This window comes from Arachis stenosperma, chromosome 10 (assembly GCF_014773155.1).
Source record: "Arachis stenosperma cultivar V10309 chromosome 10, arast.V10309.gnm1.PFL2, whole genome shotgun sequence".
Lineage (NCBI taxonomy): Eukaryota > Viridiplantae > Streptophyta > Magnoliopsida > Fabales > Fabaceae > Arachis > Arachis stenosperma.
The window spans coordinates 39609248-39681336 of record NC_080386.1 but is presented as its reverse complement, the minus strand read 5'-3'; the positions used below and the strand labels follow the sequence as shown (position 1 = coordinate 39681336).

At 35.6% G+C, this 72089-nt stretch overlaps 2 protein-coding genes and 1 non-coding gene across 8 annotated transcripts; 1 reads left to right on the top strand and 2 right to left on the bottom strand.

The window, feature by feature from the left end:
- Nucleotides 1–47960: 47960 nt before the first annotated feature.
- On the bottom strand, nucleotides 47961–49673 carry LOC130954440 (CCG-binding protein 1). Its single transcript, XM_057881176.1, has 3 exons — nucleotides 49291–49673; nucleotides 49139–49212; nucleotides 47961–48514 (listed from the first exon to the last, which is right to left on the bottom strand). The coding sequence occupies exons 1-3, from the start codon at nucleotides 49517–49519 to the stop codon at nucleotides 48203–48205; spliced, it is 615 nt and encodes a 204-aa protein (XP_057737159.1). The 5' UTR covers nucleotides 49520–49673; the 3' UTR covers nucleotides 47961–48202.
- Nucleotides 48762–48842, top strand: TRNAL-AAG (transfer RNA leucine (anticodon AAG)). Its single transcript has one exon. It is a non-coding gene; the product is annotated as a tRNA-Leu (tRNA).
- An 8388-nt stretch (nucleotides 49674–58061) lies between the features above and the next one.
- LOC130955520 (AP-3 complex subunit sigma) lies at nucleotides 58062–65843 on the bottom strand. Of its 6 annotated transcripts, none has more exons than XM_057882393.1 (10): nucleotides 65609–65843; nucleotides 65114–65206; nucleotides 62521–62598; nucleotides 62093–62135; nucleotides 61962–62023; nucleotides 61324–61420; nucleotides 59497–59567; nucleotides 59005–59096; nucleotides 58801–58872; nucleotides 58088–58494 (listed from the first exon to the last, which is right to left on the bottom strand). In XM_057882393.1, the coding sequence occupies exons 1-9, from the start codon at nucleotides 65648–65650 to the stop codon at nucleotides 58806–58808; spliced, it is 645 nt and encodes a 214-aa protein (XP_057738376.1). In that variant the 5' UTR covers nucleotides 65651–65843; the 3' UTR covers nucleotides 58088–58494; nucleotides 58801–58805. The 6 variants fall into 6 exon arrangements, with proteins under 6 accessions (XP_057738378.1, XP_057738376.1, XP_057738380.1 ...); XM_057882397.1 differs by lacking the exon at nucleotides 58088–58494 and adding an exon at nucleotides 64119–65026 and having other exon boundaries at nucleotides 58582–58872; nucleotides 65114–65340; XM_057882395.1 differs by lacking the exon at nucleotides 59497–59567 and having other exon boundaries at nucleotides 58062–58494.
- Nucleotides 65844–72089: the final 6246 nt, after the last annotated feature.

The window sequence follows — 72089 nt, the reverse complement described above, 5'->3', positions numbered from 1 at the left end:
TATTTGTTTGATTTTGTGCATTTAGCTACTACTTGGTGAAGTAATATTTTCTTTTTCAAGAAACGTTTTATAGCATTTCACTAATTTGAATTAAAATTTTTTTAAACTTGTTTGAAGAAATTTTATTTTGGAACATGGTTTAGAGCTCGAACACACAAAACCCGTGAGATTTTGAGCCTATTTAATTGGTCGCATTTTATCAACCGATATTTTATTTTTGGTGTGTGTTTTTCTCTCTAAAATTGTGATCTTTGTCTTGCTTAATTATATATGTCCATTATTTGATGTATGCATGCACTTATATGATTGAGGCCTTGTTTCATTGAGCTTACATACCCATATGGCCTTAACCCTTCATTATCCCTTGCAAACTAATTTGAGCCTATTTTACCCATTTGTTCTTTATTTTAGCACATCATTAACTCTAAGCAAAAAATAATAATGTCCTTAATTTGAATCCTTGGTTAGCTTAGACTAGTGAGAAGTTCATGATTTAAGTGTGGGGAAGTTGGGTTTGGAAATATTTGGTTTAAGAATTGGGTGTTATATATCTTTATGAAAATGTGAAAGAAATATTTAGGACATGTTCATGCATTCAATAATTTAATCATATGCATTGAGAAAAACAAAAGAATATATATATATATATATATAGGAGAAAAAGAAAAGAAAAAGAGCAAATAACAAAAAGGGGGACAAAATGCCCCAAAGTAAATGTTGGTAGCAATGCATATGAGTTGTACTAAAGTTGGGATGCATAAATATGTGGTAAACATGGTAATGGATAGTTAGGTTTTGTATTTTGATTACATGGATTGTCCTAAGTTAGGTGGGGAAAGTTTAAGTTAATTAAGGATTCAGATTTTAGTCCACTTGGCCAAATACAATCCTACCTTGACCCTAACCCCATTACAATCCTTAAAAGACCTCTTGATATGTGTATTTGTGCATCAAATTAGTGTTGATTGGTAGAAGAAAGTAAGCCTCAGAAAGCAAGGTTAGTAGAGAATTGAGAGAGCCAAACTTTAAACACCTGAGCGATTAGACTATATACACTTCCAGCAATTTTTGGGCTATTTTTGACCCAGTTTTCGACCCAGAAAACACAGATTAGAGGCTATAAAGTGAGAAAATACATCCATTCATGGGGACAACATTTTTATTATTCACAATTTTAGTTTTAGATGTAGTTTTTCTAGAGAGAGAGGCTCTCTCCTCTCTCTTAGTTTTTAGGATTTAGGATTTCTCTTAGGTTAGGTTTACTTCGTCTTCATTCCAGGTTCAATGTTCCTTTACTTTGGTTTTTCTTCTATTTTTATTTATTTATTTATTTTATTAGTTTGATTTATGAATTCTCATGTTAGATTTGATTTTATATTTAATATAATTTGAGGTATTTCAGATTTATGATTGCTTTCTTTTATTTATGATATAAATAATTTGGATTTTTTTCCTTTGGCTTTGGTTGAGTAATTGGTGACACTTGAGTTATCAAACTCGGTGCTAATTGAAAATTAAAATTTGCTGATTGATTTGGGTTCCTCTAACGCTAGTCTTTCCATAGGAGTTGACTTGAATTTGATGAATCAAACTGATTAGTCCACTTGACTTTCCTTTATTTAGAAAGGGTTAACTAAGTAGGAGCAATAAACAATGCTCATCACAACTGATAAGGATAACTAGGATGGGATTTCTAGTTCTCATACCTTGTCAAGAGTTTTTCTAGTTATTAATTTATTTTCTTGCCATCTAAATTCCTTGTTCAAACCTTTCAAAAAAAACCCAAAAGATACTTTCCCATAACCAATAATAAATCATACCTCCCTGCAATTCCTTGAGAGACGACCCGAGGTTTGAATACTTCAGTTATAAATTTTACTGGGTTTGCCTTAGTGACAAACAAGTTTTTGTACGAAATGATTTTTGTTGGTTTAGAAACTATACTTACAACATGATTATTTTTGTGAAATTCTTTGCTGACAAAAGTCCAATCGTTAGTCTCCAACTTCATAAGATGAGATTAAACCTAGCCAAATGTGCGTTTGGGGTGTAGGGAGGAAAGTTTCTCTAGTTTATGGTAATCCGGAGAGATTAAAGCTAATCCTGAAAAGTGCCAAGCTATTTTGGATATGTCAAGCCCCAAAAACCTCAAAGAAGTGCAAAGGCTTATAGGTCGTCTAGCCACATTGTCAAAATTTTTAGGGGCCTCCGCAGAAAAGGCAAAGCCTTTCTTCAATTTAACGAGGAAAAAAGTTGTCTTTGAATGAATGAAGGACTATAAGGATGCCTTCATACACTTTAAAACTTTGTTATCCTCTCCTCCCATCCTAGCAAAACCAGATCCCAGGAAGTCATCCGCAAAAGGCATATAGGTCGTCTGGTCGCTTTGTCAAGGTTTTTAGGGACTTCTTTAGAAAAGGCAAAGCCTTTCTTCAATTTAATAAGGAAAAGTGTTGTTTTTGAAAGAACGAAGGAGTGTGAGGATTCCTTCACACACTTTAAAATTTTGTTATCCTCTCCTTCCGTCTTGGGAAAACCGGAATTCGAAAAGCCGTTATATTTGTATTTATCTGTAACCGATGAATTTGTGACTTCAGTTTTAGTATTGGAGAGGGAAAGTAAGAAACAACAACTTGTGTATTTTATTAGTAGGGTCCTTCAAGGGCCCGAAGTAAGGTACTCAAAATTAGAAAAACTCGCTTTTAAGCTTTTAACGTTGGTACGTCGGTTAAGCCAATATTTCCAAAGTTACTTAATAATTGTGCAAACCAACCAACCAATAAAAAAAGTTTTTCAAAAGCTAGATTTGGCAGGTTGGATGATGAGCTGGGTCATAGAGCGGTCATAATTTGATATACAATACGAATCATGCTCTCTATAAAGGCACAAGAAATGGTAGATTTTTTTGCTAAGATGACCTATTCTACTCCCGAACTCCTGACCTGGGAACTCCATGTAGATAGGGCTTCAAATACTAAATTTGGAGGTGCAGGAATCAGCCTGACTAAGGGGAAGGATTCGGTCATTGAAGCCTCCATTAAGTCTGATTTTCCAATTTTAAACAATGAAGCTGAATATGAAGCCCTAATTGAAAGATTGGAGTTAACACAAGAGGTCAGGGTAATAGAGCTCACGGTGTTCAGTGATTTCCAGATTGTAACCTCTTAAGTTAATGGCGAGTATCAAGTACGAGACCCACTCTTACAACTATATCTCAAGTAGGTACAAAGAGAAATCTCAAATTTTAAATCATTTTGTATTAAGCATGTGCCCAAAGAGCAAAACACATGAGCTGACGTCCTATCCAAGTTAGCTAGCACTAAGTCAGGTAGTGGTAACCAAAGTCTAATTTAAGAGGTACTTTCGAAACTATCTGTAGGTATTTCTGATATTATGATATCCCATATAAGGGATAACGCTACCTGGCCAGATCTCAATGCATGTATCTAGGGCATGGAATTCTTCTTAATGACCTGAAAGAAGGTAGGAAGTAACGGTTAAAGTCAGCAAAATATACCATGATCAATCGGAAATTATATAAAAGAAGCATTTTGCAACCCCTACTTAAATGCCTCAAACCTCAACAAATAAATTGTGTTGCAGAAGATACATGAAGGGTGTTGCGACCACCATATGGGAGGCAGGTCGTTAGCGCATAAGATCGTAAGAGCATGGTAATATTGGCCCACAATCATAAAAGACACAATGGATTACACCAAAAGATGTTTGCAGTGTCAGGTACATACTAATCTCCGTCAAGCTCCACCTTAAGAGCTCATTTCTGTGATTCTGATGAGACATTTTGCGAAATCGGGGAGTAGACTTGTTGGGACCTTTTCCACAGAAGCCTGGCCAACTCAAATTTTTTATTGTAGCTATTGATTATTTCACTAAGTGGATCGTGGCTATGCCATTGTCGAAAATAACAGCGTCCCAATGTCGAAAATTCATGTAGAGAGACATATTAACCAGGTTTGGAATTCCTGAGGTCATAGTGATGGATAATGAAACACAATTTATAGATTTTAAATTTCGGGAGTTCTTGAGTGGCTTTGGTATACACCAAGTGTTTGTGTCTGTGGAACACCCCAGGCTAATGGGCAAGTTGAGGCCGCAAATAAAATAATCCTTAAAGGTTTAAATAAAAGATTAGACAACTTTCTAGGTTTGTGGACTGACAAGTTATGGACGATGCTATGGTCATATCGGATTACACCTCAATCTTCTACGGGAGAAACGTCATTCCAATTTACCTATGGAGAGGAGGCGGTGATACTAGTGAAAATCGGTGAACTAAGCCCTTGGCTACTTCTCGGAAGAACAGGAAGTCACCGCAACTTAGACCTCATCGATGAAGTAAGATCCATAGACCAATCTAGTTGAACAAGCCTTAAAGCAAAAATATTGCAAAGAGGTATAACATTAGCGTTAAACCTAGGGGTTTTCAGGTTGGCAACCTCATGTTGAGACAAGCTTACGCTGGAGTCTCGGGCACCCAAGGAAAGCTAGCTCCCATATGGAAAGGACCCTTCATAATCAAGAAAAATCTAGGCAAAGGGGTTTATAAGCTAGAAAGCTTGGGAGATGCTGAGGTCTCGAGGATGTGGAATGCTATCCACTTGAAGAAATATCATTCTCAGATAACAGGGTGAATGAGTAAGTGCTACTCTTATGTATTTCTAATATTTAATAAAAGGCACTCTTTTTATAATTTAATTAGATTTTCATTGAGGCCTTACTTTAGAATATTTGTACTGAATTCATTATATAAGCAACTGATTGTCAAAGAGTAATTATGTAATTTAATTTGACTACGTGAATTAAATATCGGAAAGGCGCACCCAAAAATAATGTATGAAAATTGGAAAAATGACAAAGTACAATTAAAAGCATTTAAAATGCAAAGTAGCAACTTAAATAAAGTCTATTACAAGCAAATTTATTCCAATAAAAGGAAAACGGATAAAATTTTTATTCACAAAAAACTTGGACAAACTTAGGCAGATTTCGCAAAAGAAGTTAAATTATGCTAACTATCTTTCCATCAAATACTTTCTTGAAAGCATCAACTCTGGAGACGTCCAAGTCGGGAGCTAAAATTTTGACCTGCTCAAGCATGTTCTTCTCGGCATCGAACACTCCATCTATGGTGGCTTGCTTGGCCTTCTTAATAGAGGCAGAAAGATCCCCAATATGCTTCATAAACTTGGAGATCTACTTATTATATTTTTCTTCAGAAGTTTTTTTTTTGCCTCCTCCAAAGTTTTAACTTTGGCTAGAAGGTTCTCCATCTTCCTTTTAAGGGCATCTAATGATTCATTTAAACTCTGAGCCTTTGACTTAACCTCTTTCAGCTCCTTTTCATGCTCCAAAATCTTAGACGGAAAATAGCAATTTCCTTCTTAGCATCTCAGATGCAAGTAGCCGATCAACAAACTCTGAAGCTTGAAATTTTTTCTCCAAAATACAACCAAAGGAGGTCGAAAGAAGGACTTCTTCTACTCCAACTTGTCATTTCCCTTTATTTTGTTTCTTCTTTTTTGGAGAAAGGTCATTGACATCATGAACTTCTGGATCTTCCCTCGAAGGGAATTTAGGAAGAGGAGGTATGCTACTTAGAGTAATAGAAGAAGAGACTCCATCCCTGCTTCCTGGGTTCACCATGTGAGTAGGATCACATGTCAACTACAAAAGAAAGCATAAGGTCGTTAAAGTATGAGTTAAAGAAACAAAAAAGAGAAGGCAGAAAAAGCGTAAAATTTACCAACAGCATTTCAAGCAGCATACTCGTCAGCCAAAATAGTACGAAGACTAAGAGGATTGTCATTCCAAAGTTCTAAAAGCATATGAATGCTCGCGAACTCGAAAGTATTAACACCTTGTAATTGAATCTTGGGCAAAGAAACATTAAAGTTTCAATACAAATTAAACCTTTATTCATCTTTCGGAGTCATGAAAAATGGAGTAGTCCCCTCCACTTTTTCTATTTTAAAAAATCTTTTCTTAAAATCTTGGTAGGTTTCTTCAAAAAATAGTGAAGATCCTCTTATTGGGGTTACCACAGAAGGAAATGAAGCCGCGACCCTGAGAACTGAAAGGCATCGTCAAGTTAAAAAGATAAAAAAAAAACTCTATAGGAGGCCTTCAATCCTAAGAAGGAGCATAGAAGCTCGAATCCTCGAATGATTGCCCAAATGTTTGGATGCAACAGGGAAGGAGCACATCCACTATATCCCAGGATGTCTCGCTGAAAGTTGGTAAAGGGAAGATGAACCCCAAGGTGAGTAAAGAGAGTCTCGTACATCCATAATCAATTAGGTCACAAGCCCACGTAATGATTATAATGACAATGACGGTGATTCTTATGAGGCATAGAAAGAATGTGTAAGTTCCCTATATCAGGATTAAAGATAACATCAGCTTCTCGCAAGGAATCTAACTCATCCTGGGTAACCGTTGAGGGAGTAAGACTTCACCTCCTTGGAAACCCAGGAATAGGGATCCACCTGCCGAGTCGGGGCAGGTCGTGGAGGCAGTCCTGAAAATGATGTCCCAACTCGTTCATTGGAGGAAACTATCTTCTTCCACGGCATTTCAGATATCCCTACAGGAGCACCACCACTAAGACACAAAGAGGGAAAACTTTCAACATTCCTCTAAAGAACAAATGCACTATAATTTCCAAAAAGGAAGAAAAAAATCCAAAATTACTAGAATATTGAAGTAGGAAAAACTAAATAGTGGTATCCCCTACTAAAGTAACTGATTACTCTAAACAACCAAAAATACCCAAAATTAGCAAACGCAATAGGTGACGAAGTAAGCAAAGTTATACATTCAAAGAAGCAATATGAAAGGAAAGGAAAAATCTTATCCATGAATCAGCTTTGAAGCAAAACAAGGAAAGAAGAACATTGAAACAACAAGTTTTCTTACTTGGATGAAATTGTGCAACCACAAAGTGACAAGGGAAAGAGAGCCCTGAGCGTTTGACGCAATAGACGAGTGAAAAAGGAATTTTCTAGTCGAAGGATAGGAAGAAGAATAATTTTTGAAATAAAGCTGAGAATGGGAAAAGAAGGGGAAGTAAAAGTTCTTACTATTAGAATTAAATGTGACATTGATTGATGGTAAAAGAGAGAAATGCAAAATAAAGCAGACTGTTCGAAAACCAAGAAAAAATTACAACTGCTTGAAGAAACTGAAAGATGTCCTCAAATTTTTAGTGCCCAAAAATTCAAAAATTAAATTAGGCCTTGATCCATCAAAACTCGGGTATGCATGAGAAGGTCGTAAGTCAAGAAACCCGAGTTAGGACACTATTCTGGACAATAACGGATAATCAGGAAATTGACTATTCGATTTCGGACGTTACACAAAATAATAAAGATGTTAGAAAAACTTAAAATCGTTAGAAATGAAACGTACATCTGAAGCAATAAAATGACTTAAAAAATACCTAAAAAGAGATATAAAATTGGAAACAATGGAAAAGAAGACCATCGTTATTTTCTAAAAAACACTACTAACATAAACATCGCAGTGTCTTTACAGAAAACCCTCCCAACCTGCTGTGAATGTAGCTCAAGTCGGGATCTCCAGAACTACTTATCTCGTTCCAACTCAAAAGGTACGAACAATGAGATATTTAATCGAATGATATGTTTCTCGCATTTATTTAAATTAGACCTAATAGTCATTAGTTGAATAATGGTTGAATTTTGTAACTCATCATATTGATTAAAAAATTCAAGAATAATATTAAACATCCAAGTCATTTTGTTAACTAAGCCTAATTAAGTTGGTATAACATAACAAAAATCAATTATGGCTAGCATTATTTCAAGTCTTATTATTTAACTTGATTGAACTTTGTTCATAAAAAGATTTAAATGTGTAGCATTACTCAAAATTCAATTCCGTTATAAATAGTTCCTTTTAATTAATATCATTTTGACATTCGTATTAAAAATATATGGAACTCACTAAAATAATATTTAAAAAAAAAACAAACTCATTTTTTCTATGTTCATCAACCACACTCAGTCCTCAAAACTCTCTTCAAATCATTTGAAATGAAATTTCAAGTCAAAGTAAAAGAATCATAATCTCAACGAAACCTTTTGTGAGAATACAATAAAGTTAGAAATCAAACAGTAACAAATTCATAAATCAAAACTCTCAAAAGTTCACCATTAAACTCATAACTATGAAATCCAACAAAATCTCCAACTAAACACTAACCAATTTACAAATCAAATCCTAAAAAATTTTATGCAAATCTTTTTAATTAAACTCCAACTAAAAATCTCCTGTCAAAACCTAATAAACCCAAATACTAATCGCAAATAAATTCATGAATCTTCCAAATAATGCAATTTTTCAACAAGCAGAAATCAATCCACAAATAACAATTACAAAAGCAAACATGATGGAATCAAAATTCAGAATAGCTAACAGAGCAGGAGAAACAACTCAAGCAACAACAGTAGAAACAACTCAAGCAACAACAGCAGTACAGTCAAGGAGAAGGGACAGGAAGGCTATCTGGAGACCACCTCTAGAAGAGTGCGACAAAGCAAACAGGGGAGGGTGCCTTAGCGGTAATAGTTAGAGATCAGACAAGAATAATCATCTCAAGGTCTCGTCTACTCTAGCAGCAGGGGCATATGCAGTTAGGGAAGCACTAATTTTGGCAAGAAATCTTCAAATAGTGAAAGTAATAATTGAATCTGATAATCTCACCTTAGTCCAATCAAAGGTCGGGATTGGGGAGATAGAACCAATTCTTAGAGAAAGAAATTTTCTGGTGCATCAAATAGCAGAGAAGTGCTTGACAAATGAACTAACAGCAAATTGGACATAAATTTTGTAAGGAGATCTAAAACAAATAGCATCCTCAGAGGCTTGAATAGATGTATCCGCTGGGGTTCAACCGAGGGCCAAGGAATACAGCAAAAAATAAAGAATCTGGCCGTCCATGATGGGAGAGGAGGATAGCGGACCAGACCGAGAAACTTGTCAAAGGAGCTACGGCAGAAGGTGATGGAGAATCTTATCTTGGCAACAATGACAATGCTACTTGGGTTTTGGTGGATTCCGAAACTAGAGGAAAACCATCGACGACTGAAGAGAGAACTTTTGCGTGGTCTAGAATTCAGAATAAATTTTCGTTGTAAGTATAGCTTCTAAACCAACAAAAGTCCTTTCTTACAAACGTTTGGTTGTCACAATTAACAAACCCCTGATAAAATTGATAACCGAAGTATTTAAATCTCGGGTCGTCTTCTCAAGGAATTGCAGGGAGGTGTTCTTATTATTAGTTATGAGTCTTGTAAATTGAGGGTTTTGAAAGTAAGGAAGAAGTATGTTAAATGATAAAAAAAATTAAAATAGTAATAATAAAATAAACTTTTGGCAAGGTATTAGAACTGGAAGTCCTATCCTTATCAATTGTGATGAGAATTAGATTTTAATCCCACTTAGTTAACCTTTACTAAAGCAAAGGAAAGTCAAGTGGAATAATTAGTTTGATCCTCAAGTCCTAGTCAATCCCTGTGGGAAGACTAGCTTTAGAGCAATCTACCAATTTCAACCACTGCTTTATTTGATAACTCAAGCATCACCAATTACTTACCAGAGTCAAAAAGGAAAATTCTAAATTAAATTGAAGACATCATAAATAGAATAAAGCAAGCATAAATCTGAAATACCTCAATTGCATTAGTAAAAGCAGTCAAATCTAACATGGAAAAGTTCATAAGCTAATTGGGCAACATAAATCAAATACAAATAAAAGTATTAGAGTATCTAAAAGTAGAAGAGAAATATAAAGTAAAAGGAATATTGAACCTGTGATGAAGAAGAAATAAATCCTAATTTCTAAAAATCCTAATCCTAAATTCTAAGAGAGATGAGAGAGCCTCTCTCTCTAAAAACTACATCTAAAATATGAAAGGTGAATTATGAGTCTGATCTAAAGTGTTCCCTTCATTCCTCCACTTTGCAGCCTTTAATCTGTATTTTCTGGGCTTAAAACTGGGCCAGAAATAGCCCAGAATTCGCTGGTTATGAAATCTGCCACGCTGATTTTCGCAGATGCGACGTATCCGCGTGGAGCGCGCGTTCGCGTTGCCTACCTATACGACCACTATGGCAAATTATATATCAAATCAAAGCTCCAGACGTTAGCTTTCCAACACAATTAGAACCGCATCGTTTGGATCTCTGTAGCTCAAGTTATGATAGTATGAGTGTGAAGAGGTCCGGTTGACAGCATAGAAATTTCTTCAACTTCTTCCTTCAACTTTTGCATGCTTTATTTCCATCCTCTAAGCCATTCCTGCCTTGTAATCTCTGAAATTACTTAACACACATATCAAGGCATCGAATGGTAATAAGAGAGGATTAAACATAGCAAAATTAAGACCAAAGAAGCATGTTTTCAATCATATCACAAAATCAGGAAGGAGAATGTAAAACCATGCAAATCATATGAATAAGTGGGCAAAGGCTTGATAAAAACCACTCAATTGAGAACAAAATAAACCATAAAATAGTGGTTTATCAACTTTCCCACACTTAAACATTAACATGTCCTCATGCTAAGTTCAAGAGAAGCTATAAAGGAGTGAAGAGGAATGATAGAGAGTATGCAATGCAACCTATCTATGTGAATGCAACTACATGTAAAATGTTTCTACCTACTTGGTTAAAAGTAAATAAGTTCTTCAAGATAAATATGAATCAAATTCCACTAATTCAAATTATACAATAAAAAGCAAGTAAACTTGTAAGAAGATAGCTAATGAAAGCAGGGAACATAGAGTCAAGTATTGAACCCTTACCGGTAGTGTATATCATTCTAATCTCTCAAGTGTATAGGGTTATTCACTCTACTCTTCTCTAATCATGCTTTCTAAACTTTGTTTTCCATCTAACCAATCAACAAATATTTAATGTACCAATGCAAACATCATGAGGTCTTTTCAAGGTTGTAATGGGGCCAAGGCAAGGGTGAGGATATATGTATGGCTAAGTGAGCTATAAATTGAATCTTTGAGTAACCTGGGCTATCACCTAACATACATATATTCTATATAACTTATAAAATCATGCCAAGCCACCCATAATTCTCACTTTTATATCACATACTCATGTATCAACTTTTCTTTTAATTTGTGTTACACATGCATTGATCTTTTATTAACTTAATATTGGGGAAATTTTGTTCCCTTATTTATTTATTTATATTATATATTTTTTTCTTTTTCTTTTTTTTCTTTTTTTATAGAGACATAATAACATATCAATGTGATGAGCGGATAATTTATATGCTTTTTGGCATTGTTTTTAGGAAGTTTTTAGTAAGTTCAAGCTACTTTTAGGGATGTTTTCATTAGTTTTTATGTTAAATTCACATTTCTGGACTTTACTATGAGTTTGTGTGTTTTTCTGTGATTTCAGGTAAATTCTGACTGAAATTGAGGGACTTGAGCAAAACTCTGAAAAAGGCTGACAAAAGGACTGCTGATGCTGTTGGAATCTGACCTCCCTGCACTCGAAATGGATTTTCTGGAGCTATAGAACTCCAATTGGCACGCTCTCAACGGCGTTGGAATGTAGACATCCAGGGCTTTCCAGCAATATATAATAGTTCATACTTTATTCGAAGAATGACGACGTAACTTGGCGTTGAACGCCAAGTACACGCTGCTGTCTGGAGTTAAACGCCAGAAAAACGTCATTATCCGGAGTTGAACGCCCAAAACACGTCATAACTCAGAGTTCAACTCCAAGAGAAGCCTCTGCTCGTGTATTGATCAAGCTCAGCCCAAACACACACCAAGTGGGCCCCGGAAGTGAATTTATGCATCAATTACTTACTCATGTAAACCCTAGTAGCTAGTCTAGTATATATAGGACATCTATCTATTGTATTAGACATCCTGGATTGTATTTTGAATCCTGTGATCACGTTTTAGGGGGCTGGCCATTCGGCCATGCCTGGACCCTTTGCTTATGTATTTTCAACAGTGGAGTTTCTGCACACCATAGATTAAGGGTGTGGAGCTCTGCTGTACCTCAAAGATTAATGAAGTTCTATTTTCTTTTATTCAAATTCCTCTCTTATTCTTATTCCAAGATATTCATTCGTACCCAAGAATATGATGAATGTGATGATTAAATAACCATCATTCTCATTCTCACTTATGAACGCGCGTGATTGACAACCACTTCCGTTCTACATGCAACAAGGCTTGAATGCGTATCTCTTAGATTCCATAACAGAATCTTCGTGGTATAAGCTAGATAGATGGCGGCATTTATGAGGATCCGAAAAGTCCAACCTTGTCTGTGGTGTTCCGAGTAGGATCCTGGGAATCCGGAAAGTCTCACCTTGTCTGTGGTATTCCGAGTAGGATTCCGGTAATGAATGACTGTGACGTGCTTCAAACCTGTAACCTGCTGGGCGTTAGTGACAGACGCAAAAGAGGGATTCTATTCCAGTAGGGGAGGGAACCAACCAGTGATTAGCCGTACTGTGACAGAGTGCGTGAGCATTAGTTTTCACTGCGAGGATGGGATGTAGTTATCAACCATGGGTGATGCCTCCAGACTGGTTAGCTGTGCGAGTGACAGCCGCATAGGATATTTCCCCGTGAGGATGAAAGTAGCCACAGTTGATGGTGAACCCCTATACAAAGCTTGCCATGGAAAGGAGTAAGAAGGATTGAGTAGAAGCAATGGGATAGCAGGCGTCCTTGAGCCATGCTGCATCTTCATGCACTTATCTGAAATTCCTACCAATGAATCTGCATAAGTATTTCTATCCTTTTTATTCTGTATTTTCTTTTTATTTTATTTATCAGATTTAAACCCATAAATCAAATTTTAATCTGCCTAACTGAGATTTGCAAGGTGACCATAGCTTGCTTCATACCAACAATCTCTGTGGATTCGACCCTTACTCACGTAAGGTTATTACTTGGACGACCCAGTACACTTGCTGGTTAGTTGAACGGAGTTGTGAACTCAGGTGCTGCCCCTTAGAAGCCTTCATCTCAAAATAATTAGAACATGGCAGTGCCATAATAATAATTCCATACAAAGACAAACAACTTAAACAGAATAGTGATCACAATTTCGTCCACCAAGTTTTTGGCGCCGTTGCCGGGGATTGTTCGAGTATGGACAACTGACGGTTCATCTTGTTGCTCAGATTAGGTAATTTTCTTTTCAAAAATCTTTTTCAAAATTTTCTTTTTCGTTTTTCAAACTATTATTTTCGAAAAAAATTTAATAAAAATACAAAAAAAAATTAGAAAATCATAAAAATCAAAAATATTTTGTGTTTCTTGTTTGAATCTTATGTTAATTTTTAAAGTTTGGTGTCAATTGCATGCTTTTAAATTTTTTCTTGCATTTTTTCGAAAATTCATGCATTCATAGTGTTCTTCATGATCTTCAAGTTGTTCTTGATAAGTCCTCTTGTTTGATCTTGATGATTTCTTGTTTTGTGTTGTTTCTTGTTTTTCATGTGCATTTTTTCATTCATATTTTCCATGCATTAAAGATTTCTAAGTTTGGTGTCTTGCATAGTTTCTTTGCATCAAAAATTTTTCAAAAATCATGTTCTTGATGTTCATCATGATCTTCAAAGTGTTCTTGGTGTTCATCTTGACATTCATAGCATTCTTGCATGCATTCATGGTTTTGATCTAAAAATTTCATGCATTGAGCATTTTTGTTGTTTTTCTCTCTCATAAATTAAAAATTCAAAAATCAAAAAAAAAAATATCTTTTCCTTATTTCCCTCCAAAATTTCGAAATTTTGGGTTGACTTAGTCAAAAGTTTTCAAAATTAGTTGTTTTTTTTACAAGTCAAGTCAAAATTTCAATTTTAAAAATCATATCTTTTTCATTTTTTTTCTATTTTTCGAAAATTTCAAAAACATTTTTCAAAATTATTTTCAAAATCTTTTTCTTATCTTTATATGTAATTTTCGAAAATTCACTAATAATTAATGTGATTGGTTCAAAAATTTGAAGTTTGTTACTTTCTTGTTAAGAAAGGTTCAATCTTTAAGTTCTAGAATCTTATCTTGTAGTTTCTTGTTAGTGAAGTAAATAATTTCAAAATTTTTGAATTAAATCTTTTTATCTTTTATTTTATCTTTTTCAAAAAATTTTATCTTTTTCAAAATTTGATTTCAAAATATCTTATCTAAGCTTACTATCTTCTTATCTTTTTCAATTTTGATTTCAAATCTTTTTCAATCAACTAACTAACTTTTTGTTTGTTTCTTATCTTTTTCAAAACCACCTAACTACTTCTCCCTCTTCTATTTTCGAAAATATCTCTCTCTTTTTCAAAAATTCTTTTTAATTAATTAATTGTTTCATGTTTAAATTTTAATTATAATTTATTTCTAATTTTCGAAAATCACTAACTCTTTTTCAAAATTATTTTCGAATTTTCTCTTCTCTTTTCTTCTTCTATTTAATTATTTAATTACTAACACTTCTCTTCACCTCTCTTCATCCATAAATCCGAATCCCCTTCTTCATTCTTCTACCTCTTTCTTTTTCTACTAACATAAAGGAATCTCTATACTGTGACATAGAGGATTCCTCTTCTTTTCTTGTTTTCTTCTCTTTCATATGAGCAGGAACAAGGATAAAGGCACTCTTGTTGAAATTGATCCAGAACCTGAAAGGACTCTGAAGAGAAAATTAAGAGAAGCTAAATTAAATTATTCTAAAGGTAACCTTTCAGAAACATTAGAACAAGAGAAGGAGATGGCCGAAAATAATAATAATAATGCAAGGAGAATGCTTGGTGATTTCACAAAACCAACGTCCAAGTTTGATGGAAGAAGCATCTCCATTCCTGCCATTGGAGCCAATAACTTTGAGCTTAAGCCTCAACTAGTTGCTTTAATGCAACAAAACTGCAAGTTTTATGGACTTCCATCTGAAGATCCTTATCAGTTTTTAACTGAGTTCTTGCAGATCTGTGAGACTGTAAAGACTAATGGAGTTGATCCTGAAGTCTACAGACTCATGCTTTTCCCTTTTGCTGTAAGAGACAGAGCTAGAATATGGTTGGATTCACAACCCAAGGATAGCCTGGACTCATGGGATAAGCTGGTCACTGCCTTCTTGGATAAATTCTTTCCTCCTCAAAAGTTGAGCAAGCTGAGAGTGGATGTTCAAACCTTCAAACAAAAAGATGGTGAATCTCTCTATGAAGCTTGGGAAAGATATAAGCAGCTGACAAAAAGATGTCCATCTGACATGTTTTCAGAATGGACCATATTAGATATATTCTATTATGGTCTCTCTGAATTTTCGAAAATGTCATTGGATCATTCTGCAGGTGGATCTATTCACCTGAAGAAAACGCCTGAAGAGGCTCAAGAACTCATTGACATGGTTGCAAACAACCAGTTCATGTATACTTCTGAGAGGAATTCCGTGAATAATGGGGTACCTCAGAAGAAAGGAGTTCTTGAAATTGATGCTCTGAATGCCATATTGGCTCAGAACAAAATGTTGACTCAACAGGTCAACATGATCTCTCAAAATCTGAATGGATTGCAACATGCATCCAACAGTAATAGAGAGGCAGCTTCTGAAGAAGCTTATGATCCTGAGAACCCTGCCATGGCAGAGGTTAATTACTTAGGTGAACCTTATGGAAACACCTATAACTCATCATGGAGAAATCATCCAAATTTCTCATGGAAGGATCAACAAAAACCTCAACAAGGTTTTAACAATGGTGGACGTACTAGGCTGGGTAATAGCAAGCCATATCCATCATCTTCTCAGCAACAGACAGAGAATTCTGAACAAAATACTTCTAATTTAGCCAATATAGTCTCTGATCTGTCAAAGGCCACTTTTAGTTTCATGAATGAAACAAGATCCTCCATTAGAAATCTGGAGGCACAAGTGGGCCAGCTGAGTAAGAAAGTCATTGAAACTCCTCCCAGTATTCTCCCAAGCAATACAGAAGAGAATCCAAAAGGAGAGTGCAAGGCCATTGACATAGTCAATATGGCCGAATGCACAAGGGAGGAGGAGGACGAAAATCCTAGTGAGGAAGATCTCCTGGGACGTTCCTCAAGCAAGAAGGAGTTTCCTATTAAGGATCCTGAGGAATCTGAGGCTCATCTAGAGACCATAGAGATTCCATTAAATCTCCTTCTGCCATTCATGAGCTCTGAAGAATATTCATCCTCTGAAGAGAATGAAGATGTGACTGGAGAGCAAGTTGCTCAATATTTAGGAGCTATCATGAAACTGAATGCCAAGTTATTTGGTAATGAGACTTGGGAAAGTGAACCTCCCTTGCTCATTAGTGAACTAGATACTTGGATTCAGAGAACTTTACCTCAAAAGAAACAAGATCCTGGCAAGTTCTTAATACCTTGCACCATTGGCACCATGAGCTTTGAAAAAGCTCTATGTGATCTTGGGTCAGGGATAAACCTTATGCCACTCTCTGTAATGGAGAAGCTGGGGATCATTGAGGTACAACCTGCCTTGTTCTCATTACAAATGGCAGACAAGTCATTGAGACAAGCTTATGGATTAGTAGAGGACGTGCTAGTAAAGGTTGAAGGCCTTTACATCCCTGCTGATTTCATAATCCTAGACACTAGGAAGGAAGATGATGAATGCATCATCCTTGGAAGACCTTTCCTAGCCACAGCAGGAGCTGTGATAGATGTCAACAGAGGTGAGTTAGTCCTTCAATTGAATGGGGACTACCTTGTGTTTAAGGCACATGGCCATCCCTCTGTGACAAAAGAGAGTAAGCATGAAGAGCTTCTCTCAGTTCAGAGTCAAGAAGAGCCCACACAGTCAAACTCTAAGTTTGGTGTTGTGAGGCCACAACCAAACTCTAAGTTTGGTGTTCAAACCCCATATCCAAACTCTAAGTTTGGTGTTGGGACCACACTAACATTGACCTGATCACCTTGTGGCTCCATGAGAGCCACTGTCAAGCTATTGACATTAAAGAAGCGCTTGTTGGGAGGCAACCCAATTCTATTTATCTAATTTTATTTTATTTTATTTCTTTGTTATTTTTGTGTTTAATTAGGTACATGATCATGAGGAGTCACGAAAAAAATCAAAACAATTAAAAACAGAGTCAAAAACAGAAGAAAAAAATTTTCACCCTGGAGGCAGCACAGACTGGCGTTCAACGCCAGTAAGGTGCATCTGGCCGGCGTTCAACGCCAGAACAGAGCACCATTCTGGCGCTGAACGCCCAAAACAAGCAACAACCTGGCGTTAAACGCCAGGATGGTGCACAGAGAGGACAAACTGGCGCTGAACGCCAGGAACAAGCATGAAACTGGCGTTCAACGCCAGAAACATGCATTACATGGGCGTTGAACGCCCAGAACATGCACCAATGGGCGTTTGAACGCCAGAATGATGCATGAAGGCATTTTACATGCCTATTTGGTGCAGGGATGGAATTCCTTGACACCTCAGGATCTGTGGACCCCACAGGATCACCTCAGGATCTGTGAACCTCACAGGATCCCCACCTACCTCGCCCTCTCTCTCTCCATTCATGGTCATCCCTTCTGTTTTTCATTCACCACTCACCCTTTCCCATAAACCCCACTCACCTTCAAAATTCAAAATTCTTTCCCACCCAATCCCACCCATATAGCCGAATCCATCTCCCCTCACTCACCTCCATCTTCTTCTTCTTCTTCTCTTCTTTCTTTTCTTGCTCGAGGGCGAGCAATATTTTAAGTTTGGTGTGGTAAAAGCATAGCTTTTTTGCTTTTTCATTACCATTAATGGCACCTAAAGCCAGAGAAACCTCAAAGGGAAGACAAAAAGCTTCCACCTCTGAGTCATGGGAGATGGAAAGACTCACAAAGCCATCATAGCTCAGGGGTAGAACATGTGGCTGCAAATCAAGAGATCCCTGGGATACCTCAGGGGATAAGTTATCCTCCACACAAATATTGGAAGCAACTAAAGGGTGGAACATCATGAGCACCCCATCATTCTCCAAGAAATAAGAGAAGATCAAAGAGCAATGAGGGAGGAGCAACAAAGGCAAGGAAGGGACATAGAAGAGCTTAAGAATATCATTTGTCCTTCAAGAAGAAGACGCCACTACAGGTGGATTCATTCCTTGTTCTTATTTCTTTCTGTTTTCGGTTTTTAGTATTATGTTTATCTATGTTTTGTGTCTTTGTTTCATGATCATTAGTATGTAACCATGCCTTAAAGCTATGAATAAAATCCATTAGTCCTTCACCTCTCTTAAAAGAAAAATGTTTTAATTCAAAAGAACAAGAAGTACATAATTTTCGAAATTATTATTGAATTTAGTTTAATTATATTGATGTGGTGACAATGCTTTTATTTTCTGAATGAATGAATGAACAGTGCATATGTCTTTGGATATTGTTGTTTATGAGTGTTAAAATTGTTGGTTCTTGAAAGAATGATGAACAAAGAGAAATGTTATTGATGATCTGAAAAATTCATGAAATTGATTCTTGAAGCAAGAAAAAGCAGTGAAAAAAAAAGGGCTAAAAAGAGTATATAGAAAAAGAAGAAGCAGTAGAAAAAGCCAATAGCCCTTAAAACCAAAAGGCAAGGGTAAAAAGGATCCAAGGCTTTGAGCATCAATGGATAGGAGGGCCCAAGGAAATAAAAATCCAGGCCTAAGCGGCTAAATCAAGCTGTCCCTAACCATGTGCTTGTGTCATGAAGGTCCAAGTGAAAAGCTTGAGACTGAATGGTTAAAGTCGTGATCCAAAGCAAAAGAGTGTGCTTAAGAGCTCTGGACACCACTAACTGGGGACTCTAGCAAAGCTGAGTCACAATCTGAAAAGGTTCACCCAGTTATATGTCTGTGGCATTTATGTATCCGGTGGTAATACTGGAAGACAAAATGCTTAGGGCCACAGCCAAGACTCATGAGTAGCTGTGTTCAAGAATCAACATGCTTAAATTAGGAAATTCAATAACACAATCCAAAATTCTAAGTTCCTAAAGATGCCAATCACTCTGAACTTCAAAGGAAAAAGTGAGATGCCAAAACTATTCAGAAGCAAAAAGCTACAAGTCCCGCTCATGTAATTAAATTAATATTCATTGATATTTTGGACTTTATAGTATATTCTCTTCTTTTTATCCTATTTGATTTTCAGTTGCTTGGGGACAAGCAACAATTAAGTTTGGTGTTGTGATGAGCGGATAATTTATACGCTTTTTGGCATTGTTTTTAGGAAGTTTTTAGTAAGTTCAAGCTACTTTTAGGGATGTTTTCATTAGTTTTTATGTTAAATTCACATTTCTGGACTTTACTATGAGTTTGTGTGTTTTTCTGTGATTTCAGGTAAATTCTGACTGAAATTGAGGGACTTGAGCAAAACTCTGAAAAAGGCTGACAAAAGGACTGCTGATGCTGTTGGAATCTGACCTCCCTACACTCGAAATGGATTTTCTGGAGCTACAGAACTCCAATTGGCACGCTCTCAACGGCGTTGGAAAGTAGACATCCAGGGCTTTCCAGCAATATATAATAGTCCATACTTTATTCGAAGAATGATGACGTAACTTGGCGTTGAACGCCAAGTACACGCTGCTGTCTGGAGTTAAACGCCAGAAAAACGTCATTATCCGGAGTTGAACGCCCAAAACACGTCATAACTCAGAGTTCAACTCCAAGAGAAGCCTCTGCTCGTGTATTGATCAAGCTCAGCCCAAACACACACCAAGTGGGCCCCGGAAGTGAATTTATGCATCAATTACTTACTCATGTAAACCCTAGTAGCTAGTCTAGTATATATAGGACATCTATCTATTGTATTAGACATCCTGGATTGTATTTTGAATCCTGTGATCACGTTTTAGGGGGCTGGCCATTCGGCCATGCCTGGACCCTTTGCTTATGTATTTTCAACAGTGGAGTTTCTGCACACTATAGATTAAGGGTGTGGAGCTCTGCTGTACCTCAAAGATTAATGAAGTTCTATTTTCTTTTATTCAAATTCCTCTCTTATTCTTATTCCAAGATATTCATTCGTACCCAAGAATATGATGAATGTGATGATTAAATAACCATCATTCTCATTCTCACTTATGAACGCGCGTGATTGACAACCACTTCCGTTCTACATGCAACAAGGCTTGAATGCGTATCTCTTAGATTCCCCAACAGAATCTTCGTGGTATAAGCTAGATAGATGGCGGCATTTATGAGGATCCGAGAAGTCCAACCTTGTCTGTGGTGTTCCGAGTAGGATCCTGGGAATCCGGAAAGTCTCACCTTGTCTGTGGTATTCCGAGTAGGATTCCGGTAATGAATGACTGTGACGTGCTTCAAACCTGTAACCTGCTGGGCGTTAGTGACAGACGCAAAAGAGGGATTCTATTCCAGTAGGGGAGGGAACCAACCAGTGATTAGCCGTACTGTGACAGAGTGCGTGAGCATTAGTTTTCACTGCGAGGATGGGATGTAGTTATCAACCATGGGTGATGCCTCCAGACTGGTTAGCTGTGCGAGTGACAGCCGCATAGGATATTTCCCCGTGAGGATGAAAGTAGCCACAGTTGATGGTGAACCCCTATACAAAGCTTGCCATGGAAAGGAGTAAGAAGGATTGAGTAGAAGCAATGGGATAGCAGGCGTCCTTGAGCCATGCTGCATCTTCATGCACTTATCTGAAATTCCTATCAATGAATCTGCATAAGTATTTCTATCCTTTTTATTCTGTATTTTCTTTTTATTTTATTTATCAGATTTAAACCCATAAATCAAATTTTAATCTGCCTAACTGAGATTTGCAAGGTGACCATAGCTTGCTTCATACCAACAATCTCTGTGGATTCGACCCTTACTCACGTAAGGTTATTACTTGGACGACCCAGTACACTTGCTGGTTAGTTGAACGGAGTTGTGAATTCAAGTAAAGAAAATAAACAGTGCCCTAAGAGTATATACATTCAAAATCCAAGAACATATGATCACAATTTCGTCCACCACAATGCATATGGAATTTTTAATTTTCTGTTTTACATGAGTAGGTACCCAAATTTTCCAATATTCAAAATTAGAAACATGATACATTCCCTTATTAATCCATGTTCCCACAGTTTTCCCACACTTAATTGATGCACAACCTCTATCTTAAGCTAACCAAAGATTCAATTGGGATATTTAATTTGTTTTTCTGCTTAAGGCTAGTGATGTGGTAAAATATTAAATAAATGGGGATTAAAAAGCTCAAGGTGGCTAACAAGGGTGACATAAAAGGGTGGGCTTTATTTGGGATAAGTGAGTAAAAATTCAAATGATGGTCTCAATCATATGCAAGCATGTAAATACACTAAATAATAGACATATAGAATGGAACAAAGCAAAGATTGCAATCATAGAGAAGAAAACACACAAGAATAAAATATTTATGGTTAAATAATATAACCATGTAAATAAGCTCAAATATCACAGGTTGTGTGTTCTAGCTTTTAACTATGTTCCAAATACAACTTCCAAACAAATTTAACATTTAGAAAATGTTAATTAAAATTTTTTTAAACTTAAATTAGTGAAATTTTTTCAAAAATAGGGTCTTAAAAAGAAACTTATTATTTTTCAACCAAGTAGTACTTAAATGCAAACAATCAACTACACATGCAATCTATTATGCAATGCAACAATGAACAAACAAAGAAAATAGAATATTGGTATTGAGAAGAGAATAACTAACCCGTGGAGATCGGTATCGACCTCCCCACACTTAAAGATTGCACTGTCCTCGGTGCATGCTAAGATGTACAGGTGGATGGGTGGCTCTGCAGCTAGTGCTCTTTATTTTTGTTCCTTTCCTTGCTGGTGGTCTGGGAGTAGCTTTTTCTTTACCTTTCTTGGTGGCCATCCTGAAAAGGGAAAAAGAGAGTAACAGGTAAAGCTAGGGGTTCCAGCAAGGAAGAGAACGGGGAAGGTGGTAATCAATGCACAGTAAAGAAGAATGACGTTAACACATGGTCATGACTACATGTGAAAAGTTCATCAATGGAAATATAGCAAGTGCATATAATGACAATTAAATGCAAGATGTGTATTGGCATGCTGGCAAAGGCATGAGTAGCATAGATCAAGCATTCAATGTCCAAGTTAGATGACCAAGTCTTTCAAACTAACAACATGTTTGTAATAACAATTATATTTAATTAATAAAATATAAAAAGGGATTTTGTGAAAAGCAGGCATTTAGAGTAGTAGATTAAAAGAAATCTAAAAATAGTGCACAATGCCAAATGGGCATTTTCACAAACACATAGCATGCATGTTAAATCGGGTACGGAAAGTATTAAATTGAACATGCAAGCAATCCTATAAAAATAATATATAATTGTTAAACAAGTCCTAAACAATCCACAAGCAACATATAGAAATAATGGTCCAAATAAATCTCCAACACCAATAGGAGGAAAATAAAGAAAAAGAAAAAGAAGGGAAAGAAAAGATTTAGATATGGGGAATAAAAGATAAGATATTTGGCTAATCTGGAAAGTGGTGCGGCGCATGTGACACGGACGCATGGGGCACGCGTTCGCGCGGGTAGCATGTAAGTGAGGTGATGCGGAAGCGTTGGTCATGCGGACGCGTGATAGGGTTTGTGCTAGTGGCGCGAGGGCAGCCTCGCGCTCGCACAACTCTCTGTTCGAAAATCATATTGCCACTTTTGAGGGTGACGCGTTCGCGTGGGTGACGCGGAAGTGTGGGGAGGCTATTTTGTTAATGACGCGATCGTGTTATCCACGCGGTTGCGTGGATTAATTTGTGCCAAAGGCACGCCTCCAGCCACGCTCTCGCATGACTCTCTGTAAAGTCTCTTTTCTTCCTAAGGCACAGGGGACGCGGACGCGTCGGCGACGCTGTCGCGTCGCATACCCTTTTCTTCTTTTTTTTTATAATGCAGTATGTAGAATGCAATGTTTGATATGAATGCTATGCATGATTCCAGGTTAAATAATAATTCAAAAATAGACAAAACAGACTAGAATTAAAACGGAAAAAGGGACAATCATACCATGGTGGGTTGTCTCCCACCTAGTACTTTTAGTTAAAGTCCTTAAGTTGGACATTTGGTGAGCTCCTTGTCATGGTGGCTTATGCTTGTACTGATCCAGGAATCCCCACCAATATTTGTACTTCCAATAGCCTCCCGGATCCCAAGCTAGGCGCAGAAAGCCTTCAAGCAAGCTAAAGCAAGTGACAAGGCCCCAAGAGTATTGATTTCTAGATTGAATTCCGGGGTCCCAAACCTTGCTTTTGCACCCGTCTTCTTGTTGATCATTAGTGTTCCAACCGGGTGGCAGGTGGTGCATGAAATTGTAAATCACACTTTTCACAACTCGTACCACTAACCAGCAAGTGCACTGGGTCGTCCAAGTAATACCTTACGTGAGTAAGGGTCGAATCCCACGGAGATTGTTGGCTTGAAGCAAGCTATGGTTATCTTATTATTCTTAGTCAGGATACCAATAGGGTTCTTTAGTCTCAATTGTAAAATAAAGTGAAAGGGAATAAAATAATTAATTGTTACTTAATAATGGAGAATATGTTGGAGTTTTGGAGATGCTTTGTCCTCTTTATTTCAGCTTTTCTCTTGTACTCCTCTTCACACACGCAAGGCTCCTTCTATGGCAAGCTGTATGTAGGGTGTCACCATTGTCAATGGCTACTTCCCATCCTCTCAGTGAAAATGGTCCAAATGCTCTGTCATAGCATGGCTAATCATCTGTTGGTTCTCGATCATGTCGGAATAGAATCCATTGATTCTTTTGCGTCTGTCACTACACCCAACAATCGCGAGTTTGAAGCTCGTCACAGCCATTCAATCCTTGAATCCTACTCGGAATACCACAGACAAGGTTTAGACTTTCCAGATTCTCATGAATGCCGCCATCAATTCTAGCTTATACCACGAAGATTCTGATTAAGGAATCTAAGAGATACTCATTCAATCTAATGTAGAACGGAGGTGGTTGTCAGGCATACGTTCATGGATTGAGGAAGGTGATGAGTGTCACGGATCATCACCTTCTTCATGGTGAAGCGCGAATGAACATCTTAGATAGGAACAAGCGTGTTTGAATGAGAAACAGAGATAATTGCATTAATTCATCGAGACGCTGCAGAGCTCCTCACCCCCAACAATGGAGTTTAGAGACTCATGCCGTCAAAGAGTATAAAATTTAGATCTAAAAATGTCATCAGGTACAAAATAAATCTCTAAAAGTTGTTTAAATACTAAAGTAGTAACCTAGGTTTACAGAAAATGAGTAAACTAATATGGATAGTGCAGAAATCCACTTCTGGGGCCCACTTGGTGTGTGCTGGGGCTGAGACTTAAGCTTCTCACGTGCCTGGGCTGTTTCTGGAGTTGAACGCCAGGTTGTAACCTGTTTCTGGCGTTGAACTCCAACTTGCAACCTGTTTCTGGCGCTGAACGCCAGACTGCAACATGAAATTGTCGTTGAATGCCAGTTTACATCGTCTATCATCACGTAAAGTATGAACTATTATATATTGCTGGAAAACCCTGGATGTCTACTTTCCAACCCAATTGAGAGCACGCCAATTGGACTCTTGTAGCTCCAAAAAATCCATTCCGAGTGCAGGGAGGTCAGAATCCAATAGCATCAGCAGTCCTTTTTCAGCCTAAATCATATTTTTGCTCAGCTTCCTCAATTTCAACCAGAAAAATGTCTGAAATCACAGAAAAATACACAAACTCATAGTAAAGTCTAGAAATATGATTTTTGCCTAAAAACTAATAAAAATCTACTAAAAACCAACTAAAACATACTAAAATCTACATGAAATTATCCCCAAAAAGCGTATAAAATATCCGCTCATCACAACACCAAACTTAAATTGTTGCTTGTCCTCAAGCAACTAGATAAATCAAGTAGGATAAAAAGAAATTAAGAAGCAATAATATCTCAGAGTTTCAAGTGAAGCTCAGATTCTAATTAGATGAGCGGGACTAGTAGCTTTTTACTTCTGAACAGTTTTGGCATCTCACTTTATCCTTTAAAATCCAGAATGATTGGTATCCATAGGAACTTAGAATTCAGATAGTATTATTGATTCTCCTAGTTTAGTATGTTGATTCTTGAACACAATTACTTGATGAGTCTTAGCCGTGGCCCTAAGCACTTTGTTTTCCAGTATTACCACCGGATACATAAATGCCACAGACACATAACTGGGTGAATCTTTTCAGATTGTGAGTTAGCTTTGCTAAAATCCCCAATTAGAGGTGTCCAGAGTTCTTAAGCACACTCTTTTGCTTTGGATCACGACTTTAACCACTCAGTCTCAAGCTTTTCACTTGGACCTGCATACCACAAGTACATGGTTAGGGACAGCTTGATTTAGCCGCTTAGGCCTGGATTTATTTCCTTGGGCCCTCCTATCCATTAATGCTCAAAGCCTTGGATCCTTTTCACCCTTGCCTTTTGGTTTTAAGAGATATTGGCTTTTCTTTTTCTTTATCCAATGATTCCCCTTTTTTTTCGCCACTTTTTTTTTTCACTGCTTTTTTTTACTTCAAGAATCAATTTCATGATTTTTCAGATCATTAATAATATTTCTCTTGTTCATCATTCTTCCAAGAGCCAACAATTTTAACATTCGTGAAATTCAATATCAAAAATATGCACTGTTCAAGCATTCATTTAGAAGATAAAAAGTATTGCCACCACATCTAAATAATTAGAATTTTCCTTATTAAAAACTCGAAAAATATTTCCTCTTTATTCTAAAAATCTACTATTTTATTCATGTTTGATGATGATGAGAAAAAATAAATTATAGCTTAATTGGAGATAAAATCAAAATAGAGATACTAATTACTACTACTAATATATAACTTCTAAGGTAAATTCCTAATAAGAATAATTATCACAGAGTTAAGTTTAAGATTAGGACTCAACAACCTTTGGTTTGGGAGATGATGGGTGCTCCTTCAACTTGTGGGGTGTCTGGTCCTTCAAGAGACAGCTTCTGGCACTTCAGCTCCTGTATCTCTGGATATTCGTCTTCTTTCGGATCGAATTTAACTTCCGGGATCACTGATCTCAGACCCATTATTTTGTGGTAATGGTCTGCATGTTCTTTGGTTAAGAACTTCTCTTAATTCCACAGTGGTTTTGGAATATTCTCTTTCTTGCCTCTTGAAGTAGTTTATTTTCCCTTAGGTACAATGATCTTGATGAGTTTTAGCTCAATGATCACGGAAAAACACACCAAACTTAGAGGTTTGCTTGTCCTCAAGCAAAATAAACGAAAAGAGAGGAATAGAAGGAGGGGAAATTTCGAAAATTTAAAAGATATGATGAGATTTTAAAAAGGATAACTTTGAATTCAAAAAGATAATATGATGAGTTTGAAAAAGAATTCAGAAGAAATTAAAAAGATTTGAAAAGAATTCAAAAAGATAATTGAGTTTTGAAAAAGGTTTGAAAAGATATTGAAGAAAAATTAAGAAACATGTTTAGGATAAAAAATTTTTGGAATTGAAGTTGAAAGATGAGAGTTTGTAATATGTTTATGCAAGAAATCATGAATTGAAACATGAAGATTGGAAAAAATTAGAAGTGAAAACGAATTTACCTCCTCCCCACAATTCTGGCGTTAAACGCCCAAACGCTGCATGTTTTGGGCGTTTAATGCCCGTTTGCAGCTTTTCCTGGGCGTTCAACGCCCACCTGTTGCTTCTAGCATGTGTTGAACGCCAGGAACTCCTTTGTCACTATGCATTTTTCTGAACGCCCAGGACGCTTTAAATCTGGCGTTGAACGCCCAGAAGGTGCTTCTTTCTGGCGTTTAACGCCCAGAAGATGCTTCATTCTGGCGTTCAACGCCCAGATGGCTATCCTTACTGGCGTTGAACGCCCAGTGAGTGCTTCTTTTGGGCGTTCAGTTCCCAAAACAGCTCTTACTGGCTTTTTTTGCACTAGTGAGCTTCCTTTTGCTATTTTATCCTCTGAATACTTCTGTAACTCTGTGAACTCAAGCAATTGCTATTTTACCTTGAAGATAATTGACATAAACCTGTAAAAATCAATTAATTAACAAATAAGCCTTGTAAATGGCTGGGTTGCCTCCCAGCAAGTGCTTCTTTATTGTCTTTAGCTGGACTATTACTGAGCTTTAATCAAGTCTCAGTTTTGAGCATTCTTGCTCAAAATTTCTTTCAAGATAATGTTTAACTCTCTGTCCATTAACAATGAACTTTTTGTTAGAATCATTATCCTGAAGCTCCACATATCCATATACTTGTAATCACATATGGACCTCTCCATCGGGATTTCAATTTCCCGGGGAATAATCTGAGCCTAGAATTAAATAGCAGAACTTTCTACCCTGACTCAAAGACTCTGGATGATAATTTCTTATCATGCCATCTTTTTGCTTTCTCTTTGTAAATTTTTACATTTTCGAAAGCATTGAGTCTAAATTCCTCTAGCTCATTTAACTGGAGCAATCGTTTTTCTCCAGCTAACTTGGCATCAAGGTTTAGGAATCTGGTTGCCCAATAGGCCTTGTGTTCCAGTTTCACTGGCAAGTGACCGGCTTTTCCATACACCAGCTGGTATGGATAAGTTCCTATAGGTGTCTTGAATGCTGTTCTGTATGCCCACAGAGCATCATCCAAGCTTCTTGCCCAATTCCTTCTACGGTTAATCACAGTCCGTTCCAAGATTCTTTTAAGTTCTCTATTAGAGACTTCAGCTTGCCCATTTATCTGTGGATGATATGGAGTGGCCACCCTGTGGCTAACTCCATATCGAACCAAAGCAGAGTAAAGCTGTTTATTGCAGAAATGAGTGCCCCCATCACTGATTAGAACTCTAGGGATACCAAATCTGCTGAAGATGTATTTCTGGAGAAATTTCAGCACTGTCTTAGTATCATTAGTGGGTGTTGTTATAGCTTCTACCCATTTGGATACATAATCCACTGCCACCAAAATATAAGTGTTTGAGTATGATGGTGGGAATGGCCCCATGAAGTCAATACCCCATACATCAAACAACTCAATCTCCAAGATCTCTTGTTGAGGCATGGCATAACTGTGAGGCAGATTGCCAGATCTTTGGCAACTGTCACAATTAAGTACAAACACTCGGGAGTCTTTATAGAGAGTAGGCCAGTAAAAGCCACATTGAAGGACTCTTGTGGATGTTCGCTCACTTCCAAAATGTCCTCCATACTGTGATCCATGGTAGTGCCAAAGGATCTTCTGTGCTTCTTCTTTAGGCACACATCTATAGATTACTCCATCTGCACATCTCTTGAAGAGATATGGTTCATCCCAAAGATAGTACTTTGCATCCGTAATCAATTTCTTTGTTTGCTGCCTACTGTACTCTTTGGGTATGAATCTTACTGTCTTGTAGTTTGCAATGTCTGCAAACCATGGCACTTCCTGGATGGCAAAGAGTTGCTCATCCGAAAAGTTTTCAGAGATCTCAGTAAAAGGGAGGGACGCCCCTTCTACTGGTTCTATTCGGGACAGGTGATCTGCTACTTGGTTCTCTGTCCCTTTTCTGTCTCTTATTTCTATATCAAACTCTTGCAAAAGCAACACCCATCTGATGAGTCTGGGTTTTGAATCCTACTTTATGAGTAGATATTTAAGAGCAGCATGGTCAGTGTACACAACACTTTTGATCCTACTAAATAAGATCTAAACTTGTCAATGGCCTACTACAAGTAACTCATTTTCTGTGGTTGTGTAGTTCTTCTGTGCGTCATTTAAAACACGACTGGCATAGTAAATGACGTGCAGAAGCTTCTCATGCCTTTTTCCCAACACTGCACCAATGGTATGGTCATTGGCATCACACATCAGTTCAAATGGTAATGTCCAGTCTGGTACAGAGATGACTGGTGCTGTGACCAGCTTAGTTTTCAGAGTCTCAAACGCCTGCAGACACTCCTTATCAAAGATAAATGACGTGTCAGCAGCTAGCAAATTACTCAGAGGTTTGGCGATTTTTGAAAAATCTTTTATAAACCTCCTATAGAATCCTGCATGTCCCAGAAAAGCTTCTGATTGCCTTAACATTGGCAGGTGGTGGTAATTTTTCAATTACCTCTACCTTAGCTTGATCCACCTATATTTCCTTGTTTGAAATTTTGTGTCCAAGGACAATTCCTTCAGTCACCATAAAGTGACATTTCTCCCAGTTTAAAACCAGGTTAGTCTCTTGGCACCTCTTTAGAACAAGTGCTAGATGGTCAAGACAGGAGCTGAATGAGTCTCCAAATACTGAAAAGTCATCCATGAAGACTTCCAGAAATTTTTCCACCATATCAGAGAAAATAGAAAGCATGCATCTTTGAAAGGTTGCAGGTGCATTGCATAGACCAAATGGCATCCTTCTGTATGCAAATACTCCAGATGGACATGTGAATGCTGTTTTCTCTTGATCCTGGGGATCTACTGCAATTTGATTATAACCTGAATATCCATCCAGGAAGTAGTAGTATTCATGACCTGCTAGTCTTTCTAGAATCTAGTCTATGAATGGTAAAGGAAAATGATCCTTTCTGGTAGCTGTATTGAGCCTTCTGTAATCAATACACATACGCCACCCTATAACTGTTCTTGTAGGAACCAGTTCATTTTTTTCATTCTGAACCACTGTCATGCCACCCTTCTTAGGGACGACTTGGACAGGGCTTACCCAGGGGCTATCAAAAATAGGATAAATAATCCCAGCCTCTAGTAATTTAGTGACCTCCTTCTGCACCACCTCCTTCATGGCTGGATTCAGCCGTCTCTGTGGTTGAACCACTGGCTTAGCATCATCCTCCAATAGGATCTTGTGCATGCATCTGGCTAGGGTAATGCCCTTAAGATCACTGATGGACCACCCAAGAGCTGTCTTGTGTGTCCTTAGCACTTGAATTAGTGCTTCCTCTTCCTGTGGCTCTAAGGTAGAGCTTATGATTACAGGAAAGGTATCACCTTCTCCTAGAAATGCATATTTCAGGGATGGTGGTAATGGTTTGAGCTCGGGTTTGGGAGGTTTCTCTTCTCCCTGAGAGATTTTCAGAGGTTCTATTATTCTCTCTGGTTCCTCCAGATCAGGCTGAACATCTCTAAAGATATCCTCTAGCTCTGATTCGAGACTCTCAGTCATATTGACCTCTTTTATCAGAGAGTCAATAATATCAATGCTCATGCAGTCATTTTGGGTGTCTAGATGCTGCAAAGCTTTGACAACATTCAACTTAAACTCGTCCTCATTGACTCTCAGGGTCACTTCCCCTTTTTGGACGTCAATGAGGGTTCGTCCAGTTGCTAGGAAAGGTCTTCCTAGAATGAGAGTTGCACTCTTGTGCTCCTCCATTTCCAGCACCACAAAGTCAGTGGGAAAGGCAAATGGCCCAACCTTGACAATCATGTCTTCAATTACGCCTGATGGGTATTTAATGGAGCCATCAGCAAGTTGGAGACATACCCGAGTTGGTTTAACTTCATCAGTCAACCTAAGCTTTTTGATAGTAACTGCAGGTATTATGTTAATACTTGCCCCAAGATCACATAGAGCTTGCTTGGTACAAGTACCTTCTAATGTGCATGGTATCATAAAGCTTCCGGGATCTTTAAGCTTCTCAGGTAAGCTTTTCAGAATGACTGCACTGCATTCTTCAGTGAGGTAGACTTTTTCAGTTTTCCTCCAATCCTTCTTATGACTTAAGATCTCTTTCATGAACTTAGCATAAGAGGGTATTTGCTCAAGTGCCTCTGCATACGGAATCTTTATTTCAAGAGTCCTGAGGTAGTCTACAAAGCGAGCAAATTGCTTATCCTGTTCCGCTTAGCGGAGTTTCTGAGGATAAGGCATTTTGGTTTTGTATTCCTCAACCTTAGTTGCTGTAGGTTTATTGCCTACAGATGTGGATTGAGAAGCCTTTTTAGAGGGGTTGCTATCAGCACTTGTATGTGTCTGATCTCCCACTGGCATTTGAATGCCAGGGGTGGAAGCTGGAGTGGCGTTTGACGCCAACTCCTTACCTGTTTCTGGCGTTTGAACGCCAGAACTGTGCTTCCTTTGGGCGTTCAACGCTAATTTCTTGCTTGTTTCTGGCGTTGAACGCCAGGGCTGAGCATGGGTTGGGCATTCAACGCCAGCTTCCCACCCATTTTCTGGCGTTTGAGCGCCATAATTATTCCTCTCTGGGCTCTGACTGTCCTCAGAGGGATTTTGGGTAGCAGTCTGTTCATTTCTTGGCTTTTTGCTACCTTGAAGTGAGGTATTTAATGTTTTCCCACTTCTTAATTGAACTGCTTGGCACTCTTCTGTTATTTGTTTTGATAATTGCTGTTCTGTTTGCTTCAACTGTATTTCCATATTCATATTGGCCATTCTTGTTTCTTGTAGTATCTCCTTGAATTCAGCTAGCTGTTTTGTTAGAAAATCCAGTTGCTGATTGAATTCAGTAACTTATTTTGTAGGACTGAGTTCAGCAGTTACTATTTTAGCCTTTTCGTTGATGAAAAGTTCACTGCTTAGGTACAAATGCTGATTTCTGGCAACTGTATCAATAAGCTCTTGAGCTTCTTCTATTGTCTTTCTCATATGTATAGATCCACCAGATGAGTGGTCTAGAGAAATCTGAGCTTTCTCTGTAAGCCCATAATAAAATATGTCTAACTTCACCCACTCTGAAAACATTTCAGAGGGGCATTTTCTTAGCATCTCTCTGTATCTCTCCCAAGCATCATAAAGAGATTCATTATCTCCTTGTTTGAAGCCTTGGATGCTCAGTCTTAGCTGTATCATCCGTTTTAGAGGAAAATAGTGATTCAGGAATCTTTCTGACAGCTGCTTCCATGTCTTTATGCTGCCTTAGGTTGGTTATTTAACCACCTCTTAGCTTGGTCTTTTACAGCAAATGGAAACAGTAATAATCTGTAGACATCCTGATCTACTTTCTTATCATGTACTGTGTCAGCAATTTGTAAAAACTGTGCCAGAAACTCTGTAGGTTCTTCCTGTGGAAGACCGAAATACTGGCAACTTTGCTGCACCATGATAATGAGCTGAGGGTTCAACTCAAAGCTACTGACTCCGATGGAGGGTATACAGATACTACTCCCATATGAAGCAGTAGTGGGGTTAGCATATGACCCCGAGTCCTTCTGGACTGTTCATTTCCACTTAAGTCCATAATGGAGAAAGGGAGATGATGTAAATTTATTTTATTTATTTTATTACATATAAAAATTTCGAAATAATAATAATAAAATAAAATAAAATAAAGACGACAATAAAAAAATAAAAATAAATAAAAATAAAAAAGAATTTAAAAATATTTTATGAAGATTTTCGAAAAAGTGAGAAGAGAGAAAGTGGTTAGGATATTTTCGAAAAAGATATAAATTTTTTTTTTAAATCTTAAAAGGATAAGATTTGAAAATTTTTGAAATTGAAATCTGAATTTTTATATAAAAAATTTTGAAAATATGGCTTAAAATTAGTTAGAAAAGATATTTTTTGAATTTTGAATTTTATGATGAAAGAGAAAAACACACAAAAGACACAAGACTTAAAAATTTTTAGATCTAATACTCCTTGTTTTCGAAAATTTTGGAGAAAAAACACTAAGGAACACCAAACTTAAAAATTTTAAGATCAAAACACAAGAAAGACTCAAGAACACCTTGAAGATTCACAAGAACACCAAGAACAAAAGAAAGAACACACCAAACTTAAAATTTTTAGAAAACCACAATAAAATTTTCGAAAATTAAAGAAAGATTAACAAGAAAACACCAAACTTAAAGTTTGGCACAAGATTTAATCAAAGAAAAATTATTTTTGAAAAAAGTTTTAAAAGGAAGATACCCAATTGCCAAGAACATAAGCCAACGCTCTAGCCAACTGAGCTATAAATGTAACGTGTTTTAATATTGTATATAAAAAATACATTTTTGAAAACCAATATTTTGAAAAATCACAAGGAAAACACGAAAAATACACAAAATAGGAAAAACCAAAGATCAAACAAGAAAATTTGACAAGAACAATTTGAAGATCAAGGGAAAATAAAGAACATGCAATTCGAAAATTTAAAGGAAAATATAAAATATGCAATTGACACTAAACTTAAAATATAAAACTAAACTCACATAAAAATTAAAAATTAACAAGGAAAAATAATATTTTTGAAAAATTTTTGAAAAGAAAATAAAGGACTCAGATTTAATGACTCTATAGCAACAAAAATAAATTATTCCTAATCTAAGCAACAAAATAAACCTTTAGTTGTTCAAACTCGAACAATCCCCGGCAACGGCACCAAAAACTTGGTGCACGAAATTGTAAATCACACTTTTCACAACTCGTACCACTAACCAGCAAGTGCACTGGGTCGTCCAAGTAATACCTTACATGAGTAAGGGTCAAATCCCACGGAGATTGTTGGCTTGAAGCAAGCTATGGTTATCTTATTATTCTTAGTCAGGATACCAATAGGGTTCTTTAGTCTCAATTGTAAAATAAAGTGAAAGGGCATAAAATAATTAATTGTTACTTAATAATGGAGAATATGTTGGAGTTTTGGAGATGCTTTGTCCTCTTTATTTCAGCTTTTCTCTTGTACTCCTCTTCACACACGCAAGACTCCTTCCATGGCAAGCTGTATGTAGGGTGTCACCGTTGTCAATGGCTACTTCCCATCCTCTCAGTGAAAATGGTCCAAATACTCTGTCATAGCACGGCTAATCATCTGTTGGTTCTCGATCATGTCGGAATAGAATCCATTGATTCTTTTGCGTCTGTCACTACGCCCAACAATCGCGAGTTTGAAGCTCATCACAGCCATTCAATCCTTGAATCCTACTCGGAATACCACAGACAAGGTTTAGACTTTCCGGATTCTCATGAATGCCGCCATCAATTCTAGTTTATACCACGAAGATTCTGATTAAGGAATCTAAGAGATACTCATTCAATCTAATGTAGAACGGAGGTGGTTGTCAGGCACACGTTAATGGATTGAGGAAGGTGATGAGTGTCACGGATCATCACCTTCTCCATGGTGAAGCGCGATTGAACATCTTAGATAGGAACAAGCGTGTTTGAATGGAAAACAGAGATAATTGCATTAATTCATCGAGACGCTGCAGAGCTCCTCACCCCCAACAATGGAGTTTAGAGACTCATGCCATCAAAGAGTATAAAATTTAGATCTAAAAATGTCATCAAGTACAAAACAAATCTCTAAAAGTTGTTTAAATACTAAACTAGTAACCTAGGTTTACAGAAAATGAGTAAACTAAGATGGATAGTGCAGAAATCCACTTCTGGGGCCCACTTGGTGTGTGCTGGGGCTGAGACTTAAACTTATCACGTGCCTAGGCTGTTTCTGGAGTTGAACGCCAGGTTGTAACCTGTTTCTGGCGTTGAACTCCAACTTGCAACCTGTTTCTGGCGCTGAACGCCAGACTGTAACATGGAACTGGCATTAAATGCCAGTTTACGTCGTCTATCTTCACGCAAAGTATGGACAATTATATATTGCTGGAAAGCCCTGGATGTCGACTTTCTAAAAAAATTGAGAGCGCGCCAATTGGACTCCTGTAGCTCCAAAAAATCTATTCCAAGTGAATGGAGGTCAGAATCCAATAACATCAGCATTCCTTTTTCAGCCTAAATCAGATTTTTGCTCAGCTCCCTCAATTTCAGCTAGAAAAATACTTGAAATCACATAAAAACACACAAACTCATAGTAAAGTCCAGAAATATGATTTTTGACTAAAAACTAATAAAGATCTACTAAAAACCAACTAAAACATACTAAAATCTACATGAAATTACCCCCAAAAAGCGTATAAATATCCGCTCATCAGCAGGCAATCTGAATTCTCACTAAAGCGGCCAAACAACTTCCTAGACCCATTCAGTTGAGCTCTACACCAACCTTTGCATTTAAACTCAAAGCTTCCAACCATAATGAACCTTGCAGGATAATTCTTACCACTGACCATCTTCCTCTTACTCTTAATGCCACAAAGAGCTCTAAGTTGACCATCCGTCTCCAGTAGCCCATATTCAAGTGGAATTAGAAAGCTAAGGGATATGAATTTTACCCACTTGAGTGTTGTGAAGGATGTTGGCAACTTAGGGGGAGGGGTTTCTAATGAACTTGCAAGCTTCACTCCTTTGTGTTCTTCTTTGACAACTACCACCTCTTTGCAAGTTTCTTCAATATCAACCTCTTCCTCTTGGTAGCTTTCTTCCAATTCAATCTCTTCTTCATTGCTTACCAAGGGCATGGGAGGTTGTGCTTCTTATTCCGTAGTCTCCATCTCTTGATCAACCTCTTCCAAGTCTTCAACCATGACATGCCTTGGAGGTTGTACACCCTCCTCAACATTAATTTCAAGCATCTTGGAAGGAGGTTTTATGAACGGACTTTCCAATAAAGGTTCAGCATCTCCTAAGTCTTCAACCACTTCTTCTTCTTTAATAATTCTGGCTTCATCCACTTGTTCCAGTACAAATTCATGCTCCTTACTGTCCATTGGAGTTTCTAATGTCTCCTTCATGCTACGTTCTTCATTAGATTGTCCACATGAAGCCATGGGGATTCCTTGAGTGTCCGAACGTCAGGAAGCTAATTGATTTATCGCTTGATTCAATTGATGAAGGGTTGCGTGAAATCGATCCACTATTTCCTTGAGACGATCCGTTGATTCTTGTTGCGCTCGGCTATCATAAGTAGGATCATAGTGCTCTTGGATTGATGGATATGGAGATGGTGTATATTGAGGTGGTGGTTCTTGGGAGTAATTGGGGTGAAATTGGGGTGGTTCTATATATGCTTCATATGGCTCATAAGGTGGTTGGTATGGTGGATATGGGTTAGGGTCATATGAGGGTGTTTGGTGGTAAGGGACTTGTGAGTATGGTGGTCCAAAGTTATGTTGAGGGGGGGTTCATAGGCGTATGGTGGTGGTTGTTGATAATCAAAAGAGCACTCACCATAGCCATTACCTTGATATGCATCACAGAATGGTTGTTGATAGTCCATTGGAGGTGGTTGTTGCCATGCGGGTTGATCAAATCCTTGTGGCTCCTCCCATCTTTGATTCTTCCAACCTTGATGCCTATTCTCATTATAGTTTCCATTCCTAACAATAACATTGGAATCAAACTTGAAGCCAGAGGGGTGAGAATTCATAGTAGTAGGAAAAAAATAAAAAATAAAAACAAAAACTAACAAAAATAATTTTTTTTTAAAAGAAGATAAGATAGGATAAAAATTTTAGAATAAAAATCTGAAATTTTTTTTTGAAAAATATTTACAATAACCAATAATAAGGCACACGTTTGCAATTCCCCAGCAACGGCGCCATTTTGAAGAGAGAACTTTTGCGTGGTCTAGAATTCAGAATAAATTCCCGTTGTAAGTATAGCTTTTAAACCAACAAAAGTTCTTTCTTACAAACGTTTGGTTGTCACAATTAACAAACCCCTGATAAAATTGATAACCGAAGTATTTAAACCTCGGGTCGTCTTATCAAGGAATTGCAGGGAGGTGTTCTTATTATTAGTTATGAGTCTTGTAAATTGGGGGTTTTGAAAGTAAGGAAGAAGTATGTTAAATGATAAAAAAATTAAAATAGTAATAATAAAATAAACCTTTGGCAAGGTATTAGAACTAGAAGTCCTATCCTTATCAATTGTGATGAGAATTGGATTTTAATCCCACTTACTTAACCTTTTACTAAAGCAAAGGAAAGTCAAGTGGAATAATTAGTTTGATCCTCAAGTCCTAATCAATCCCTGTGGGAAGACTAGCTTTAGAGCGATCTGCCAATTTCAACCACTGCTTTATTTGATAACTCAAGCATCACCAATTACTTAACCAGAGCCAAAAGGAAAAATTATAAATTGAATTGAAGACATCATAAATAAAATAAAGTAAGCATAAATCTGAAATACCTCAATTGCATTAGTAAAAGCAGTCAAATCTAACATGGAAAAGTTCTTAAGCCAATTGGGCAACATAAATCAAATACAAATAAAAGCATTAGAGTATCTAAAAGTAGAAGAGAAATATAAAGTAAAAGGAATATTGAACCTGTGATGAAGAAGAAATAAATCCTAATTTCTAAAAATCCTAATCCTAAATTCTAAGAGAGAGGAGAGAGCCTCTTTCTCTCTAAAAAACTACATCTAAAATTATGAAAGGTGAATTATGAGTCTGATATGAAGTGTTCCCTTCATTCCTCCACTTTGCAGCCTTTAAACTGTGTTTTCTGGGCTTAAAACTAGGTCGGAAATAGCCCAGAATTCGCTAGTTATGAAATCTGCCACGCTGATTTTCGCAGATGCGATGCGTCCGCGTGGAGCGCGCGTTCGCGTCGCCTACCTGTATGGCCACTATGGCAAATTATATAACAAATCGAAGCCGGATGTTAGCTTTCCAACGCAACTAGAACCGCGTCGTTTGGACCTCTGTAGCTCAAGTTATGACTGTTTGAGTGAAAAGAGGTCCGGCTGACAGCTTAGCAATTTCTTCAACTTCTTGTATTCCTTCAACTTTTGCATGCTTCTTTTCCATCCTCTAAGTCATTCCTGCCCTGTAATCTCTGAAATTACTTAATACACATATCAAGGCATCGAATGGTAATAAGAGAGAATTAAACAAAGCAAAATTAAGACCAAAGAATCATGTTTTCAATCATAGCACAAAATCAGGAAGGAGAATGTAAAACCATGCAAATCATATGAATAAGTGGGCAAAGGCTTGATAAAAACCACTCAATTGAGCACAAGATAAACCATAAAATAGTGGTTTATCAACGACGCAGGAAGAGAGGGAGCAAAATGCTTCGTTTAGGCTGGAGGGAGATAAGCGCGAATCTTCATCGAAACTTGACGGCAGAACGGCTTCAACAGGGGCAACAATGGAAGAAGATGCAGGGGGTATCGTAACAACCATTTCAGAAGAGCTGGTGGAGACCAATATCAACTACCGGAGACTTCTTCAGTGTCAGTGTTCTCGGGCTTCAAGCGACAGAGATGATGCAAGCGATGGTAGTGAGGTAGGCAAGTATAGTGACGCATGCTCGGGCAAGGTTGCGAGCAAGAATAGTGACGCAGGCAACGATGTGGATGACGGCGGCATGGCAGGTGGAGACAGTTATGATAGCATTTCTCAAACGAGATGAAGATCGCACCTTAGTCACGTTTCTCAAGGAGTTTTAGAAGCCAGGTCGGGTTGTGATATGGAGCTTTGTTTTCTTTTGGATTTCGTCCGATTATTGGCCGGGGTCCTGACAAAAAAAACCTCCAAAAGACCTACCATCAAATTCATAGTTCATAACCAAAATAAAAACTCATGGTTGATATTATTAATCAAACCCAACAGAACTTTCATCAAACACTTAACAAATTCACAAATCAAATTTTAAAAAATCTACTAACAAAACTCCAAATAATAAAACCCCAACTAAACTCTCAATTGAAACCCAATAAACTCAAAAGGCAAATCTTACCATGTCTATAAATCATACATTATATCTACTATCAAACTTATACTTTTATGCTAGTTATCAAACTCAAGTAAAGCAGAAATCAAATCCCAATAAATTTAAAAATCAAACGGTAATAAATTCGTAAATTAAACATTGAAAAAATATCAATCAAACTCATGATTTGCACAATGATGCTTGACGAAAATTTTAATTAATGTTTTCATTGGCAATAAATTTATCTTATGATAATTGATAAAAAAAATTCTATAGTAGAATTAGAAAGGGGATGTTGGTACAAACTAAAGCTCGACTATGATGAGTAGTTTTGACAGCAAAAAAATAAAATTGGGTAACGAATCACGTGTGTTCACATGAGACGTTCTGACTCAAATATTGACTAGAGCAATCAAAATGAAGGGAAAAAAAGTGTAATGGTGAAACAGATACTCGAAAACAGATACTCAAATCGATAAGTAAGAAATAGGATGCAATTAACATGTGTTTGGAAATTAACTTGACCATAATTGAGAGATTATCTTGAACATGGGGATATTACTTGAATTTCAAGTTTGACAAGAATATGGGTAACTATCCTTAAGGAACGAGTAATGACAAGAGTGTGGGTAAGGTTGATAACTGTCAAGAAAAACTCAGCAAAAAAAGGAGGACTCCTGCTTTATAAATAGGAGAACTAATAGATTGAAATGGGACTTCTATTTATTATTTAACACCATAAATCACAGGAAAGCTCTGCAAATTTCCAGTTACACTGACGTAACAAAAGATCATGGAGTGTAAGTGTATGTGAGTGTTAGAGTCAATTTATTTAACACCATAAATCCCTCGCCACTCCTTTCCGCTCGCCGTTGAGGGAGCAGTCAGAGGGAGAAGCACGTCCATGAGCGGGCGTGGTGGATACGACCTCGTTTCAATTCTATTGTTTTAAAAAATTGTTTTTTTCACTTCTGTTTCTGCTTCTATTTCTTCTGTTTTTGCTTTTGATTCAATTGTTGTTGTTGCTGACGCTGTGAAAAAGAAGAAGAGTATTTTGGTTCGAATAACAATTTTAAAACCAAGTTGAACCTTAGGGATGATTTTGTATGTAAAAAAAAGTTGCGAACAAAAAAATTTTTTACATATACCTTAGAGACCAAAATCGTATTTTTTTTAAAATAAAACGCTCAACATAATAAGGTGGAGCATCAACATCTCAACAGAAAAGTATTAAACAGATAAAATAAACTAATTCCTAATCATCTTCAACAAAAGCCATCAACAACCCAAAAGATCAAATATCACTCCACTCTTTGTAATTCTTAATCCACCTATTAAATACTCCTGCAACACCTGATTCTTGATTTCTGAAAATTTTGTCATTCTTTTTCAATCAAGTGCTCAAAATGATAACAATGAAATCAAACTCACCAATATTCTATTAATTTTACTATTTTGACTACACGATTGACCCCTGAACCATATAAACTTACTGTCTTTCAGCTTTATATCCACCAGTTTGATAATGCTATTATCACACTAGTGCCTTTTCTTTCTTCGAACTGCACAACCTCACTGAAGACACCCATGTAGCAAAGAGGAACCTGACATATTTTCGATAAAAAATTCAACTCTTCCCACACAGCAAGCTTCTCTTCCCTTGTATGCGCACCATACACCAAGCAAACAGTACAAATAAAAATTATTGTTTGTTAATTCCCCTTCTATACACAACCGTCTCTCCCCTTTGTAACAATTACTCAACCTAAATATCATAACATCCCACATTATTAATAAACCTCCAGAAGTACCTTCCGATCCCACAAATTCAAAATTCACCGCATCATTACCACAAATTGCACTATATCAAACTTAGAAATCACCACCTTCTTTGTCTCTATCAATTCTAACATATTCACATTATTTTTACGCTTAAATTTTTTTACCATTTTTCACTTTCCAACACTCCCTAAACCTCTCATATTCCAAGAACTAAAATCATTTAAAAATTTTATTACACACTTTATTTCGTATTTAACCCATCATTTTATTTAAACATTTTCTTTCTATTTCAGTTCTTTGATTTAACTTTCAGCCTTGTTCTTGATTTTACTTGTTTAAGCAATTTTCTTTTCTTCTTTTCGATTCCTAGTTCACTCTTAAGTCTGTTAAATTTTACTTTAACTTTTGTTCATGTTAATATTTGTTTGTACATTTTATTATCATCAATAAAAGACTTTTAGCTTTTTTTTATTACTTGCAAAATTTATTTTGATATTAAAGTCAATAAGTCTCGAAGTGAGCTCACTTCTTTAAAAAAAATTGTATCTACAATTTGAAATGAGATCATTGATAGAAATTTGATAAAAATCTGTATTAAAGTCAAATAAAAATCAAGTGAAACAGGAGAAGCTTATGAAAAAATACACATGAAATGAGTGTGTATTTGTCAAATAAATTATGAAATGAATTAGAAAATCATGCAAAAAAATTTACAATAGTTTAATTAAAAGAGTAAAGACGAAGAAAAAAATTCTAAAAATAAATATTTTAAAAAACTGATCATAATTGACAGAAAATTCTAATAGCAACTTTGAAAGAGAGAATACTATAAGAAGTTACCTATAAAATATTTTTATGCATGGATAGGTGACTGAAATAATTTATAGAATAAAAATCAACTTAAATGCCACAGAAAAATAAGAATTTTATTCAATTGAAAAATTATAATGGAACATAGAAATGATGCGTTCAATTTAAAAAGTTAAAATTGAATATAGATAAAAATGCTAAAAAATTAAGATTAGGTTGGATGTTTTCTCTTATTTAACATGCATTTAATACTTTATGATGCATAAAATTAGAGCAATTTTAATCAAATAATTTTTGGTATCACTTTTGATTTTACAGTGATATGAAATTAAAATTTGTATTATATAAAATTTTTGAAATGATACTAATATCAATAAAAAAATATGTATCATTTAAAAAAAATATTAGTAAAATATTACCACTTGTATATTTATTAAACCTATTTAATAAATATCATAATTTTGTTATGTACAGTTACATTAAAATAAAACCAAGCACTTAGAATATAAGGGTGGAGTATCAGGAGTACGAACTCTTTTAAATTGTTCTTCTAGGTTTTTCCTAGAACAGAATTTTTGTGTCGTCTAGGTTAATATTTGACTTTTGTCAATTCCTTTCTTTATTTCTTTCCTTTAATTCGCCATGAGAGTTCTTTCATGAAACTGTTGGAGTTTGGAGAGACCCTGACCGTCTATAACCTCAAAGAGATGTGCCAATCTCACTCCTCCGAAATTGTGTTTATATGTGAAACAAAAATCAATTTTCATCTGATAGAAAATAAGTTGAGATCTTGTCATTCTACGAATTGGATGATTATTAGTCTGATAAGGTACAGCTGGTGGATTGGCTTTAGCATCGAAGAAGAGCACATCGGTTAAGATTCTTGATGAAAAAGAGTTTTTCATAACTGTCAAGGTAACTGATCCTGCTTTGAACTGTTCTTAGGGGCTGATTGGGGTACATTTAGATAGTTTGGATGGGATTCGATCTACCCAATACACAGAACTTTCCTCTTTTGTACAACGTTTCTTTGAAAAGGTTGTCATTATGGGTGATTTTAATGTTATAGTGAGCCTCGATGAGAAGGAAGAAAGGGGGTTAAAATCAGTTTCATCTATTTCTGAAATTGTGAATTTTATTGATGGTGGTGGACTAAAGGACTTGGGTATGATTGAGAGAAAGTTCACCTGGACTAATAAGCGACAAGAGCATGACCAGATCAGGGAGCGGCTTAACCGTGTATTTGCAAATGGTGAGTGGATGGATCATTTTTTGTCAGCCTCGTTGTCTTGGCTCACAAAAAATGGTTTAGATCATGCACCTATCCTCTTTGATACAAATTCGGCTATTGAAAAATCTAAATGGAGGTTTAAGTTTTAGGAAAGGTAGTGTGGTTTAGAAGAAATTTGGGTAATTATCACTGAAACTTGGAAAAAATGGGTGAATAGCTCAACAATGTTTGTTTTGGCTCAAAAATTGAAGCATCATAGGCATCATATTGTTCAACGGTAGCAACAGAACAAATTTAATTCAAAGAACATTAATGAACTCACATCTCAGCTTGAAATCCTTAAAGAGGAGAGTATTACAGGGAGAGAACAGAAGTTTTAGAAAATAAACTTGAGAATGCTTACTTTAGGGAGAAAAGCTATTGGAAGGAGAAATCTCGTGTAAAGAGGCTAAAAGAAGGGAACAGAAATACAAGTTTCTTTCACCAATCATTCCAATCCAGAATCCAGAGAAATAAAATTTGGAAATTGAAAAAGAATGATGATACGTATGCTACCACCCGTGAGAAAATTGCACAAGTAGCTGAAACATACTTCAAGGATATCTTCATATCGATTGACCAAGCTAATCCGGTACATGCATTCGAAAAATTTGAAACCAAAGTTTCAGCAACCATGAATAGAAAATTAACTAGACCGGTCAGTTTTGATGAGGAAAAAACGTACGGTCTTTAGTGTTCACCCCCAAAACGCTCCTAGCGATGATGGGTTTACGGCTAAATTCTTTTAATTCTATTGAAGTTTAGTAGGGGAGAATGTTTTTAAGGCTGTCTGCAATTTTTTTGTCAGTGATAGACTACTCAAGAGCTTCAACCATACACAAATATGTCTCATTCCTAAGATTTCTGATACAAAGGATATGACACAGGTTAGACCCATCAGTCTTTCCTCAGTTGTGTATAAGATATTTCTAAAGTTCTAGTCCATCGGCTACAGAAATTTATGACTTCGCTGATCAACCCTAATTAGAGGGCCTTCATTAAGGGTAGATTGATTTCAGACAATGTCCTAGTCACTCATGAATGTATGCACTATCTAAAGGCAAAGAAGAAGGGCATATTGACTGAAATGGCTGTTAAATTGGATATGAGTGATGAGCGGATATTTTATACGCTTTTTGGGGGTAATTTCATGTAGATTTTAGTATGTTTTAATTAGTTTTTAGTTAAATATTATTAGTTTTTAGGCAAAAATCATATTTCTGGACTTTACTATGAGTTTGTGTATTTTTCTGTGATTTCAGGTATTTTCTGGCTGAAATTGAGGGAGCTGAGCAAAAATCTGAGTTAGGCTGAAAAAGGACTACTGATGCTGTTGGATTCTGACCTCCCTGCACTCGAAATGGATTTTTTGGAGCTACAGGGGTCCAATTGGCGCGCTCTTAACGGCGTTGCAAAGTAGACATCCAGGGCTTTTCAGCAATATATAATAGTTCATACTTTGCGCGAAGATAGATGACGTAAACTGGCGTTCAACGCCAGTATCATGCTGATGTCTGGCGTCCAGCGCCAGAAACAGGTTACAAGCTGGAGTTCAACGCCAGAAACAGGTTACAACCTGGCGTTGAACGCCCAAAACAGCCCCAGGCACGTGAGAAGCTTAAGTCTCAGCCCCAGCACACACCAAGTGGGCCCCATAAGTGGATTTCTGCACTATCTATCATAGTTTACTCATTTTCTGTAAACCTAGGTTACTAGTTTACTATTTAAACAACTTTTAGAGATTTACTTTGCATCTCATGACATTTTAGATCTGAAATTTGTACCTTTTGGCATCATGAGTCTCTAAACCCCATTGTTGGGGGTGAGGAGCTCTGCAGCGTCTCGATGAATTAATACAATTACCTTTGTTTTCCATTCAAACACGCTTGTTCCTATCTAAGATGTTCATTCGCGCTTAAATATGAAGAAGGTGATGATCCGTGACACTCATCACCTTCCTCAGATCCATGAACGTGTGCCTGACAACCACCTCCGTTCTACATCAGACTGAACGAGCTTCTCTTAGATTCCTTAATCAGAATCTTCGTGGTATAAGCTAGAATTGATGGCGGCCACTCTTGAGGATCCGGAAGGTCTAAACCTTGTCTGTGGTATTCCGAGTAGGATTCAAGGATTGAATGGCTATGACGAGCTTCAAACTCGCGATTGCTGGGCATGATGAAAAACGCAAAAGGATCAATGGATCCTATTCCAACATGATCGAGAACCAACAGCTGATTAGCTGTGCTGTGACAGAGCATCTGGACTATTTTCACTAAGAGGATGGGAGGTAGCCACTGACAATGGTGACACCCTACATGCAGCTTGCCATGGAAGGAGCCTTGCGTGTGGAAAAGGATTTCAAGAAAGAGTTGAAGTTCAGAAGACAAAGCATCTCCAAAACCCCAACATGTTCTTCATTAATAAAGTAACTATTATTTATTCCAAACACTTTTACTTCTTACAATTAAATCCAAATAACCTTATTGGCATCCTGACTAAGATTAATAAAATAAACATAGATTGCTTTAAACCAATAATCTCCGTGGGATCGACCCTTACTCACGTAAGGTATTACTTGGACGACCCAGTGCACTTGCTGGTTAGTTGTACGGATTGCAAATTCGTGCACCAATGAGCAAAGCCTATGATTGTGTTGAATGGCATCTCCTTTGATGGATTGGTTAGATACAGGAGGTGCTAACTACAGTTTCTTACTCTGTCGTTGTTGAAGGTAAACCTTTTGGTTTTTTTTTTAAACCAAATAGAACTATCCGTCAAGGAGACCCTCTATCTCCCTACCTTTTTCTTTTATGTGCAGAAGGATTATCCTTTTTGCTAAACAAGAGAGAGCAAAACGGTCTCATTGAAGGTATTCAGATCAACCAAAGATGTCCTACTATTAATCATTTATTGTTTGCAGATGACTCAATCCTTTTTTGCAAAGCGTCAGAAAATAATTGTAAAAATATTCTCAGTTTTCTTCAGTCATACAAGGGGTTCAGTGGTCAAAAAGTTAATTTGCATAAATCAGCTAAATTCTTTAGTAATAATATTCCTCTTTCTGCTCTATTACTACTGACTCGGAAATTGAAAATTGCTCATATTGGTGCACAGAATAAATATTTGGGTCTTCCATCTACAGTCCAAAAATAAAAAAATCCACCTTTGGAGAAATCAAGGACAAGGTGAGAAAGCAAGTTCAAGGATGGAAAAGAAAACTTCTCTCCTCTGCAGGCAGGCATGTTTTAATCAAAGTTGTTGGGAAAACTATCCCAATTTATTCATTATTATGTTTCTGTCTTTCTGACACTTTAATTAGGGAGATTCACAACATACTCTCCCAATTTTAGTGGGGTCAAAAAAGTATAGGGCGAAAAATGGTATGGGTTAGTTGAGATACTATGACAAGACCGAAATTGGAAGGTGGACTAGCTTTTAAGGACCTAGGGCTCAAAATTTGGCGCTATTAGCAAAACAATGTTGGAAAGTTATCTCTCAGACACAATCACTCATATCTAGACTCCTCAAAGGTAAATATTTTTGATATAGTTCATAATAAATGCAGATATCGGAGCAGTACCTTCGTGGGGGTGGCATAACATATTGGAAGGACATAAGGCTGTTGAAAATGGACTGGTTTGGCGAGTTGGTGATGAGTCCAGTATCCAAATCTTCAGCGATTCTTGCCTTGTCCCTCCACATCCTTGTGTTGTCCCTCCATCTGAAACTTCCAATATGCAAAATCAACCACTATTGATGATCAAGGACTTAATACTTTCTAATGGTCTGTGGAATCAAACTCTAATTAGAAGCATTTTTTCTGAGGGCACTAGTCCGTGTGTGCTAGCAACAACAATTAGAGATGGAAAAGATAAAATTTATTGGGCCCTTAATAAAAGTGGTTTGTATAAAATGAGTACTGGATATCGTGTGGCTTATGGTTCTCGCATCCTCCCATCGAATTTTGCCCAGAGATTATGAGACAACGAAATTTGTGGCAAGAACTATGAAAGTTGAAAATCCCAATGAAGATTAAGATTTTTCTCTAGATGGGCTTCCGTGAAAAGCTTCCGGTGCTACAAAAGTTTTATCATCGCATCCCATCGATTCAACCCACCTACCGAAGATGCTTATAATTCCTAGAAACAATCAATCATTGCATCTTCTATTGTGAAAAATCAAAGGAGATTTGGTCAAAAATAGACTTACTGGTTGTTAGAAGGGGTATCGTAAACTTTGATTTCTATGTTGAGTGAAACTTGAGAATAGAGGTCTTGCGTACCCAACCTAATAGCTCCTCTCAAAGGATGATAATAGTGATTTTGAGCTGGTCCTTATGGAAGGCTAGGAACATGATCATCTTTGATAATGTATTAAGTAGTGTAGAAGAGATAATGGCATCGACTTTGAAGCTACAGAAGAAGTTTCAACAAATCTCCAATTCCTAATTGATGAGCATTTTACTTTTTTATTTCTTACTAGATTATTATGTGATGTTATTTCTATAGTAAAAAAAAAAAAAAAAAAAACCAAGCATCTGAGTGATAAATTTCACATTAAATTTCAAATAGATGATCCATGATCAACTTCCTTTCGTAGTACCCTACCCCAGGGGAAGTCGAATCCCCGTTACCTCCTTGAAAGAGAGATGTCCTGGACCACTAGACGATGGGGGCCCACTTTCCCGACCGCCGTTATGCTGTGTTCTTAGTATAAACAGTTTTTTTTTTAATTGTCAATAGATTGGAATGATATGATTCGCTCAGAAGGATGTCCCCCCCTTTTTTTCAAATATGATTTCTCAAATAAAATTATATGATTTCACAAATACTTATATGACATTTTGTAAAACCCAAAAAAATTAAACTAAAATCAAACATTAAAGATATAATTTTTTTAACTTTTAAAAATAATTAAAATATGTAATTAATTAATAACAACTCTTTTTATATGGTTACCAATAATATTTAGTGTATGAATAATTTTTTCTGCAATTGTCAATAGTATTTATTTAAATCGAACGCATCAAAATACGTAAATTTTATATTTGTTCTAAAAAATCCCTAAAAATGTCTCTTATTCTTGTCAATTTTCCCAATTTTTAAGTGCAACTTAAATTTCAAACCTCCAAGAAATTTATGTAACTTGAAATTAAGCATATAACCTCCCCGTCATTTATTAACAAAATGTTCATTCTCCTTCGAGGACTTTACTGAATAAATCTAAATTAAGTCCTACAAACTTATCAGTTATCAGTAAAGTCACACGAGTCTTTTATATGATTCACACAAGGACCCCACCGACCAAAACAAAAAAGAAAAAAAGAAGAAGGCCCCCGTTGATGGATATAAAAACTAAAAGAGTGAACAAGAATGAATAGTTTGAAGTTTGTACTGAACACTTTTTAAGTTTGAAACTAGATTTAGGGACTAAAAAGGAATGAATGAAGTCTGAAAGACGAAAAATTTTTAACCATGCAGCAATTGAAAAGCAAAATATAGGCACATGAACCAATAGTATATTAACAATAGCGGAATGCTGTAAATGCAATTCCAAACTAACAGTTCTTTATACATAACACATTTCATATTTCAACAATAAACTCTGCACACAATCCTTGTCAAAACATTAAAATGAAACCTTATTAATCTATATTATCACAATCTCAACAAAATTTATATACCCTTTAACATTGAGGGTACTCCCAAGGCCAACCCACTAATTAGGTATTAAACATTAATCAATAATCACCAATTAATCATCAATCTGTTTGATGATCAGGTGCAGGAGAATACCAAGCAGGGAACTTTCCTTTGCTTCTGAGAAGCCTTGTAAATGGTGAATCAGGCATTCTACCTTGCTCCTCTTCCAATAATTCATCAGCTGATTTTGGTAACCCATCTGGTATAGGACAGTGTCTATCTTCCTCCTCAGATTTCACATTCTTGGCCCAATTGACACCGTTCTTCTTCAGATTGTGCATTATTGCAATGCCATGCAAACATCCTATTAAGGATTTTACGCCACCGGTTTGGAGAATCAACCTCTCTATGTCTTCCTTTGGTGACTCTTTCTGTTAAAAAAAAATAGTGTTACATTAGTTAGTTAGTTCTACTATGCATCTCCCCTTATGAATATCATATGTACATTTTTTTTTAATTATAAAAGCACAAGATGGGACAATGAAACTCAAATCAAGTATCAAGAAGACTTCATAATGACCTAATATGGCTTGTATTTCAAAAAGATTCACTGACAAAACACATGCCACCTAAAAACAAACAGTTATCATCTGAGATTTGATGTACATTAATAGCAAAGTGGAGATGGCCGAGTTGGTCTAAGGCGCCAGATTAAGGTTCTGGTCCGAAAGGGCGTGGGTTCAAATCCCACTCTCCACACAAATTTTATAGCTTTTGTTTCATTGGCAAAGTTTAAACCAAAGCTTTCTTTTGTTTTCTCTTATTTATTTTGGTCATGTTTCATACCACATAAATTTGGACTTCCTGAAGAAAACTATAGCCTTTTCTCAGGGAAAAAAAAAAAAAAAAAGAAAACCTTATATACCTTACTTCTAAACTTCGTATATAAAATTGATCAACATTAAAAGATTAAAAAAAGAATAAAAAAAGAAATAAAAGGAGCTAAGTCAAACAAATAGAGGATAATGGCAGAAGTTGCAGAAATAAGAACAAACCTCAAGATCTTTGAGCTCAAAATACGCTTGCCAGCAACTATAGGATTCGTCACCTTCAAGCGTTGAGCAATAATCTGCACATCACAAAACATGAAGGATTTGGAAACGAACGAAAGGTTGAAGAAAGAGAAGAGAAAGATGTTGGTACGTACCAGCGAGGTCTTTCTCAGATTTTTGGATCAAAGGAGGGTCTTTGACGGCCCTCTCAAACTTGGTTCGGCTAAAAGGTTCAAGCTTTGGGATGTTAGACTCGTTCTTCTTCGATGAACAACAGATCGTGGAACCAAATCTCACTGTCGAATGAGTTCTGTTGTGACGATGAACATCTCTTGCGTCGAGAAGCAGGGGCGTAGAACTGGTTCGAATCAGTGCTGATTTCATCCTTCCTTGTAACGTTTCGGATTGATTTAATAAAAAAAATCTGGGTTTGGATAACGTTGTTCTTCTTCTTCTTCTTCTTCAAAGGAGATTGATCGATGCAGGAAAAAGCATAGGCACCGTTAAATAATACTGTGATATTCTGTGGGAGCTTTTTCTTTTATGGATAAGGATGAAAAATATATTATTTTAGATTTAGATATTTATTAAGAGAGAGAGTGTGTATGTTACTGGGTGTGCGTGTGTGGAAGTTTGATAAATTTGGTTCGTTGGATGATAATTTTGATTTTTTAGGGAAGATGTTGAGCGTTGATTGGTGAAATGGTGAATAGTCTTTTGGCTAAAGTGGGACCACGATTTTGAACTTTTTAATTAGTGATTTTAATAGTAAGTGATTGAGTTTAAGTGGGGCGCAGTTGGGGAATATAGTGGTGTTTGGATGTGAGGTGTTTTGGCCTTTTGGGTGCAATGCATTGGGCTGTTTGTAGAAGGTGGCAAACGAAAACAACTGCGGCGGTTTTTTGAGTCGGCTTGTGGAAGTAAGACCTTGTCTTGTGCCCATGGGAATGGAACTGGATATTCTAGTTGAGATTGGGATTGGGATTGGGATTGGGATTGGGAGAAGGGTGGATATTCTAGTTGAGATTGGAATTGGGATTGGGATTGGGATTGGGATTGGGAGAAGGGTGTTTATGTGTCAGGTGAAATTGGACTTGATATGATTTAGATTCGGTTCGAAATATATATCGAGTTTATTTGTTAGATTCGAATTGGTTTTTAGATTCGATAAAATTTACACATTTTTGGGCCAAAATTATATCAGGTAAAAACTAGACCGTTATTATTACATTATTTTAATACTTTTTGTAAGTTAGTATGTAAAAATATTCAAATTTTTAAGATTTCAATTATTATTGGATATAGTAAAATTCACTTAAAAAAATATTACAAAAACTAACTCTTTTCTAAAATTAAAGCATAACCATAATTAATAATAATATTGTCTAATAACACCAAATATTTAAGTCAATACAAATAAGTGAATAATACAATGTTATGCATTAGTCTAAAGTTCTATGCATTCTAAACATAAAAGATTAACTTATAATCTTATAATTACTAATAACACAAAATATTAAGATCTAAAATACTTAAATTTCACATAAAAATAGCCATTATCCATCAATAGCCATTAATATTGTCAATTTATTCCTTGTGATGTGAATGTATTGGTGAAACCTACAAAACATATAAAATTACTCATTTTTCATATAAAAAATTATTACTTGAAATAAACACAAGTAATAATTTAGAAATTAATAAAAAATCAGAAAACACAAAACAAGTAATCAATAAACACATTAATAATAAAAAACAATTCAAAACAAAAATCAGCTAAACAAATCAGTAAACACACATTAACATCCACACTTAATCAGAGTTCTAATAATAAAAATCAACACTCACATCCCTAAATTCACAAATTCTGATAATCAAAATTTTTAATCCCTAATGAAAATATTAATTAAATAATAAAATTAATTACTTACCTAAAGAGAAGACGGAAGAAGAGAATGGAGCAGAAGGAGCGGGACTAGCAGAGCAGAAAAATGGCGGGACAGTAATAGAGAAGAGGATGACCAGACCAAGCACAGAAGCGTCACATCACCGAGAAGTAGCGCAGCACCGTAGGTCTTCACCATCGTCAGTCAAACGAGGAGCTTCATCGGTGACTGGGGTGAGACACAGAGGGCTAAGAAGACCAGAACGGGAGGAGGAGGTGACTACGTGGTGAGTGCTTGCTGGGAGCGCCTCTTACGTAACTGCGTGCTGGGAGACTAGGAGTGGACCGTGGAAAGAGAAGACGAGGTCAGGGGTCACCGGATCAGCATGTGCTGTGGGGAGTAGGGGTGGGGGAGTGAGGCTGAATGGCTGAGTCGCTGAAGGAGGCAGTGAATGGAGAATTGAGTAAATGCGTTGTTGCCCTAGTCTCTAATTTAAAATCTGTAATTGTGTATAATGACTAGGCCACCGGACCGGATTCAGATGATCCGAACTATAGTCTAGTCCCGGTTTCACTCCCTTTTCATATTTTATTTTTTCTTTTCGGGTCACTTTAGGTCCAAGTCTTCGTCGTCCAAAATCCTTCGACCTGGGTCGAGTCTTCGGATTGGACCGGACCGTGTGCACCTCTAAATTGAAATTAGGATTAGGCGGTTTAAATGGATCAAATTCATGGAGACGTGTCTAAAATGTAAAATGATCTACCCACTTTTATGCATATTAAATTCGTTATTTTTCATGAATTGTTAGATTTTATTATATAAAAATGAAAAATATTAATATATAATATTTTAAAAATAATAAATATCAATAATGCATATTAATATATAATAATTAGTACATATATATAAATATATTTTAATATATAATATTTTAAAAATAATAAATATAATATTTTGTTTTAAAATAAATAAATATAAAGTATATAAATATATATAAAGATATTTTTTATTATTTATATTAATTATTATGCAGTATTATTTTTAATTATAAAATAAATTATTTTATATTACATGAAAATAATCAGATTTTTTGTTAAAAAGATTAAAAACATTATATTAGTCAATTTTGTTAAAAATATATTATTAAACATAATAGAAAGAGTTTGACGTTGACGACTCTGATCTCTCTTTTTTTTTCTGTCTTTGCAAGCGATTCCATTCCCATTTTGATTTCGATTCCAATTCCATCCAATAATACAAGAAGGGTTTATTTTATGGTCAAATATGAAAAAAAAAAAAAAAAGAAAACATTCACTCTGCAAAGCTAGGGTATTTCAACTCGTGAGTTCCAATTAGTAGTATAGTTTTAGAATAGAAGAAATAATAAAATTAAATTGAATTAAAGAAAACAAACACAATAATACAAATTAAGATAAAAAAGAAATTAGAAACTCTTTTATTCATGCACCAGAGTCAAAACAAGACTGATTTAGATCAAAATTTTTTTTGTTCCTTTTTTTTCATCATTAGTGATCGATTTGGATCTCTATGTTGAGGGATGGATTTTGATTTTCTGGATGCTATTAGGAATAGTTAGGATTTTAAGGTTGAAGATGACAATCGTTAGGATAATTTAAAAATTTAATGTATTTTTTAATTGAATCAATATAAATTTATTAATTGGATATTTTTGTCTGATTTTTTTTGTATTTGTAATAGAAACTAAAATAAACAGAAATACAACACCGAAAAGTTATACAGCAAAATTTTTTATAAAATCTGTTTGAGATCATCACTTAGCTGAATCTACATCGATTGAAAATAAACATTTTTATTCCCTATCTTAGTTAGACAATCAGCAGCAATATTAACTTTTCTTCTAACTCAAGTGAATAACACCTTTCAATTTTTACTTAACAACTCCGTAATCTTCTCGATAATATCCATATTATCGCTTGCAACATAAATGTTAAAACTGTTCAGCAAAAAATACACCTTTATAAAGTCAAATTCACAAATCAGGAAATCACAATCAACTTCCTACACAATTATAAGACCATTCCAGATTACCAATAGCTCATTCCTAAAAACTAAAACAAATGGCAGATATCCCGAACTACCTAGCACCTAGGTGCTATAATAATCACAGATAACGCATCCAAAGTCCGCAACAAGAGTTCAGAAGGACACTAGCATCACAGTTGACCTTAAGAACATTTTGGGGAGGTGGCTGCGGATGAGGATTTTATAAAACCACAAGCTATCGACAAGTGCATCGAATCATATCAAGTAATACTACGAGAGTGGGTTATCGTTCCCACGAAGATTAACGGACTAAGCAACAGTAACCAATTGATTAATCTAGTAGACAATCAAAATTAAGGATTTTAGAAATCTTTAACATAAAATAGTGAATTAAATACCAGCAAGTAGTAATTGTTGAGAAAGTAATATGATCGAAAGAGTTAAAGTTTTAGAGATGTTGAACTTCCGGAATAATGCTTTTCACTCTCTACTTTAATCATGCAACATGTATCTATGACAAATCATTAGTAATCAAATCTCAATCCCTTGATAATTTAATTTCTCTTAACTTAATAAGCCACCAATTCCTTGATTAATTGATTATGAAAAGAGGTGAAGTGCGTTCACTGATTTTAGAAGCCACACAATTCACAAGAATTTATCCTAGTTGATTAGATGTCACTTATCAAGTCTAGTTTCAAAACTTAAAGAATTGTGAGAAGGAGTTTTCAACCTTAATTCTAAAAACCAATTTTTTCAAGATGATATTTAGAATTCAGCTAACATTAGAACTATTTCTCAATAGATTCAAACCCTTGTGATGAAGAATGAAAACTCTTTCTTGAGAAAACATAAATGTATTAATCAAAAGTAGAAAAGCTATAACATTAGTCCATTAGAATCAATAGAGCTCCTAACTTTAACCAAGGATACTAAGCTTCAAAATAAAAAAACAAAGTATGAAAAACGGTTAGAAGATCCCAAGTTTTCTCCATCCAAGTTTTCAAGAGCCTTTTATCCTCAACCTAAAACAAAACCTAAAATTCAAATTCAAGTTAAAATCTAATGAAATCAAATCAAATCTTTCACAATTAATCTTCTATTCTCAATGTGATTCATGTCCAAAACTTAATGATCCAATCCTTCAACAATTCAAATGTGAGCTTGAGTGATAACTTGAAGTTTGTGGGTTCATGAGCCATGGGCACGCCCACTTACTGGCGTGTTGCACGCCCAATCTTTGCAAATCCCTAGGAGTCTCCACTTTGGGCATGTGGCACGCCCACCTTTAGGCGTGTTTCACGCCAATCTTCCTTCAAGTCTTAGGAATAATCTTTTGGGCTTGTGGCACGCCCAACCTTGGCGTGTTACACGCCAACTTTTAATATTGGATGAGACTTCAAAGGCATGTAGAAATGGCACGCCCTTGTTGTTTGGCATGTGGCACGCCATGAAATTGTGCAATCCTAGATGTCCACCCTGGGCGTGTGGCACGCCACTTTCTTGGCGTGTTGCACGCCAACTTTAAGCTTCATTTGGAGACATCTTTTGGGCGTGTGGCACGCCCTCTCCTTAGCGTGTTGCACGCCCACTTTGTGCCTTGAAATGCCTTGAATTTGATCTTCTAGAGAGTTGGTTTAGCGTGGCACGCCCTTGCATTGGCGTGACACGCCAGCTTTTCTTTTGGTCTTGGGGAGCTTGTTCCATGGGCGACATGCCCTCTTGCTTACGTGTTGCACGTCACCTTCATCATCAATTCTGGGAGTGCTTCCATGGGCATGTGGCACACCATCCTCTTGGCATGTTGCATGCCACTTCAGATGTGTGAAACGCCCAAAATTGATGGCCCATGGAGGTGCTTTGGAGTTGGCATTTGGAACGCCACTTATGGCATGTAAAATGCCTAAATTTTGTGCCTGGAAGTGGCGCTGGCGTGTGGCACGCCATGCTAGGCATATGGTATGCCAATGGTGCTTGGGATTGGAGCTTTGGCAAAGAAACAGGGTCGCAGGCATGGCACGCCAATGTTTAGATCTGTAGCACGCCAAGTTGTGTCTCTATTTTTATGCATTGGAAGATGACGGTAGTTCACAGTCCAAACTGAATGTCTATTATAGACTATTATATGTCATTGGAAAGATATAGATGTTAGCTTTCTAATGTTGCTAGAACCGCTTCATTTGGACCTTTGTAATTCAAGTTATTCTTGCTGGAGTATGAAGAGAATAGGATTGCAAATTCTCATTTGGCTTGTTTCCAACTCTTGCTTTCCTGGGAGGTTACTTCCTCTTACTTGCCACCTTCCTTACTTTTTCCAAAAGCTTCTTTGATTGTCCATCTCCTCATTTGCTCTTACCTAAAATCTTTCAACAATTCTCTAAATATATCAAAGCACAAAGCAACTTCACAAAATATTGATTAAAACACAAAAATCTCACTTAAAATAAGAAAATTACTAACTTTATTTAAAGAAAGAAACTCTAAGAAATATTTATTAAAAGTATGAAAATCTTAATAAAAACAAGAGATCGCTAACTTTTTTCAAAGAAATAATAACTAAAAATAACTAAAGATGCTCATGTATCAACTACCACCAAAAATTCTAGACTGCATCATCCCAAACATATTATACTTGAAAATCTTCCAAACATATTTTCAATATTTTCATTATCTTTCATTTGGAAAAGCTCATACTCATGAACAAGTCTATCAATCTTTGATTGTTTGACATGACTTATTCCTTCGAATGTTATACTAAACTTATTCCAAATTTTGTACACATGGATATCTTTATGTAGTCATTTTGTGTTATTTCATAATAAAGATGGTTTACAGCTTTGTGATTGAAATATACTTTCTTGTAATCTTCTTCAGCCAATTTTTTTCTAGGCTTTGCTTCTTCAATGATCTTGTCGATTCCATCTACTTTTGTGGTAGTGATTTTTGTGGGTACATAGTTTCTACATTCAATCACATCCCATATTCTTAAGTCTTGAAACGTGATCCATATGGCCATGTGATTTTTTCGATAGGCATAGTTTGTTCTATCTTGGAGTGGTGGAAGGTGTGATGAATATCCTTCAAAATAGTCAAAGTTTGTGCTTGTACCAACTATGATCTACACTCTCAAATGGGTTAAGCTATGATGCCACTTGTTATTCGATAAGCACAAGATAAATATACTCAAGAGGAAGAGTGAATTGAGTGCTAATGACAAATTAAAAATTTTGCAAAATATAGATAAAAACTTAAATTATGAAAATATAAACTTGTGAACAAAGACGACGTACTTGTATTTTCTGTGGACATATAAGCGAACTTCAAATATTTAAACCATGTACTTAATATTTTTCATACCTCTTGGATAAAATAAATGAAAGTTTAAATGCGAGTAATTTCATACTAGAACTTTTCCAAGTGTTTGAACAAGTTTCCAAGCAAGTATAAGGAGCCAACTTTCTACACCACTTTAAAAATGTAAATAGCAAGAAATATAAAGAGTTTAACAATTAGGAAGATGCACAAGCACAATATATTCTAGTTAGGTATAACCTCTTCACCTATGTCAGTCGTTCCCACCAAGATGTGGATCTTTTCATTATATCACCAAGCTTATAAGACGCTTGATAAACCGCTACAAGATAGAACACTTAATGAACACCTCACGATATATGATCACCACTTCAATTAAGCCACTCCACTTAGAGACCCTTCTCTAAGAATTTGAAATAATACCAACTTCAAGTGTTTTTTTGAGTGTTTAATGATTTTAGGTATCATCACCGACTATAGTATTTAGCAAGCCTCACTACTCAAAGAAAACAACCTCTAAATCTCTCAACAATCAAGAAAAGCTACAAAACTCTTTTTTTACAATATGTGATAGTTAACTTTAGAAAGAATGAGCTTTCTCAAAAGAATATATAGTTACAAATGAAGCACTATGAGTAATCTCTAACTATCTCTCAAATGTTTATGAAAAACACTTAGAAAACTTACAAAATTTAATCACAATGAATTTCAGCATAAGGATCGATCCTCTAGGCATATTTTCAACAAATATGAATTTTGAGTTATGACACCTTTGCATTATTTGATTGGGTCCTACTCATAATCCATTATAAATATATTAGAATCAGCATAGCACGACCCATATTCATCTTCAACCATTAAATTTTCGAAATCATTGGTTAAAAATCATTTTACTTTGATTTAAACATGATTTTAACTTGAGAGTTAAACTTGATTTACCCTTGACAAGTAAAAACTAAAGTCCTTCAACTAAACCTTACTTGTTGGACTGCTCCTTGTCATATGATCCTAGTGGCATGCATGATTGATTCTTTGATGAGTTTGATTTGAGTCTGGTGCAAAAATTCCCTTGAAAAAATTTGTTTTTATCCGTCGTAAAATAGTAAAAACTTTTTACGTCAAATCTGTCAAAATTTCTTTTCCTTCAAAATTACTCATCAAACTTGATGTTATATCATATTTGTCATGCAATGATATTTTCATTCACCATATAGTCAATCAAGGGATTATGTTAAAGTCGAGTAAAAGATTAAGTTTGTTACTTCTCAAAACACTAGTTATCTTACTAGCAGAAATCACATGTTCAACACATAAGCATACATATAATATAAGGTTAAGAATGCTGATTCAATCAAAATAACATTTTTAACACTTCTTTCACTTTGTTAACAAGAACCTTTATTACTGTTAAAATATTCTTCTGTCAAAATTCAAAAAGTTTATGTTATGATTTCTTCTTCTTGTTTTACATTTTCATTATTTTTCTTGTTTCACCCTTTTACCAAGAATAAAAAATAACATTAGAAAGAGGGAAAGAAACAAAAAAAAATACAACACTAACAACAACAAAAGAATGGCAATAAAGAACAAATATAAAAAAAATAGAAAGAACATGAAGACAAAAAAGTATGTGATTCATACACAATGTTTGAGAGATTTTAGTTAAATTTTGATCAATTTAATTAGATTTGATTCACAAAAACACTTGAATATGTAACAAAACTGTAATAATATTATACAAACTTGTTACACTATCAATGTGGATTACAATCTCTAAACCCTATTATTACCTTGTCTTACACATGCAGTAAGTTTGACCGCTTAAGTTAAGATTATGGCACGCTACAGAAGGAAAGGTATATTAACCGATTAATTGCATTTACACTCTTGTATGTTATCCGCATTCTCACACCTTAAATGTTTGAAAGGTCAATTTGGCTCTCTTAACTTTCTTAAATGCCTCAATGAATCCCCTAAACATTTTTACACGTTCATTTTATCCAGAATAAATCCAATCTTCAATTGAACTTTGGCTTCATCCACAGCTTCCTCCTTCACACGTTTTTGAAATATGCAACTTTGATAAATGTGTTACTTTTGTTAATAATTGATGGAAAAATTACCAAGGTAATCAATCTGCACATTTGGAAAAGTCCAACATTCTCAACTTGCACATTTTTAAAGTTCAAATACCAAAAACAGAAAATACAGGAGAGAAAAGGATACAGAGGAAAGCAAGACAATCATATTAAGTAACATTTTAACATTACACATCAAATAACAAATAATCTCTCGGACAAAACAAAATTAGGGTTCCCATCACTCAATCAAATTTGAGGGGAGAAAAAGACCACGTCCTACTGACTTGTCTGATCAAACATATTTCACTTTACAAATCCCTTGTATTTGTTAAAGCATGTAATTCAAGAAGCTTAACCTTACCCAAGCTACCGCGACCTCCAATTAGAAACAGACTTTGAAACAAGATTGATTGCATTGGATGCTGCTTCTAGCCTGCATTATGCAAAAGTCGCACCCAGACAAATTAGTGCACAAACAGAACGATGTAGCATGCCCTAATTTAATTACAATGCGAAAATATAAACATTAAAAAGAATTGTTAAAAGCTGTGGAAAGAGATCGCACTTTGTTATTTCCTCGACAGCCTTCATAACCTCTGTTGAACTTGTCTCCAATACCTGACCTCCAAAAATAATCTCGTCTAGTATGGCATGTATCTGAAGAATTCATTTCCAAGTGTAAATATGTGGAAACTTAAGATGCAAAGGCTTGTTAGCTAAGGAAAAAAATAAATTCATTTTTGGAACTTTTTTTTGTTTTTTAAATAGAATTTCCCGAAACTAAATGTGGAACGGCATACAAAAAAGTAACTCAAGATTGTACACATAAACTAAAGAAGTTGCCAATGTTTTAGAATTGGACAGCTTTAATCAAATTTGTGTGTATTGATCTGCATTTCAGAATAGCGATAAAGCTTAGCTATGGCAAACTCCAAAATTATCCATTGAATATCACAGTTTGTAATTCATTTCTCTGATAGTAAAACAAAATTGTTGCTATGTGTGCGTTTGTGGTAAAGAATATATGGTTCATTATGGAGGGCACAAGGCATACAACCTTACTATAGTTGAACACAATGTCAAGCTCGCATACATTTCTGAAGCATTTGTCCAATGTTTCAACAAAGACTGGAAGCAGAAAGGACTCATGTAAGCAAATCGCCACATCAGGTTAGCAATGAAGTAATGGGCAGTATTGACCACCAGTCAGCACTCAGCAGGAGCAGAGTTATATCATAGTCGTGCAACATAATAGATAAACATAGTTCAAAAATAAATAGAAAAGAGAACGGAATCCTTTAAAGCCTATCCACAAACTTCAACTAACATCTATATACCTTCCCTTTTTAAATTGACAATATATTTGAGCTATTGATTGATTTGTTTGTTGAATGCAAATTTTAAGCATTTCTAAATAATCAAAATAATAGACACTAACTATAAAAACCCGAACAAACAAAGGGCACCATTATAATAAAAAAGCAAGGATAAACAATTTGATGAACAAATTAAACAATAATCTGAATACATGGCACAAAAATAAGATATTGCACAAGTTAGGTCGACTAAATGGGTCAAGGCCCTTACTAGATATCAGAATGCCAAATAATGTTAACAGGAATCAAATTTATGATATTCTATATCACATAAATGAGGATTCCCAATCACCCTGTTTAGTCGGCTTTGATCATTAATAAACTGTCAGCTAATATTCACCAATTGTTAAGCAGAACACTACAGACATCTCTCAAAAGGCAGAATGTATATTGCTCAACAATACTAATAGACAATTGGTACCGTGAATCAAAGGAAACATAGAGGGGATTTAGAAAATGGGCAGAAACTGTTGAGAGAGAGAGGTCTCTGTAACACCTTTCACCGCTATAATGTTTTGAGAGGGAATTACACATTCTTTCCATTATTTCTAATATTCCTTTACTTTTCTGAACTAGTTTCACCATAATATCAGTTTGTATATATTTATGTAATTTAACAATACTAGGAATTTTTATTGATTGTTTTAGTTATCTTTTATATAACTGTGTAGGTTTATAGCCCTTGAAGGACATGGACTAGTTAGGAACAGAAAATTTCTTTGTAGGCATCCAACTCTTGTTATTTCAGCTTCTTTTATACTGAGTTACAAATGATTAAATAGACTAGTTCTATCATTAAATCAATTCTTGACCTTAACCTATTACGGATGTAAAGCAGCTTCTAGTTTCTTTATTCATGTGTGTTAATAACATGAATGACAACAATCAAGAACAACCTAAGCAATTTGCAATTATATTTAGAGCATGTATGATATATTTCCTCCAGTTATTTAGCTTAGCAGGAGGCCCTAGTTGCCTTAAGGATGGTAAAAATTACAACACATACCTTATGTTTCAAATTTAAGTGGCACTTGCTAACCTGTATGACAAATACTTGGCTATATATATTATGTGATGACTTAATCTGTAAGTACTAAGTAGTGGTAAAATCAGTATTGAAGCATTGAGAAATATCATACATAACTTCCTAAATTTCATAGATATTGGGCAGGACCAGATATTTCTTCTATACATTCAACTAAAGAGCCTCTCATTTCATGTTCAAATTTACCCATTCAATAACAATATAAAAAATCACATCATGTTTACATTCAGTTTTCAACAAAATATTTATAGTTTCTCTGACACATTCCTTCAGATATTAACCAATAGACATCAAATCAAATCAAACCAACAAGTGGCAATTACAATGTAAAGTTTTCGGAACAACCTGTGGAAGAACTCATCTCTGAAAATATTATTATTCTCTTGGATTTTAACATTTAATGCAATGGGAGCTAGGTAACACGGACAATATTTAATCAATAGGCAGTGATTCAGAAATCTACCTTGTATCAAGTCGAGCATTGCAAGCTCATTTTCAGAGCTATCAAATATAAACACAAAGTACAAAGTTGCAAAATGCTTGTAGACGAGGCGAGAATCCTGAAGCATAAGACAAGTTAGGAATTATTTGCCTTGGCTAAAATATATAAATTACTAGTAATACTAAGAAGATCCTAAGATTGCCTATTCGGGTATATGCATTCAATAATTTGAGTACAACAAAGTTTGCTGTTAAGTATCAGCTTAATAATCCTCATCCCGAAAGTATGGGCATCCCCTTAAGAAACTAGTATATCATAATGATAAATATGAAATCTAGAAAACTATTCTTTTGCTCAGATAGATGGAAGAGTGGTCTTAACATCTCAAAAAGCACACATTCACTGTTATGATTACAGCAGTCCTTCTAACTTTAGGTTGAAATCAAGTTCAAGAAAACTCAGAAGCTTTGCCTGTTTATACAAGATGCTACAATATCAATACCACAAAATCCCTTTTACATAAACCATTGTCTATCATACCAAAAAAGTGTCAAAACACCTCCATAATCATAAAATTTTAGTTCTGAATTAAATTACAATTGTAATGAATTTTAAAACAGAAAAATTATATAAAATTATAAGATTGAGAGAGAAAATACCGGGCCAAAAATGGATTCAGCATCCACGAAATTGCTTACATGTTCTGCTCTACTGCACAAGACTGCAAAAAGAAAGTTACAAAAGGAAGCAACTTAGACTAAGTAATCAAGGGATCATCAAAGAAAGAAACCTGAAAAGACATTGCGAATTGCTTCATGCTGTTTCTCCACAGGCTGATCTACCACAACAAAAGAAAACATAGTTTGATCATTGGCATGGAAATTTTCATCATGAAAAACACATGGTAACTGAAAAAACAAGGAGGAAGAAAAAGAAATTGCAATTTATCGCTTTAAGTTTGGTTCATGTGCAATTTGACTCATTGAAAATATCAACTGGTCATCTGCTAAATTTTTGTGAAAGAAAAATCAGCAGAAGAAGGTTTCTGCACCATAATTTCATGATGCCGAATTGCACATTTTGAAACTTTGAAAGTTTATAAGCTAAACTGCATAAAGTCAAAATTTGGGGTAAACTGTATTATTACTATTATTATTATTATTTTCCCAAAAGAGAATAACTGGATTAGCAATGTGCATGGCATTTGAAAACACGGACCCAAAATTCATAGAATTTGGTGATACGAGGTCTCCCCTGCGTGTTCATCACCAGCACCGCTCTTATCATCTTTTGCTTCTGCGAACAAATATTCCAAAATTAACCCCCAAAAAAAGAGAGAAAGAAAGAAGAAAACAAACAAGATTTTCTAAAGAATAAAGAAGAAAAAAGAACAAATCGCAAATCAAATTAGAGAAGGGTGATAGAAGGAGAGAAGGTATGGTTGGTTTGTTTGTTTTGCGAACCAGAAAATATGTAGCAGACTGAGAGAGGTAAACACAATTTGAAAGCTATAAAATAAAAAATATGTAGCAGATTGAGAGAGGTTGCGAGAACCGAACCGGTGGAGTGACTGGTTCAACAGTTCAGAGATTCAACTGAGATTCAACCAGGATTCAATCGGTTTAACTAAATATAAAATAAAATTATTAAAAATTTAATATACAAATTTCGAATATTCAAATTCAATGATTTCTAAACTAATAAAATTCAAAATTTTGTAATTTTTCATAATAACTTGTTCATATTTTATCATTAAGAATTCACAAAATAAAAAATTTCTAAATAACTTTAAGTTCTAATAAAGTAATCACTAATCAAGTAATCAACAATACTCATCACATCAGCAACAAAAGTTTAGAATAAAAAAATTTTCAACAATAAATGGTTCCGCTTGGGAACCAATTAGGGGTATAGCCAACTAGAGCCAACTAGTTTTAAAATAGGAGGTTGTTATAAAAAAGAAAAAGTAATTCCCCACTATTCCTAATTTTTCAAATTTTAAAACTAAAAATACAAGAGATTGACTTGAGTTGGCTCATGATATAGTTGGTTGATTGGTTCCCTAAACTTTTTCTTTCTAATAATCAAATAATCAGAAATAATGAAAAATACAAACTTATATAGTAACTCAAACCATCAACAACAGAATTCAGAATCACAACAAATTTTAACGACAACTTTTAATTAAGTATTCAACAGCAAAAACTCAGAATCCAAAAACAGAAAACTTAGGGCGCGTTTGGTTTGCGTTTTCATTTTCTGTTTTTATTTTCCGTGTTTTCTAAATTTTGTGAAGGAAAAAAGTGAAAACACAGGATTTTACTGTTTTTACTGTTTTCACTCTCATATTCAGAAAATCCAAAGAACAGAAACCACTAAGAATGAAAACAGAAAATGAAAACACAAACCAAATGCAACCTTAGCATCCAAAGCCAAGAAAATCCAAAAACAAAAATTAAACAAAAAAATCCAAACTCAACATTCAAACTAAATTAAAAATCACCTCAGCAACAAACCCTATCTCAGAATACAAAATTTAATTAACAAAATTACAACAACATTCAAATAAACCATAAACCCAACACAGAACTCCATCAACAAAATTAACTCAGCAAAAAAATTCAATAGAATATTCAAATCAACTATCAACCATTATTTCAGAAAAACCACTTGTAAACTATAGTGTGTTTCTGGGTATGGAACCTTTGAAGCTTCTTCCTCAGTTTCACAGATTCAATTTTCTATCTTCCTACAATAATGGCTACACTTTCTCTCAGAAAATCAGCCACAACACAAATTGAAACAGCAGTGCTTACCGGCAGCGAGGGAGGAAGGGAAGTGACCGCGAGGGAGGAAGAATGTGACCTCGGACAGAGAGAGAAGGGGCTCGAAGATACAGGCTTGACACGAGGACAGAGACGACGATTTCAGGGCCGACGACGACAACAGAGACTGGCTTGACGAGGACGACGGAGACTGCGACGCCAACACCCCCGAGCACGACTTCTAGCGACGTCGAAGAGAAGACGAGGGCCGCCACAGAGGAACGAGACAGAGGAGACGAGCGGCGACGCGAGACGCGTTGCGACGGAAGAGACGAGCGGCGAGCAGTGGGAATGGCGACTGGATCAGATGCGACGGCGGCGGTGAGACAGCGGTGGACGTGAGTTTGGCAATGGAGAAGGCGGCGGGGGAGAAAGGGGGTTATGGTTGGGTCCTCAGAGAGTCAGAGAGAGAAACGGGAGGGGTGGGTTATGTGGGGTTTTTTTATATATAAATACGAACGGTAACCCAAAAAACCGGTCCAGTTCCCTCTGTTTACTGGTTAACCGCCGATTCATCTGATTTTTTGCAGGACAATTTTCAATACCAACCGGACCGATCAGAAGATCGGTTCCCGGTTAATTCGATCAAACCGGACAGTCCAATCCAATTTTCAGAACATGAAGCAATATCAACAAGCGAAAATGTAAACCATTTGAATCTTCATAGATAACCATAACGAACACAAATTTAAAAGTAATACAATAAGTTTCTTCACCCTGGCTGTTATTGATAGCATTAGATTTATGTAAGATTTCAAGACGTAGTCTTTACATGGCTGTTAGTTAGAGCTTAGACATCAAAAGATATAATACTGAATTTGTTATACTGATTGCCTTGTACCAAACTCACTCTTTATACACTGGCAACACTGCGAGAGTAACCAACTTATCTCTGATTTCTGTCATGTAATTAACTACTCATAAATTATTATATTGCAGCAAGAAATGAAATTAAAACAACAGAAATTACAACCATAATACATTACCTTCAAATTGATCTCCGATATTGTTTGGCAACTAGCTTCTTCTGAGATACAAGCCTTGAAGCCCTCAAACACTGATGTGGATACTGCAGTGGTCTACTCCATCAACACATGAAAAGGATAATCAGATTGTTCAGCAAACATAAACCATCTTTTTTATCTCCTTAAAATCCAGACATGAAGCAACACGTGTCACTATATCCTTTTTCTTGATGCTTTTGTTTGCTTTCCTGTAGCAATAAGAATTGGCTCATTCTTTCATAAAGTAGCAAGGCCTAATCATACACTTTAATCAAGCTTAATCACACACACTATTTTCACCTCATAAAAGAGACAAAACCAGAACTAATCTAATAAAATAAAATAAAAATTAAAAATTGAAGTAATCCATATTCTTAACAAATCAAGTCATCAATATTCAATAGCCAATTAATCAGAAATCAAGATATTGAGAGACGAAGAGAAAACTAGAAGACGGGATCGGTGAAGAGATCTGACCCGCGGCGAGAGAGATCGGCTGCAGCCTCGCTGGAGAGACATTACAAAGCTACAACGATGGGGGAGAGAGAAAACATCGCAGCAGCGATGGGAGTGATGCTGGACAAAGAAGTAGGCTGCCGTTCCGATGTCTGACAGAGCGAGAGACTGGGGACCGTGGGAGAAGATTGGGGATTTGGAGGAGAGAGGGTATTGGCAGGCAAGGGAATAGAGAATGGGGTCGTATACTCGTATCGTATGAGTATTTACGAGGGGTTTTATCACTAATTTACCAATTTGGGATGTTTAATATTTTTTGAAAATATTCTAAACTGCCGTAACAACTAACAATTATATTAAAATTTAAAAGACAACAATATTTATTTTCAGTTCTTCATTTATATTTTTGTGAGATTAGATAACTCTTTTTTTATATTTTTTCTGTATTTATAGAATTAATCTACATGATATATTAAATTATTGATTTATCTATTAAGAATTAATTAAGATTTAACAATTTTTATTTTGTAAAAAATTTCGTTGTCTTTTAAAAGTAATTATTAGGATTTTTTTAGTTTTTTTTTTAATTTTTGTTTAACTTTTTAAATACATTAATTAAATTTATTGTGTAAAATTAAGAAATATCAGTAATTTTTAATTTATTTTTACTTATAAAAATTAATAGAGGACATATTAGTGATTAACGTATCATATAAGCATGTTCTAGAGAGAGATTATTGATAGAGGGACTAACAAATCTCACGAAATTAAATATCAAAGGCTGAAATAGGTATTTTTTATTGAGAGCCTCGTAGTCTTTTAAAAAATTATCAAGGCCGGAATGAGTATTTAGTCTAATATTTTTGTTAATAGTTTAGTGTCATTTATATCTAAAGGTAAAATTGAAATCATAGTCAAAGATCAAAGATAAAATATTGAGGTAAATATCAAATCGGTACTTAAAAGTTTCTTACGCTCACAAAATGATATCCAATAAATGTTATTGACAAAATAATCTCAGAAAGAAATTAAAGTTTGACAAGCATGTCATTGAGCTCGTCGGAGCACATCTCCGATCATAAAAATGCTGAAGTGGCTACTGTATTTTGATGATATGACAACCTTATTAATATATATTTAGGTGAAATTTTTAATCAGGTAAACTATGTTTTTTGTCTTTAACATTTTTAAATTTTTTTAGAAATATCCCTAACATTTAATTTAATTTAATTTTATCCCTAACGTTTTCGATAAGTTTTAATTTTTTTCCTTATCGTTAAATTTTTGAAGTCAACAGTCAAATAAAACTTTTTTTTCTAATTCAACCCCCTAATTTTCATCATCATTATCTTCACTTTTCTCTTTTTATCGTTACCAACTTACCATCTCCATCACCGCCAACTATCACCCACTACTATTGCTAACCATTCATCATTATCCATTATCGCTGTTGCCTATCATCCTCATCATCCTTTACACTTCACAGTCCCCCACCCACTATCAGCACTCTTCACAACCCCAACCCCAGCTAAACCCTTATCCCTACTCTTACCACCATTACAAAGACATCCTCTTCTCACATTCATCGTAATACTCTGAACCTCTCACTCCAACCAACCATACCTATCACTTCCACCATCACACATTTGTCATCACCCCTCCAAACACTCACCCCACACTTGTTATTTACCACCATCACCAACAATTATACTAATAATAACAGTCACTCATAAACATATTTCAATATCAGATTTCAAAATGAGAGAGAATGAAAGAAAAAAAGAGAAGAGAGATTAGAAAATGGTAGTTTGATCAATGGTGGTTGGAAAAAGAAGCAGTTTTGGCAAACTTTTTATTTAATATTGAGCTTAGGCAACAACAGTGACAATGGCAGTGACACTCCTCACCGACGTCGCATCCTTTCTCCCCCCTCCCCCTCTCTCTTGTTTCCGGCAACAGCAAGGCAATGGTCTTCATCGCCGCTCTCACCCTTTTCTTCTCTTCGATTTGCCTTTGTTCTTGTTCTCTTTATCTTTTTCATTATTCCCTTTCTCTTCTTGTCTTCTAGCGTTGGCAGCGATAGCAACATCAATTTTTTGTTCCGCGGGCGCTACTATCTTCATCTCATTCTCCCCCTTTCTTCTTATTCTCTCTGCCGCTCATTCTCTATTTCTGGTCTTCTGTTCTTTCTTTCACTATTTTTCAAGTTTGAGTTATACGTGTATTTGTTCCTTCACCTTTCTTGTTGAATTTTACTTAATTGTTGTTAAAGGGTTCTGATCAATTTTATTATTGTTGTTTGGAGGGGAGAAGATGGATGAAGAAGATTGTGGTGATAGTGATGGTGATGGTGATGGTGGTTACAGTGGTGATAGCAATGGCAGTAGGGGGTTTGGATTGGCCAATTAGGATTGGAGAGTATGAATGAGTTAAGGTTAAAATTGGAAAAAAAATTGACTAACTTTTAAAGGTTAAAAATTTAACCGTAGGAATAAAATTGAAACTATTTCAAACATTAAGGACATAATTAAATCAAATTAAACGTTATGGGTAATTTTGAAAAATTTCAAAAACATTAGGAACAAAAAACATACTTTTTCAATGCACTTTCTCACTCTTTCAACCATGAGTTGCCTTGAACCTGAAAAATTCCCAGTAAACCCTAATCCAGTGAAGGATCCTCCCCTCCTCAACGCACTTTCTCACTCTTTCGACCATGAGTTACCCTAAATTTGCATATTGAAATATGTACATGGCTAGAGCTCGTGGCAAATCTGTTATGGGAGAAAGAACCCATTAATGCAATAAATAGTTGAAAATCCAATTGACATAAATTATCAATTACAAATTAATTTATAATTCAAGAAGATTAATAACAATAAGACTCACCTAGAAGAGAAATCAAACAGATTCATATACAATAACCAAAAAGAAAAAAAACTCACCTCGATAACCTAGCTCAGCTTGGACCATGGAAGAGAAGTAAGAGGTGGAGTCAGACAAGGCCAAAAGAAGAGCACTAGAGACAGAAGAGACATGGCACGCAGAAGCAGAGGCAGAAGTAGAGAAGGCGAGCCACGGTGGTGCTAAGACAACAGCTTCAACACAAACAGAAAAGGCGAGGTGGCGACTATGGTGGCAAATGGGCTTGCCTGTCCCGTCTTGCTTAGTGTGGCAGTCCCAAATTTCTACCTCGCCCCGTCTAATGGCGGATTGGCGGGTTGGTGGGTCAAGTCCACCAATTTTCTTTTTTTTTATTAAACCATTAAATATTTAAAATATATATATAATTTCACAAACATCTCAATAAACTTATAATTTCAAAAGACATAAAAAATTATACTATCTAAATTCACAAACATGAAAGTCTTTATAATTCTAAATATCTAATAATCATAATCATTAATCAAGTTTTTTGAAGCAAAATAATAAAATCGACATTGTCCAATTATCCAAAATATGTAATTAAGAATTGCCCAAATTTCTAATTAATCAAACATAGTTCAAATTATAACTTAAAAATAAAACGGACAAATATTCCAAATACAAGCAATGTTCTAAATTCAATTATCATCTTCATCCTCGTGTATATCAAAAATATAATTTGAATTAACTTCAGAAGAATAACCTTCGCCTTTTGCAATATCTTTCTCATCTAAATCTTCCTATACAAAAAAATAAACAAATGTATCAGAAAGACAATACATTATACATGATAATGAACAAAATCACTAAAATAGGTATGTTATAAATATTATTACACCACAATCAGTAAATCTACATATCGAATTTTGAGTGCAAACTACAACTTCAACATTATCTGGCAATAAACGGCTTTTATATTTGTTTAAAACCTGGGAACCAATGCTAAATGCATACTCTAAAGCCACAACAGTAATAGGAATGCTCAACAAGTCTCGTGCCATAAGTGATAATATTAGAAAACAATGATTATTGTCCTTCCACTATTGTAAAACATCTACGTTTTTATCATTGAAAAACGATATTGTCTCACTCAAACAAATATCAAGTTAGTTATTTTCACTCCTATCCTTTGAAATACAAGCAATATATGATTCAAATCACATATATAAATATATATAACAAAGTAGAGTAATTCTAAGAAAAAATACTTACACCAACAACTTTAATAAGCTAAATAGAAACAGAGCTTGTCGAAGATGCCACTTGAAAAGTCACACTTGGAGTTTGAGAAGAAACACTTTCCACAATTGTAGAAGAATTATGATTATAAAATTCGTAGAGTTTGTATAACTTATTCTTCACATAATCCGCCTTATCTTTGGCACCAATAGGATCAATCTCATTATAGCAATAACTCAAAGTATTGAGTTTAAATTTGGGGTCAAAAATTGTTCCGAATGCAAGAACAACACCATATTGTTTTAATTTACTGCGCCTTTTCTCTTTCTTGTTTTTCTCTCAAGCATCGAAGTGGAACCTTCAGAGTTACTTCATCAGGGGGGTTCTTGAAGTCTTAGATCAATTGATTTAACCTTCATGCAATTTTCCTTCTCACTTGAATGATGTATAATTTTGAATACATGAAAAACTAAGTGCTAATCATGCACCCTCAATATTAACTCACTCTTTTTCACATCTATCAAGGCTCTGTCAATAGATAGGAATGGTCTTTTTAAGATTATGGAGGCATTTTCATCTTTCTCCATGTCAATGATCACAAAATTTGCTTGAAAAAAATTTTTTCCATTTTGACCAACACATTTTCAGCTATTGCATATGCATACTTTATTGATCTATCTGCCAATTAGAGTGTTATTCTTGTAGATTTCACCTTTTGAATTTGTAACTTCTTCATCACATACAAAGGGCATCAAATTAATATTTTCTCCCAAATTACACAAGGCTTTTTCAAAAGTTGTACTTTCAATGGTGCATAAAATTTAAAAGTTCCTTAGATCTTGCATCTTTTTTGGTAAATTTCTTTGAATTATTGCACTAAATTCTTTGGTCATGACCAATGTCTCATCTCTCCTCAAAGTTCTCTTCTTGGATAGCAATTCTTTCATGAATTTAGCATAAAGAGGCATTTGTTCCAAAACTTCTATGAATGGATGTTGATGTGAAGTTTTTTGAACACCTCCAAGAAATTGGAAAATTGTCCATCAAGGTGATGTTACTTAAGCCTTTGAGGGAAAGAAATTCTTGGTTGGTAAGGAATCACTGTTTTCTTCTTTGTTGGAGAATTAATTGGTGCATGAACAGTGCTCTCTTTTTTCTTGCTTCTCCTCTTTTACGTCCTCATTGTGTGCTTCAGTGGGGTCTTCATCCTTTTTGCTAACCACTCTTTTACTTCTCAAGCTAATGACCTTACATTCTTCTCTTGTATTGAAAATTGTATCACTGAAAAAAATTTGTGGGTTTCTCAGCAATTTGCTTGGCAAGTTGAACTACTTGCACTTCTAAATTTCTGATGGAGGCTCTAGTCTCTTGCATGAAATTGAAGGTTTGTTGGAGAAATGTGGATATATGTTGAGTGAGTTTTTTCAGGGTATTTTCAAGAGAGGAGGTCTTTTGTGAATTTTGGGTTAGTTGTGCAGGAGGTGTTTGTGGTTGGTAAGGAGTGTTGAAGTTGTTGAAGTTGCTACTTCTTTAATTTTGATTTTTCCACCCAAAGTTAGGGTAGTTCCTCCATCTAGGATTATAGGTTTTTGAGAAGAGGTCATTATATGGTGGCTTTGAGAAATTTTTCATGTAATTTACTTGTTCAACAGATGATGAACTATCTTAAAATAGTGGACCTTCACCTTGATGGGATCCTCCATAAAATTCACAAGTGATTCCTTGCATTTTCACTGTTGAGACTTGCATTTGTCCCATTTCTTTAGTGATTGTGCTGATTTGATGAGCCATAACCTTGTTTTATGCTAGAATAATGTCCAGTGTATCCAATTTCATCACTTCTTCCTTCATTATTCTTTTGGAGGAATACAAGTACTGATTGTTGGCTACTATCTCAATTAATTCTAAAGCTTATTCAATGGTCTTCATGTGCATGGATCCTCCAGCTGAGTTGTCTAGTGAATTCTTTGAAGTAGGAGTAATCTCATTATAAAAAATCTGTAGTTGTACCTGATGAGCGGATAATTTATACGCTTTTTGGCATTGTTTTTAGTATGTTTTTAGTATGTTTTAGTTAGTTTTTAGTATATTTTTATTAGTTTTTAGTTAAAATTCACTTTTCTGCACTTTACTATGAGTTTGTGTATTTTTCTGTGATTTCAGGTATTTTCTGGCTGAAATTGAGGGACTTGAGCAAAAATCTGATTCAGAGACTGAAAAGGACTGCAGATGCTGTTGGATTCTGACCTCCCTGCACTCGAAGTGGATTTTCTGGAGCTACAGAAGCCCAATTGGCGCGCTCTCAACGGCGTTAGAAAGTAGACATACTGAGCTTTCCAGCAATGTATAATAGTTCATACTTTACCCGAGATTTGATGGTCCAAACCGGCGTTCCAAA

Excerpts from the sequence above, each read along its gene's own strand:
- LOC130954440 (XM_057881176.1), bottom strand. The coding sequence starts at position 49,519 with ATGAAATCAGCACTGATTCGAACCAGTTCTACGCCCCTGCTTCTCGAC. Across the intron at positions 49,213-49,290 it reads ATCTGAGAAAGACCTCGCTG|ATTATTGCTCAACGCTTGAA; the intron begins GTACGTACCAAC and ends TGTGATGTGCAG. Across the intron at positions 48,515-49,138 it reads TTGAGCTCAAAGATCTTGAG|AAAGAGTCACCAAAGGAAGA; the intron begins GTTTGTTCTTAT and ends TTTTTTTAACAG.
- LOC130955520 (XM_057882393.1), bottom strand. The coding sequence starts at position 65,650 with ATGTCTCTCCAGCGAGGCTGCAGCCGATCTCTCTCGCCGCGG. Across the intron at positions 62,599-65,113 it reads TATCGGAGATCAATTTGAAG|AAGCAAAAGATGATAAGAGC; the intron begins GTAATGTATTAT and ends ATTTGTTCGCAG. Across the intron at positions 58,873-59,004 it reads GCTGTCGAGGAAATAACAAA|GCTAGAAGCAGCATCCAATG; the intron begins GTGCGATCTCTT and ends TGCATAATGCAG.